General features: G+C 34.5%; 2 protein-coding genes across 2 annotated transcripts; one reads left to right on the forward strand and one right to left on the reverse strand.

Annotated features, from left to right (window-relative positions):
* The first annotated feature begins 15,661 nt into the window (after positions 1 to 15,661).
* LOC141678654 (phospholipase A(1) DAD1, chloroplastic-like) lies at positions 15,662 to 17,374 on the forward strand. The gene has a single exon (XM_074485004.1). The coding sequence runs from the start codon at positions 15,990 to 15,992 to the stop codon at positions 17,316 to 17,318; it is 1,329 nt and encodes a 442-aa protein (XP_074341105.1). The 5' UTR covers positions 15,662 to 15,989; the 3' UTR covers positions 17,319 to 17,374.
* An 11,393-nt stretch (positions 17,375 to 28,767) lies between these two features.
* On the reverse strand, positions 28,768 to 38,807 carry LOC141678391 (stomatal closure-related actin-binding protein 1). The gene is made up of 13 exons (XM_074484694.1): positions 38,609 to 38,807; positions 37,837 to 38,137; positions 37,329 to 37,457; positions 36,747 to 36,839; positions 35,864 to 36,004; positions 34,226 to 34,294; positions 32,865 to 32,948; positions 31,938 to 32,118; positions 30,397 to 30,513; positions 30,128 to 30,186; positions 29,599 to 29,733; positions 29,280 to 29,429; positions 28,768 to 29,147 (listed from the first exon to the last, which is right to left on the reverse strand). Exons 2-13 carry the CDS (start codon positions 38,116 to 38,118, stop codon positions 29,103 to 29,105), a joined length of 1,485 nt encoding a protein of 494 aa, XP_074340795.1. The 5' UTR covers positions 38,119 to 38,137; positions 38,609 to 38,807; the 3' UTR covers positions 28,768 to 29,102.
* Positions 38,808 to 72,089: the final 33,282 nt, after the last annotated feature.

Here is a 72,089-nt window from a genome sequence, read left to right on the forward strand (position 1 = left end):
CCAAACCACCTTCCTCAAAGAAAGATAAGGGTAAAGCTCTTATCATAAAATCTGATACTGAGTCATCAAGTTCTGAGAGTGATGATGACTCAGAATCTGAAAGCTTGCCTGAAACTGATGCTGATGAGGAGATGATGAAGCTGTGTGCTCTTATGGTGAAAGGAATCACAAAGATTGCATACAGGAAGTTCAGGAAGGGAAAGAAGTTTTCCAGGAAAGGCATAAGTTCTGATAAGAAGAATTTCAGAAGATCTGAAGGAAGAGGAGGAAAGTCTGACAGAGGAGATTACGCTAATGTTAAATGTTATAATTGTGGTGAGAAAGGCCACATATCTCCTGATTGCAAGAAAACCAAGAATGACAAAGGCAAAGCTCTTGTCACAAAGCAGAAAAGCTGGACAGACACCTCAGACTCTGAAAGTGAGGAGAACTATGCATTGATGGCAAATGCTGATAAATCAAGTTCTGAGAGCAGTTCTGAAGCTGCTGAAATAAAGGTACCTCAGACTACTTATGCTTTTCATACTGATGATATTAATGAGTTGAGAAGATATCTTAAAACCATGTTTGTTAGTTATAGAGATCAAACTTTAACATGTGAAAGATTAACTTCTGAAAATCTTGCTTTTAAGAAAAGAAATGATTTCTTAGAAAAAGAGTTAGTCATGTTTCATCAAACTCAGCAGGATAGAGATAATGCTTTTTATGTTAGGGATGAAGTGCTAAAAATGAATGAATCTCTAAAAACTGAGTTAGAAAAGGAGAGAGAGATTATCAGAACTTGGACTAACTCTGGCAAAACAACTCAAAATTTGCTAAGCAGTGAAAACTGGAAAGAAGGCTTAGGCTATGGAGAAAATAAAAAAAGGAACTGTAGAAATTAAGCCTGTTGATAAGCAAAAGCCGAAGTTAAAACCTGTTAAGTTTGTAACTGAAAAATCCGAAAATGAGAAATCAGAAGTTAAAAAGAAATTAGCTTCTGACAAACTAAAACAGGAAAAGACAGCTGAAGTTAACATAGGCTTAATGACAAAGAAGCAGCTTAAGCATAAGCTGAAAGATGTTAAGAATGCAAACAAGGTAAAATCACCTAGGAAAAACAGGAATGGAAAGGAAGGTGTGAATAAAAGCAATAACTATAAATCTGTTCCTGATGCTCCTAGGAAAGCATGTCATAACTGTGGAAGTTCTAACCATCTGGCTTCTTTTTGCAGGAAGAATAAGAATATTAACTCCTTATCTACAAAGTCAGGAGTTAAGAGTCAGTCTGTTAGATACAAACCACAAAATCCTTGTTTTCATTGTGGTAGTTTATGGCATTCCATTTATACTTGTAAGGAATATCATAGTTTGTACTATGATTATTATCAAATAAAACCTTCTTTAAAGAAAGTTTATGTTGTTCCTTCTAGTATAAGTTCTGATAAGAAAACTGTTAACATAAAATCTGATGTTAAATCCGCTGCAAATGTTAACAAACCTAAAAAGGCCAAAGGATCCAAGCAAGTCTGGGTCCTTAAAACTAATAATTAGTGGTCTTTTTGATTGCAGGGCAACAGGAAAAATATTTTAGTTCTGGACAGTGGATGTTCAGGACATATGACTGGAAATAAGGCCCTGCTATCAGACTTTGTGGAGAAAGCTGGCCCAAGTGTTTCTTATGGAGATGGCAACATTGGAAAAACTTTGGGATATGGCAATATCAATCTTGGGAATGTCATTATTAAAGATGTAGCTCTGGTCTCAGGACTTAAACACAACTTACTGAGTATAAGTCAAATCTGTGACAGAGGTTATCATGTTGATTTCTTTGCAGAACATTGTGAAATAGTTAGTAAATCTAAAGGAAAAATTGTTCTGAAGGGATTCAGGCGTGGTAACATTTATGAAGCTAAGCTTTCAACAAGTTCTGATGGTTCTGCAATCTGTTTAGTGAGTAGAGACTCAACTGAAGAAAGCTGGAATTGGCACAAGAAACTCTCTCATTTAAACTTCAACAAGATAAATGAACTGATCAAGAAAGATCTTGTGAGAGGACTGCCAAAATCAGTGTTTGTTCCTGATGGTCTTTGTGACTCATGTCAGAAGGCTAAACAAAGAAAATCTTCGTTCAAGAGCAAGACTGAATCATCAATTCTTGAGCCTTATTATCTGCTTCATGTTGATCTATTTGGTCCAGTGAATGTCATGTCTATTGCAAAGAAGAAATATGCGTTGGTCATAGTAGATGAGTTCACCAGATACACATGGGTGTATTTCTTGCACACAAAAAGTGAAACTGCATCTATCCTGATTGATCATGTCAAACATCTGGATAAATTGATCAAAGATTCTGTGAAAATTTTGAGGAGTGATAATGGCACTGAATTCAAGAATTTGATAATGGAAGAGTTCTGCAAAAATCATGGAATAAAGCAGGAATTTTCTGCTCCTGGAACTCCACAGCAAAATGGAGTTGTTGAAAGGAAGAATAGAACTCTAATTGAAGCTGCACGAACAATGCTTGAAGAAGCAAAGCTTCCAACCTATTTCTGGGCTGAAGCTGTGCAGACTGCTTGTTTTACTCAAAATGCAACACTCATTAACAAGTATGGAAAAACACCATATGAGATGGTGAAGAACAAGAAGCCAAATCTCAAATACTTTCATGTATTTGGATGTAAGTGTTTTGTTCTCAAGACTCATCCTGAACAGCTATCCAAGTTTGATCTAAAAGCTGATGAGGGAATCTTTGTAGGATATCCACTTTCTACAAAAGCCTTCAGAGTCTATAATTTGAGAACAAAAGTGGTCATGGAATCTATCAATGTCTCTTTTGATGACAAGAAGATCACTGGACTTGAAGATTGCATTGATCATGATAAGCTGAGATTTGAAAATGAAGATTCATATTCTGATATCTCAAGTCCTGACAGTCTAAGTCCTGATACTGTAAATTCTGATGGATTAAACTCTGATGTTATTGAAACTGTGGTGACTACGTCAAAGGAAGATGCACCAATGCAGGGGGAGCATACTCAAGATATTATCACATCTCAAGAAGCATCAGAACATACATCTGGCTCTTCAAATTCTGATTCGTCAAGTTCTGATAAGCCAAGTACTGACAGTGCTGAAAATCTAAATACTGAAGGATCCAACTCAGAGAGCATAGTTTCAGGGGGAGCATCAGAAAATGAAACCGAAGACAGCATGAATCATGGGGGAGCATCCAGTTCTAGAGAAAATCTTCCATCTGCAAGGAAGTGGACAAAATCACATACACCTGATTTAATAATTGGAAATCCTGAGGCAGGTGTCAGAACTAGAACAGGTACTTCGAATGAATGTCTTTACAATTCTTTTCTCTCTCAGTCTGAGCCAAAGAAAGTGGAAGAAGCTCTTCAAGATGCTGATTGGGTGCAAGCAATGCAGGAAGAGTTGAATGAATTTGAAAGAAACAAAGTCTGGACCTTAGTACCAAGACCCAAGAATAGATCGGTTGTTGGTACAAAGTGGGTATTCAGAAACAAAACTGACAGTGATGGCATAATTGTAAGGAACAAGGCAAGGCTGGTTGCAAAAGGATATTCTCAACAGGAGGGAATTGACTATGATGAAACATTTGCTCCAGTTGCTAGGTTAGAAGCCATAAGGATATTCATGGCTTATGCTGCTCACAAAAAGTTTACTGTCTTTCAAATGGATGTGAAAAGTGCTTTTCTCAATGGAGAATTGGAAGAGGAAGTATATGTTGAACAACCTCCAGGCTTTGTAGATTCCAATCATCCAGATTATGTCTACAGGCTTGATAAAGCACTTTATGGACTTAAGCAAGCTCCTAGAGCATGGTATGAGACTTTAGCTCAGTTTCTTCTGGAAAGTGGATTCAACAGAGGAACTATTGACAAAACATTGTTCTATCTCAACCATGGCAAGGACTTACTTCTGATCCAGATTTATGTTGATGATATTATTTTTGGGTCTCCAAATGACAAACTTTGCAAAAAGTTTGCCAACCTAATGCAGTCAAGATATCAGATGAGTATGATGGGAGAACTTAGTTATTTTCTGGGCCTTCAAGTCAAGCAGAGTGAAGAAGGAACTTTTATTTGTCAATCTAAGTACACCAGAAACTTGCTGAAGAAATTTGGAATGCAAGACTGTTCAAGTGCATCCACTCCCATGGCCACTGCAACAAAACTGGATAAGGATACTGGTAATTCAGTAGATATTACTGATTACAGAGGTATGATTGGCTCACTTCTCTATCTAACTGCTAGTAGACCAGATATCATGTTTGCTACCTGTCTTTGTGCAAGATTTCAAGCAGATCCAAGAGAACCTCACTTAACAGCTGTAAAAAGAATCTTTAAGTATCTTAAAGGAACAGCTGATCTAGGATTATGGTATCCTAGAGAATCAGATTTTAAATTAATAGGTTACTCAGATGCAGATTTTGCAGGTTGCAAAATTGACAGGAAAAGCACAAGTGGTAGCTGCCAATTTCTTGGAGGCAGGTTGGTTTCTTGGTATAGCAAGAAACAAAAGTCAATTTCCACATCAACTGCAGAAGCAGAGTATATTGCTGCAGGAAGCTGCTGTGCACAGATTCTCTGGATGAAGAATCAGTTACTAGATTATGGGTTAACGTATTTCAAAATCCCTATTTACTGTGATAATCAAAGTGCTATTGCTATGACAGGTAATCCAGTTCAACACTCTATGACAAAGCACATCAGCATCAGGTACCATTTCATCAGGGAACATGTGGATGAAGGTACAGTGGAATTGCATTTTGTTCCCACAGATCAACAAGTAGCAGATATCTTCACAAAACCACTGTGTGAAGCTACCTTTTCAAAATTGGTAAATGAACTTGGAATGATTTCAGGTTCTTTCTCTAAATCTGCTTAAACTTGTTCTATGTTATCAGACTTTATGATCAGTATTTACAGAATTAATCTCTTTGTATATTCTGTGCATTAATTGATAAATGTCTTTAAGTACTGACTGTTGTCTGATATATGTTTCTAAACTCTGATAAGTGATATGTCTGTTTCAGTAACTATTCAATCCTATGAGGATAACTGTGCTAGATACTGACCTACTAGTCTTCAATAAACAAATGATCCCATGAAAGAAGTAATTATTTCTGTGGAAATCTTATGACACAAGCAAATTCTGATAACTGAGCTTAGTTAAGTTTACTTTGTATATCTTATTACTAAGTCCCAAATTAGAATAATGCTACTCATCTGTTTAAGTTCTGATTCTAGTAAAACTGCTGAATGTACTAAGTGCTGATAAACCTCACTTATCAAAAGAAAAAGAAAAGAATCAAAGAATAATATCAGGTACTCCTTTGAGATCTAGAGTAAAAATGTGAATGGGACGACCCAAGTGCATTGCTGGTATTAAGTAAATATGCATTAGAAAAGCAAAATATTTTTCTTGGTGACTGTTCACACTCTATGATTACTGGAGAAATACTCTGATAATAGCATAAATTCTAATAAACAGTCGTGACTCACTTACACTGAGAAGCCTCTGTAAAATAGAATTTCAAAAGATGCATAAAATTAGCACAAAAACAGTAGAGGTGAACTCATGCATGAACTCATTTATCAGTAGGTTTCAGGATAATGACAGTTCTTTAGCAAAATTTTAATTATGACTTATTTCTAAGATGTACTGAAGTAGATCAGACTTTACTCTTTGTCTGTTATTTAGCTTAATGCACACACACATCACTCCATATGAATGATGAAATTTCTGTGGTGGTCTATGTTATTTTAGATAAACAGTCATTGTGTCACTTCTGCACAAATTCTGAGGACAAGTTCTAGGTACACGTTCTGATGATTAAGTTCTGACGTTCATAACTAAGAACTTGTATGAGTACTTACTAAGATAGATATTCCTTGTTCGAGTTAAGACATTATGTTCTGATGACTGTTAAGTTCTGGTATAGGTCTAAGTTCTGATTTTTCAGTCTAACCCTTTACTTGACTTATTTATGAGTAAAATTTGGTAACAGTCTCAGATTAATTTCGAAATGTTGAAGTGGAAGATTAATAGTCTATGGTTAAAACATAATGGCACTCGTCCTTGAACAGTTCACTCTTGTTATATGTGCCCATTCCTTTTCCAATGACTGTTATTCTTTTTCAAGGTCTAGGGAGACGAGGTAGAATTAATTCTACCTGTCTGCATTCAATATCTTTGTGTCTCTTGGCATTCTCTTGCCTATATATGCAGCCACTTCACATTAGTCTTCTCATCACACTTGTATCACAAATTCAGTCTTGTTTTTCATTTACTATCACAAATGGCTGAATTTGGCTGGTTCTACAATTACGGTGATGAGACTGTGCATGTCTTTTTGAATGGAATTTCAACTCCCTACCCTATCACCAACATCCCTCACAATCTCTGGATTCAATTTCCAGAGGTTATCAAACGTGATCTGGTGGCCGTTCGAAGAGACCTTCACCTTCGTCGTATCCGTCAGCAAGAGCGAATCATTCGACTCGCTATCTTGTTTGTCGAAGATAGGAAGAGGAGGATGACTTAATCTCGTCTTCTTCCTGTTCTTCTTCATCCTCAGCTTTGTCAAGCTTCTTAGCTAGGACTAAAGCTGTTGACGTTAGGATTAGAAGCTTAGGGAAAATCTTGTATTGATGTAATTTCTATTTCATATATGTATTGACTTGATATATTAATGAAAACTGTTTTTACTTCAAGATTTTGTCTCTGAGTTATTTTATCTGTGTTGTTAAATCCTGCTTGATATTCTGATGACCATTTAAATTTTGTCTTTATTTAAGTTCTGATTCTTTGTCAGCACTTATTCATCGAAATTATCTAGGTCATTTTTAACATGATTCATTTTCAGAATATTAATGTTGCAGTGAAAAATAATTCAATCAGTGCTAACAGTTTTAATTTTGAATTAAAACTGTGTCTCTTGATAACTGAAATGGTTTTTCCTTGAATCAAGGCAACTGGATAAGTAATCATTCCTGTTTTCTCGAGCCCAGTAACTATCCGTTATTACTGCATGTCTGACAGGTGTCCAACGGTAACATTTTTCTTCGAGTATAAGAACAACAGAGAGAAGATTTCTTTAATCTTTTACTTTCTTAATACTTTATCTCTCTTCTTACTTTTACTCTCTTTCTCATTCTTTCTCACGTTGGTTTTTCATACAGACATTATCTCAAACACCTAACAGGCATACTTGAATTTCAATATTTTTTCACATGGCACCAAAGGATTTAATCATTGATGGAGCAAAGTTTGTTCCAAACAACTATGCTGCAATTCTTGATCATGCTGAAGCTCCATCTGAATTGCATTTTGTGCAAGATCTTCTTGCACATAGTGAGGTTGGGTACGCCTTAACTCAGCCTGAATTATACTCAAGTCAACAAGTTCTGCGGTTCTGGAGGACTGGAGTTTTTGATGATGGTGGTAAACGAGGAACTCCCAGTATTATCTTCCAAGTGGGTGATTCTTCCTATGTAGTCACTCCTGGTACAGTACGAAGAGCATTACATCTTCCAGAAGATTGTACTTTCTCTATACCAGAGGAATCAGAACTTCGGGGGTTAATGACTGATTTGGGATATGAAAAGAGTCTGACGAAACTTGGACAGTTGAAACGGGCTAATATCAGAAGAGAATGGAGTTTCTTCTTTGATTGCATCACCAAGGCTTTTGGCAACAAGTGTTCAAATTTTGATGCCATCCCAATTCTGAGTCAGCACATCGGGTATGCTATTATCCATCAAACTCATTTTGATTTTGCAACTGGAATAATTGGTTTTATTGGGGATAGGATGACAGAGGATCGAGATGTTGTTTATTTTGCTAGATTCTGTCAACTTATTTATACGTATTGTACTGCTGAACCCCAGTTAGTCAGCACTCAAACCCCACCTTTTAAGGTTGCAAAAAGGTACTTTAACGACCTGATAAATGCTGACACAAAGAAATCAATGGTGAGACAATTACAGATTCCTCAGTCTGTGAAACAGATTCTGGTAAATGCTGACCCGGCTACTTACAAATCTGTTTACTCAAATGTTCAACCAACTCACCATAACCAAAATCCATCAACCTCAGTCCCTACCTCTCATTCTACTCAACCTACCCTCAGAACTTATCTCAAATCCTATCTCTCCACTTCACAGAATGCTCAACCTTCTTCTTCAGCACCTACTGTGAAGCCTACATCCTCTAAGCCAAAGAGAACAAAGACTGTTCCTCAAACATCTCAAAAGAAGAGGAGGATTACTTTGAGAGATGAATCAGATTCTGAGGATCAGATTCCATCTTCAGAACCTATGATAGATGAAGCTGAGAAGGCAACTTCTCAGAAGGATTCTGCAATTGGGGGTTCTAGGCTTCTCAAGAGGCTTCGACGTATGACGGTTCCTGCAACTCCCAAGGAATCCAAATCAACAAGAAAGTACAAGAAACAGAGGGCACAGAGGCCAGTTTCAGATGATGAGGAGGAAGCAGCTAAGGAAGGGGATCAGGAATCTCTGATCTCACAAGACAAGGAATTTGCTCCAGTCACTTCTTCTCCATCAACTCCATCTCAGGAACCTGTATCTGACAAGGCTAATTCACCTTCTATATCTCTTGTTGATCCAGGCACAAGTGCTGAAATTGATATTCAGAACTTGGTTGTGCCTGACATACTTTTCTTAGAAGCTCCAACAGCAAATAATCCTTCCACAACACCTGTTACTGATGCTGTTCAAACTCCTGAGTTATCACTAACACCTTCTCTGCATCAAGATGATGATCAGATTTTAGGTGAGCATCAGGATATGGCTGTTGATCAGAACTTAGTATCAGATCAGCAATTAGAGGATGATGAAGCCTCCATTGCTACTCATACAGTTGTCTTATCAGAAGATACTGATTCTTTAAGTTCTGATGCTGCAAATGTTGGAGATACTGGTGAAGCTGCTACAACTGTAGATGCTGATGCAGCAGGTCCTTCAGGACATACTCCTCCACTGACTCTTCCTAAGTCTGAACTGCTAAAGGAGTTTGTTATCAGGGATACACCAGTACCTTGGAGTGAAACTCCTGCAGGTCAGGAGTGGACTAAGGAATGGAACTCAGTTTCATGTGTTCCAAATGCTTTACATCTTGCTGAGCACTTGACTAAAGCTAATGAAATGTTACATTCTGATGATTTTAAAATCCAGCTTAGAGTCACTGCATTGAGTACTAAATATCTACAAGGTCTTCATTCCAACACTCATGCAGAGCTACACAAGATTCAGGAGAACTTTATTAAACAGGAACAAGTTTGGAAACTTGATAAGAAAAAGTTCTTCCAACCTACCATTGACAGGGTTGCTTATATTGAGAAAACTCAAGAGAAGCAACAAGCTCAGATTGATCAAATTCTGACAAATCAAGCTTCTCAGCAATCGCAACTTACTGAAATCCAGACCTCAGTGGAACTACTTATCTCTCTTTTATTACCTGCTGATGCCAAAAAGGGGGAGAAGGTAATTAAGTCCAAATGCAAAACCAACAAGTCACTGCAAGGAAAGGATGATGGAAAAGATGACCAAGGAAACTCTGGAATGGGTAGTGGTCATAGTCAAGGTAGAAGGTTTACATCAAGACAAGCTAGTCACAGAACAAGTTCTGATACTGGGAAAAGAATAAGTTCTGCTGCTGGTAAAAGGATAAGTTCTGATGAACTTCTAGATCTTGATGAGGAAATGTCAAGACAGTTATTTCTTCAAGAAAATCCAGGGATGGACTTGGAAAGTTTAAAGGAAGAAGAAGCCAGACTTAAATCAGAGAAAGTCACATCTAAATCTGAAGCTTCTGGTAAAAAGTTACTTCCAAAACCTAAAGGCATTGTGATCAAAGAAAGGATACATACTGAAGAAACTTTGGCTAGATCACAACCACAGATAGATCCAAGATCCAAAGGTAAAGAAAAGGTTGGTGAACCTATCAAGCCTTATGTACCTCCTGAGGAAGAAGAAATTACTGATGGAAAAGATAATCTTGCTCTGACTTCAAGAAAAGTTCTTAAAACAACCTCTGACATGGCTCAAGTTGTTCAGAGTCAAGAAATTGTAAGTTCTGATATTCAGAAGAAGCAAGTAACCTCTGACAGTGCTCAAGTTAACTTGATATCAGAAAATAAATCTAAAACACTCCTACCAGGATTCACTAAAGCAAAACAGACTCAATCTTTGAAGACTACTTCAAGTGGTTTTGAAGCAAGAGTAGTTACTGGAAAGGAAGCTAGAGATAAAACTGGATTGGGAAGTGCTGATGAAAGAAGAGTACACAACACTACCGATGATCCAACTTCCTTGAGTGAACCGGGTATTGGAGCAACTCCTGAGAGATTGAATCAACTAGAATCTGTACAGATGGTTTACCATACTTACTTGAAAGAATACATCATGTTGTATTTCATGACAGATGGTAGGGTTTATCATATAAGACAAAATGCCATTCCGTTGAAGTATTTTGAAGAATTGGAGCATGTATTGTTCTTACTTCAAGTGGATGACAGAATAACAGAGACTGCTGCAAACTACTTAAAGGAACAGATTCAGAGACAGAAAAGACTTTATTCTGTTAAGTCTGACAGCAGATATGTTCCAAAGTACAGAAATCACAATGGTGATATTGTTGATATGAAGCCTAATACTGCACAGATCAGAACATATCTTGGTATTAAGGGGCTTGAATTCAATCTAGAGTCTAATAAAGCTTATGTCATAAGACTAGATCGGGAGTTGAGAAAAGCAAAGATTAATGATCTCAGAGCTGCAATATTTCAAACTGGTGAAGATACTGCAGAGCTTAAAGATGTCAAACGGAGAATGATTGATGAACTCAGATATGCTGAGAAATGTTTGTTGAAGAATTATCTCAGAACAACTCCTGACATCAGAGAGATCAGAAAATGATGAAGCCAAGTCGAAGATCTACAACTGCTTAAATTCTGATATTTATACAGATTGAAGTTGTTATCAGAAGTTGAATTGGTAAAAACTTTAAGGACTGTAAGTTGTAGTTATCTTGTCTATTTCTCATGCATTTGTACTTAATGTTTTTGACATCATCAAATATCTGTTAAACTTGTATATTTTGTTAATTTACAAGTTGGGGGAGATTGTTAGATATATTTGATAATGTCATGGCTAATATGTTTTATGTTTAGATTTCAGATCTTATTTGAACAGAATAAATCAGTACTTAACTGATCAGTACTTATACTGGAAGTCAGAACTTAAGGGATATCAGTACTTATGTTATCAGGAGATAGATATCAGAACTTAAGTGCTGAAGGACGATCAGATAAGGACAGTAGCTGATTAAAGTTAAGAAGATCAAGATAAACATAAGAAGAGATATGCATGAAGAAGGAATTCCGTGAAGAATGGAATACTTGGAATAGAAGATATCTGATTGATATATTTTAGGAAGCAGAATTATATTCCATATCAATTAGCGAATATCTTGTAACTGTGTAGTATATAAACACAGACATAGGGTTTACACTATAAGTGTTATCATTATCGAGAATATTATTTAATATAACTCAAGCAGCTCTCGTGATATTTTGTTCATCACTGAGAGATAACAGTTCCAGATTGTAACAGAGTTTATTGTTTAAATAAAGTTTGTTTTCTGTTACATAAGTTCTTGAAGTTTGATTTGATTGTAATAAACACTGTATTCACCCCCTCTACAGTGAAAGTGTGACCTAACATATGACCCCGGGAAAAGTCCGTTTTACAAAGACGTTATTTCGATTTTTTTCTAAAATATTTATTTTGATTTCAAATTATTATCTTTTATTATTTGCAAAACTCATAATTTGATTCAATTATTTATAATTTGTTTTGATTTATTCTTATTTTATTTATAATAAATAGACCGTTTGTCTGTTTAATACGAAAGGAACGCGACTAGACTCAGAAAAATATTTTGCTTTCATTAAAAATACTTTCGAGACCCAAATTCTTTTTTCGAAAGGTCACTTGTTTTACGAGTCATTCTGAGTCGATTATTGATCGATAAGTCCCATTTTTGACCCGATTTCAGTTTTAAAAGTGTCGAGTCAAGTGTTTAGACGAACCAAGTCATGTGTTATATGAATTATGCGATATGTGAGTTATGTGTATACATACTATGTGAATTACGTGCGTACGTGGGTCATAAGTCTTGTATTTGGCTGTTTTCTTTAGGTGTGGGTTATCGTATGGGTAGACGGTAGGGTTTTGACGCGCAGTTCGTCGAGTAATTATCGTTTAGACGATTAAAGTTATATCTTTTAATTATAGATGCGGATTATTCGAGGTGATTAGGACAAGACATTGAATAAAGAATGGAATGAAATGGTATTGGATATCTGGCTTCTAGCAATCGCATGAGCAGCATATCAGTAAAGTGTTGAAAAGAAAGACAGTGATGTTTTGAGACAGAATGTCAGAATAGATGCGTCTTTGCGAGTGTGACTAACTACTAAAACTCAAAGGCAAGTAACCCTATCATCACTTATTGTTCAAGTGATATTTATTTTGAATCTAATTATGCAAGTATTGTTTTCCCTATTTTCAGTTCGGAATAGATTAATGTTTTACATATCGCTAAATTAAATGATTCTGTTTATGCAAGTACTCTCCTGCTATTCTATGTTCAGAATAGCTAAGTGATTTTACTTATCAAATTACCGGATTTATAAATGTTTTGGATTTTGAGAAAGATGATTTGGTTGCGAATATTCCTACCCAAGTAAATGGGGGAATAAAATTATTTTGGGTTTCAATTATTATGACCCCTTTTCAATAAAAGGTTTTAAGATTGGATCAAATTGCATAAGTGACCGAGACGGACAGTCCAGCGGAGGGCTATTTCTAAGTGTCATATAAAATATTATGACACAATTTTTGCCACAGACAGGTATATTGCCTTTTTATTTGAGTACTCGTATTTTTGGGGACATGTTTCTACGAATCATGAACAAGTGCTCTCACACGGGCTGATCAGCATGTGATAGTACGTCCGTCGGAGAATGATCCCAATCTAAATTATCATATCATTTTTGATATTCATAGAATAAATGATTTATCAACTGTTTCTGTTCTGGATAAAAGGTAAAATGCAGTTTTGATTCAGTTTCTGCTTGATTTGGATATTTAGGTTGTTGTTAAATATCAAATGTGGTATTAGTATAGATGATTGATGTTGACTTCAGTATGGGATGTTGTGAGCATCAAAGTTCATATTGATATCTAATTTGATATGACAACAAAATGAGTATTAATATCCAGAGTTCGGTTTTGAATAAAGTTTATGATTCAATCCATAATCATTGCTTCTGGTTATTGTTGTTTACGATATTTCCGTAAACACTGTTTTGCGAGTTTTATTCTAGTCGAGATTTAAAGTATTTCTGAATCATTTCGCTCAAAAATATCAAAAAGAGTTTTGAATACAGTGAGAAACAGTTATCCGATTCTTTAATAAATTTTCTGATTCAGCAATTATGATTTTAAATGTTCTGCTCTAATGCAGATGTCAGTTTTATATCAAAACGTCCATCTATATGTTATAATGAACTTGCTGAGTATTTCTTTCCCTCATACTTGTCTGTTTTCAAATTTAACCTCCAATGAGGATTAACTTGCGTTGTTTAGCCGCGTAATTCGAGGAAGTAAAGAAGAAGCTTTTGGAAGGTGGTTGGTCCAGGGTTTGCTACTAATGTAAGTTTTATTGTATAAAGTTGTTTATATTATATTATATTATATTATAATTGTGTATTTTATAATTGGGCCTAGTATATTTCTTTTCGAAGTTATACTAGCGGGTTAAGTTTTGAGATTGAGAATTGTTGAAAAAAAAGTTTTAAAAGAAAGAGAAAATTTTATTTGTGGAATTTGGAATTCTTATTTCTAGAACTGTAACCTTAAAAGATCTTGGATTACTGTGGGGTCATTTATACTAAATATCTTCCGCTGGCATTTATTTATTGATTAAACAGGTTATTTTGGATTGAAGTTTCATAATGACGACCAAATTTCTTGACCCCGGATTTGGGGGCGTTACATTAAGACTCCTAAAATATGTAGTTTCATAAATTATTTTAAAGTTTTTAATCTGAATAATAATTTAACATTTAAAATTTTATATACAAAAAAATCTTAAAAATAAGTTATAAAATTATGTTTGTAAGAAAAAAAAATATCTTGTGAGAGTTGTTTGATTTAATAGGAAATTCACATTATTCTATTTTTTGTTTATATATATATATATACTTATTTCACGATTCTATTAGAATGGATGAGTTTATAGTTTTGATTCTGGGTCGGTAAGAGTTGCATGAAAGAGTTGTGATTAGTGATTTCATTGGGGTTTTGAAAGTGTCGTTTGGTAAAATATTGATATGTAATTTTTTTAATATTTCTAGTACTTTATGATCAATTTACTAATTTGATTATATTGATTTTTTTTCTTATTTTTCAATAATTTTAGTACGAATTGTGATACCTCTTCATAATAATTTTAGTTTTGAGTTTAATACTCCACCTAAAAAATAACATACGCATATGAACTGATTTTATGCGTCTGTTTACAATGTATATACATCTGTCCTGACAAGATGTTTAAAATAATATGCGTCCTTCCTATAACAGACGTATATAATTTAGACATCATATGACTCCTCCACATATAAACTTTCTTATAAGACATATATGACATTTTTTGTACTAGTTATCATTATATTTTAATAGTGCTATAAAAAGTTGATAAAATACCAATAATTAAATCCGAACCTAATATAAGTGATTAAAACAAAAAAAATTATAATTGAGTGGTAAGTTTTTAAAACACAATAAGTTGGGTGACGATTCGTTACCAAAAACCAAAACCCTTTATATTCATTTTTTATGAAGATAAAATTTTTAATTTTGGTCCATTCATTTCTATCAAATTTTATAAGAAGGTAAAATCAATTATTTATGACATGACATCCAAAAAGTTGATTTCCGTCGTGGAAGAAACTCGTACAAATTTAGCACAAAAAGAGAAACACATGCATGGTGTGAAAATTAAAATGCGGCGATATATACGAGGGCCAACCGTCCAAGTCAAATTCTTCAAAAACTATAAAATCTGACTTGAATAAACGTAATCTCATGGATTTACAATACAATGATATAAAGTTGAAAAGGTGCGCACTACCGAACTACTTCTCCTACGTGTAAGCATCTGCACTTTCTATGTTCCACATTATATATAGTCCCACACTCTTCTTATTTACCTTTTATTTTAACATGGATTATTTATTGAATTTACTATTTATGTGCGGCTACGGATTTAATTAATACCAACTAAATTTTTAGGTGATGCTTGAAGTTGAGAGTCAAATATACTAACAACAACGTCTACCTACATTTTCTATTCAAACGGAAATCAAGTAGTGGTGTATTTAATAATTTTCAAAAACTATTAAACCCATTCCCACCATGAATTCTCAAGTACACGTACATACGTAAGAAAAATTAAATTCCTAAAAGTTAAATAAATATTTTCATTTGCAGTTAATCTCCGTCCACCATGCATTTCTCTTACATTCGTTTTCAGGGGCCACCACTACCCTTTAAGCTATAGTAGTATAACTAGCTAGTGACTTTGTAACTCCACCGTCCTCTCTTTTTCTCCCTGTCCTTCTCAAAACTCACCCACTCGTGGTACTATAAATATGTTAAAGACTTGAAGCTTGAAATTACGTCCAAATTGATCCTGCATTCCAGCTTCACACTGGGTAAGCTAATTACCACCGCCCATACAAATGCAAATATTAACATATTGATTCACCTACGAAACGTTGAAAGTTTGTTTGTAGCATGATCACTCGATTAGTAGTTTGATCACTCAATCCACATTTGTTAGATATTTCTAATCAAACTTGTGTCAGTTTTGTTTTGGCTGAAGCCATGAGGCTTTTTGTTCATAAGCCATGCAGTATGGTGGTCTCAAAAGTAGAAACGAAGCAATATGCTACTATCAGATTAGGTCCTCGTAGCCTTAAAGTAATGAGCTCTTGGAAACCATCTAGGACGGGGGAGTGTAGTGTTTCGAATCGGGAGACTAAACTGAGCAACAAGTGGATGGAGTATCAAGGCATCAAGAATTGGGATGGTCTCCTTGACCCACTTGACGAGGATCTCAGAAGCGAAATATTGAGGTATGGCGGCTTTGTGGAGGCAGCTTATCGGTCGTTTGAATTTGACAAGTCATCACCCGGTAAATATGGCACGTGTCGTTATGGAAGAGACTCATTGCTGACGCAATGTGGACTTGGTGGGATAGGATACAAAGTGACTAAGAATCTTCGCGCCACGTCAGGTATTCAGATGCCAGGTTGGATTGATAAGACACCGAGTTGGGTTTCAACGCAGTCTAGTTGGATTGGTTATGTGGCAGTATGCACTGACAAAGAGGAGATTTCTAGACTAGGGAGACGTGACGTGGTGATTGCCTTAAGGGGAACTGTCACCTGTCTTGAGTGGATGGAGAATTTACGTGTCACATTAACTACATTGTCATGCAAAAATGAGATGGACCAAAGTAGTAGCAGTAGCAGGGCTATGGTGGAACAAGGATTCTTGAGCTTATACACCTCAAAGATGACCACATGTCCTAGCTTACGAGATTCGGTACGCGAAGAAATTTCACGAATTATTCAGACATACGGTGACAAAGAGCCTCTCAGCTTCACCATCACAGGCCATAGTCTGGGAGCGGCCCTTGCTACACTTACTGCATATGATATAAGCTCCACTTTCAAACAACTCACCACTGTCATTTCATTCGGCGGTCCACGTGTGGGAAACAAAAAATTTAGTGAAAATTTAGAAAGGAACGGTACTAGAATCCTTCGAATTGTGAACTCAAACGATGTGATTACTAAAGTACCAGGTTTTGTGATTAAGGAAGATCAACACAACATTAACACAAGTGATCAGAAGAAGAAGGTGAAGAATGGGAATCAAAAGCTAATTACAACTGCTAGTTTGGCGGCTAGATTAGTCCCTGCTTGGCTACAGAAGCACGTTGAAAACACGCAGTGGTTGTATGCTGATGTGGGAAAAGAACTTCAGCTATGCTGCAATAATTCCAATATGGTGACATGTCATGATCTAAAAACGTATCTTGATTTAGTCAATTGCTTTGTGAGCTCCACGTGTCCACTTAGAGCCACTGCCAAAAAAGTGCTATGTAGAAGAGCACAACATGATCAACAACAACTTTTGCTTAGATGATTACGTTACAAGATAGTTAATTAGCTAGGAGTAGTAATGTTAAATACGTATGACTCTTTTACTTGACAATCATGCTTATATCCTTGGAAAAGTTTGTAGGTTTTCTCAAGTTGTATATAGAAATTTTTATAGACTTCATCACGTCCATATTCACGCAACCAAATTAGTTTGTTCAGCTTCAAGTCTAAAATTAATTAAAAAATTAGAGATCTCTCTTATGTGTTCCTAAGCACTAACTTATATAATTTTGACATTTTTAACGGAAAACCGATATGTACACATGAGCTTTAAAATGGGCCGAGCCGAGTTTGATTATCGAGCGAAATGTGATATTTAAAATTGGTTGGTTCATAAACAACCAACTCGAGCCAAATGAGACTTTGCTCACGAATAATCAGACCGAGCTGAATTCGAGCTTAGTTCTATATATTGAGTTCGAACAAAGTTGAGTTATTCACTTTTAATTCACGTATATTTTTTACTCAACCGACCTAATTAGTAATTATGGGCTATACATTCAAATTTTCATTGAAAATTTGATATTTGAAGTCTAAAATTCAAAAATACTAAATTCGACCATTTATAATCGAAACAAGACGGTCGTATTTAGTTAGTAGTATTTAGTCAACCATGTTTATATAAATCCCACGCCTTTTTTAAATTTGACCAGCTGAAATGCGTTCTTTATGCAAGAACAAGACTTGGGAAGAACAAAGACGAGGGTCAGTCGTATTAAACCAAAAACGTACGGGCGCGATCGCTATTTTTTTGTGGTTGTTTTTAGCCAAAATTCTTGTAGTGCATAAAGTGTCATTTATAGCTTTACAAGTTATATAGAGATTAAATACTAGTATTTATCTTATAATAATATACACAGTCACACTCTTCACTAACTAGCATAATAACCCGTGCGAGGCACGGGTCATTATCTAGCAATTTATCCGGATATTTTCTCAATTTCTTCATCTATATTTTCACAAGTATCTTCCGTCTTTCTCGCTATATCTCTCTCTCTCTCAAATCTCTTTTATCATATTATTTCTTTCTCTCGACTCTCTCAAAACACAACCACTCACATATATTTTTATGATATTACATTGCCTTCTTTATTGGTTATCTGAGTTTTTTACATCAGACAATAACTGATAATTACAGAAGCGTTGTTGTATAGCCCAGTTGACATAATTTCTTATTTTTCACATCAGTTTCTAACTGATATTTTAGTTTATCTAATATATCAATTATTTATCTAGAAATAATATATTACATTGTCTTTAACATTGGTCCAAAACTGATGTTCGCATTGATCCAAAACCGATATGAAAAATAGAGACTGTTTATTACACCCACGTACACATAGGTTTTGAACATTTTAGACATCAATTCCGAGTCGTTGTCTATTGACCTTTTACTTGTAGTATTGTTAAAAAATAAAGTGTATAGACCCTAATAATTTAAATAAAGTATTCAAAATATGTTAATGAAAGCAATTTATTTTTAGTCATTGTCTAGCCTGTTGAGTGATGATATATGATGCATGTTACAGTTTTCTTTTTTTAAGTTTTGACGATTTCGACGATGATAAATTTTTCTTGTCCAGAAACCGATGTCTGTACTTAAATACACTTCGGTTATAACTTAAATTAGGATATTTATGCTATAATTCTTTTAAAATATGTTCGATTTAATTAATTTCATAAACAAATTACTTGCAATATATTCTAGAAAATATATAACACAGTAAGTGATTTTTCACATACACGTCATTTTTTTCTTTGAAAGTGATGTATAACATGTTGTATAACATCAAATAATTTCCTACAACTGTTATTATTAACTCTTAGACATCAATTTTCTAGCAAATTAATTTATGTCTATGGTCATCTTATACATCATGTACTAATGTCTACTGAACTTATAAACCTCGATTTATGAGTTTTTTAACTGATTTTATATATTTTTTCTTAAACGTCACTTTTGCTGACATCGGATTTTTTTATTCTCGGCGATATTTTTCAATTCTCACCCGTCTCTCTCTCTCTCTCTCTCTATATATATATATATATCAAATCTATTTTATCATCTTCTTTCTTTCACTCGACTCTCTCAAAACACAACCACACTCACATATATTTTATGATATTATATAGCTTTCTTTATTTATAGTCTGAGTTTTTTATATTAGACCATAATCCATATCTTAGTGTGTATAACATATCTTTTCTATTTACGAAAGTGTTGTTGTATAGACCAATTGACAACTTTTCTTGTTTTTCGCATCGATCACTAAATGATGTCTTAGTATGTCCAATATATCGGTTATTTATCTAGAAACGATGCATTGCATTGTCTTTCACGTCGGTCCAAAATCAATGTAAAAAATATGAACTTTTTATTACAACCACGAAGACATCAGTTTTGAACATTTTAGATATCAATTCTGAGCAGTTGTTTATTGACATTTTTTTTTGTAGTGTTGTTAAAAAAATAAAGTGTTTAGTCCCTTATAATTTAAATAAAGTATCCAAAATATGTCACTGAAAATAACTTATTCTCAATCACTGTCTAGCCAGTTGAGTGGTGGTATATAATACAATACAATATTTATAGTTTCCTTTTTATAGTCTTTGATGATTTCGGTGTTGGAATTTTTTTTGGTTGTTTGTGATCTTGAGTTAAAGATTATTGATATTAATCGTAATTTATATCTGATACCATCTGTGAAAAATGGTCAAATTTTGAGTATTTTTAAAAATTGATTGACATTCTGATGCTGAATTTAAAATAAGTTTAAATATATTATTCAAATAAAAACTAAAAATAGTTATACTTGTCGATATACTTAATAGTACTTCTATCTTATAATTGTTGACTTCTTTCACTTTTTACGGTCAATTTGACCAAATGACTAAAATATAACATTTTACTCTCGAAGAATTAAACTACCTTTATTATTTAATAATATAATTTTAGTAATTGTTTTTATTATATATATGTATTCAGTTAGGTATTTTTTCATATAAATTTATCATTATCACGTTTGAATTTATTAAATAATTATAAATATTTGGTCAATATATTACAATAATCTATATATAGAAAATATTTACTACTAATACCATATCACTAAATCGAATGATTTAAAAGTATGTAAGTTGACTATATACCATACAAGACTAATTTATATTGTGTAACTGTATAATACAAATTACAAGTGAAAAATAAAAATATGATTAGAAGTTATTAGTTAGTCTCAATGTATATAATATCAAATATTACTTTTTCGGAACACACAAACACACCTAATATGTGTATGATTAACAACACATGTGAATGAGTAGCTTGGTGATATGATATTGTGTAAAATAATTGTAAGATTCATGTTCAATTCCAACCAACAACAAATTTTTTAAATAAATATTTCATGTAGGGACAAATCTGTCATTTCGCGAGATTAAAATGTCTCACTAATTTTAAAGGCATGTTGGTGTATTATATATAGAAGAGATTTTTCAATCTAATCATTTTATTTTCCAAACTCTAGTTTTAAAAACATTTGAGACATTTATAATTTTAGAAATTATACATTACTCTTTAAATTGTCGATGTCAGAATTTTATTATATTTTGTTATTTTACTTAAATTTGATTTTTGTAAATGACAAGTTAGTTTAATGATATTTATTTAGAACTACGTATAGAATTTTAATTATTCTCACATGCAACATCTTCATAACGTGTTTCACGTTTCTCTTATGAATAAATATAATGTTGATACCAGTCATGTGATCGAGTTGGAACCAATAGAAATTCAGCAAGATTTGTCCTACGTGGAACAACTTGTTCAAATTTTAGATCGAGAAGAGAAGATGCTTAGAAATAAAGTTGTACCTCTAGTTAGAGTATTGTGGAGAAATCTTAAGATAGAGGAATCGACGTGAGAATTAGAAAGTGAAATGCGAGAGAAGCATCCCCATGTATTTGTTTAGACTAGATTCTGAGGACAAAATCCTTTTAAGGGGGTAGATTGTAGTGACTGAGAATTTTACGGCGTGTTTAAGTGAATAAAGTATAATTTTGTGTCGTAATTGTGAATTTATGTGAATAGAATAAAAGGTTAAATGATTATGTGGATTAACTGTTATCCATTGTATAATAGTAACTGGGAACGTAAAGTAACTCGTTCCAGTTTGATGAGTCAGCTAAAAGGTTAAACTGTGTTGTCGGGTCGTCAAGTTGAACAGAACACGTCTTAAAAAGGAATTAAGGTGTTTGAGCATATGAATATGAATTCTATGTTAAATAGAAATGTTTAAATGAATATTATATTCAAGTTTGACGTGTCAGCTAATATAGAGAGTATGATTGTGCAGCGTAGTTGAAAACGCTCAGCGTCGGGCCGTCAGTCAGGACGCGACCAGTTACGCGAAAATTGAATATCAATAAAAAGGGAAATTTGTATGCTTGAGTATGTTGCAATATGAGTTGTGATATGTGAGTTTATGTTGTTGCCTGTTAGTGTGCATGATTATGTGATCGGGAAATTTTTAAATGATTTTAAGGGATTTATTTGATTTAAATAAGGTTTATTGGACCTTTATATATTTTTATAAAATTATCTTAGTATGGTCAAGGAGTGAAATTTGCTTTATTATCTTCGAAATAGTCCTGGAGACTTTCTAAAAATGATAGATGAAATTATTTCGTGATCGGCGTATTTTAAAATGATTTTATTAGGTTATATTTCCATTTTGAGCGTAATCTTGTAAAATTTATATAAAATAAACCGTAAGCTCAATTTTTTTTTTAAAAATATGGCTAGAAAGAAAATTTCAATATCTATATTCTAGAATTGTTATTCATGTCATTTTTACCTTTTCTGAGGGACTTATGTATTATTCAAATTCGTTTTTGAGTTTTTGAATAAAAGAAAAGAAGTTTTTAGAATTAATTGGCAAAAGACCATTTTGTCCCTCCACTCACTTATAAATACACCCACTCTTCCTTCCTCCCTCCCCATTCTCTTCTTCCTCTTGGATCACTCTTTCTTTCTCTTTTCTTTTCTCCCTCTCTCTTCCGAATTTTCTCCTTCTCACCCGAGTTCTCTCCCTCTCCTACATGCAACATCAAATCCTACTTAGAATTCAAAGATCTTGCCATTAATCTTCATCATTTTTAATCCTCTATCTATATACTCTTTGCATGTAATTGTTTAAGAAGGTTTTTGCATCAACATCTCATGGTCATATATAAGAAAACATAATTTCTTAGTGTGTGATTTTAAGAGAGTATAGTGCACTAAATTATGTGTTTTTCTATGGTTTTGTTTTAATGTTGGTTCGATTTTTGCTAGTAAAAGGGAGGGTTTGATTTTGATTCGAGTTTTACAAAGGGTTTTGGTTTAAAAATCCAATTTTTGGTTCGGTTTTTCTTTTAAATGATTTGAATGGATGAGTTGTGGCTTGAACTTAAGTTTATGCTTGATTCTTGAATTTGTATGTTGATCATTGTTAGTTAATAGTTAATTTTTGGATATGCATGTTGATCATTGCTAGTTAATAGATAATTTTTGGACTTGCATGTTGATGATTGGATTTAGAGGAGTTTTGGTTCGATTGTTTTTAAAAAGAAAAAGAGTTTAAAGGGTTTTCTTGTTAAGAATTGAGTGAATATAAGCTTTAAAGGTAAATATTTACTTTGCATGTTAATTTAAGAGTTACATGTTGTTTGTTTGATTAGGACCGAATAAGACTTGGATTTGTAAGAAAGAAATAAGTTTTAAACTACTTGATTGGTTGATGAGATTTGTGATTTGATAACTTGTTGCTTGTGACTTTGTTTTGATTCGAATTTTATGGCATGAATGAATGATATGGCAACATTTAATTAGTTTAAGTCCTAATAAGGCTAGGATAAAAATCTAGATTATGCATGATGACAATAGTGGTTGCATGTTGATTTCTTGGCTTGGTTCCATTATTTTGGTTCGAATTTATGAGTTAAAAAGAAAGGAATAAGTTGTTTGGTTGTCGAGTTATTTGTTTGGTTTACTATGTATTTTGGTTCGAATTTTGGGATTAAAAATAAAAGGATGAGTCGTTTTGATATAAGGTTATATAAAGGGTTTGGAGTATTAAGGTATAATATGTTCTATGATATCGTTGAGTCGTACTATGTGATTCGATGATTAATTGTAAATTTGGAGTATACGAGTATATCGTAATGCATGCTATGAGAATATGGTCGAGTATATACTTGCAATGTGTTATGTGAGTATACTATGATTATGCATGAGTATACGAGTTAAGTGTTATCGCGATATAAGGTAATCGTTAGGCATTCTGAGAAACGTCGAGTGTCGAGTAAGTTATTGATTAGGGATTCTGTTTTGGATTGTAGATTCGGTTAGCGGAGGCATTCAGGCTAGAAAAGGGAAAGGAATCCTAGGTGGCAGTAGTTCAGTTTTAGTAAAGTAGGAAAGCGATTTAAGGCAAGTAACTCTGTCTTCTCTTGTGAATTGTTTATAAAGAGGAAATTATTGATGTCATGATTAACTAGAGGCTTTTTTTGCAATTGTGATATACCTGTTATTGATTCTGAGAAACCCTGATAATGTTTTTTGATAATTTGATATCAGACCCTGTTCGATCCTTTGTAGTAACCCTGTTGATTCATACCCTGAATATCGTATTGTTTCCTTTGTTATCTTCTGATATCGTAAACCCAACAAGAACTTTTACATTCTACTTAATTTCTTGATCAATCCAAATTCTTCGTTGACCCGTGAACCCTGTCATGAGTTGATTGTTGAAACTCTCTTGAATTGGAACTAGTTAACCTTGTTTATCATTTGATGCAGTTCCTTTGTATTGATCCTTGTTTACGCTTGATCCGTTCATTTTTCTTGAAATCTTGAATTGAACCTAAGAATGATTTTCGACTTGAATGAGTCCGAATGATTTCACATTCTTGGTAATGCTAAAATGAATTTTGTCAACTCTTTTCCTTTTCCAATACAAGGTTTTCCAAACGAATTCCTGGTGGATTGGATAGAGACGTAAGAGGCTAGTGGGACTAATCCAGTCACATAAGAGGCTAGCGAGGCTAGTCCAGTATAAGTCTATAATGTCATAGGTACCATAACGACCAGATGGAGGTCGGTACGGGCTGATCACCCGTATTATAATTTAAATATGGATATTCCAATCAAGGCTTCTCTTATACTCTATAAAGATGAAAATATTTGTGGGAATCGAACTCAAGATATTTCATTTACCTATAAAACCTCACATGCTCATACCACTACACCGCATTGTCACATTTGTTTTATATCATATACACTATATGTAAGTGTGCTAAATTAATACTTTATTTAACTTTAAAGATAGTTACTTGTACTTGAATATTTGTATAGAATTGAATATTTGTACTTTAAAGATAGTTATTTGAATATTTGTACAGTTAATTTTATAGAATTGAATATCAATTAGAATTAGAATGATCGACCAACCAACTAAACTTTTGATTATTTTGTCTATTATGATATAGTATAAATAGCTTTATACCTTCGCGGGAATTTTTGTAAAAAAATTTAACTTCTTTTGTTTTTTATGTTTTGGTACAATAATCACTAATTATGAAACACATTAATATACTCCCTTGTCGCGGTAGGTTCTGAAGGCTCTAATCTATATAGTTTTCTAAAATTTTGAATAAAAATTAAACATTAATTTATATACCTGTATTAGATTAAAGTCTTAAGAAAAATTGTCGAGCACTCTATTTCAGTATTAACAATTTATTAGGACGAGGCAAATACTAATTATCCAACCCGAATTATTATATATCTTGACAAGGGGAAAATTTTGAATAATTTTCTGTAAACTTAAATGAGATTTATTTGTCTTGCGTTTTAACTTTATCTATATTTTTTATTTTTAAATGTTCTTTTAATTTTTGTTTATGATTATCTTAGTTTGACTTAGAGTTATGATTGTAATCTAGATTAATTTTTAGCAATAATAACTACTGAGTTTTAGTATTTGTAAAAATTGTTTTTCTCCTGTAGTTTTTCATTTATTTTGTTATGGTTAGATATGGTTATTGTCAGAAATGTAAACTTTATTTAGGTTTTCAGTTAACCCGTTAATTTTGACTCGCATGCATATTTTGACATGGTTAAGTTATAATTTTTGAACTGGTGTCTTTGCTAATGTGTTAATACTAGCTTATAGGATGCACTGTCTTTCTAAAATTTACTTATTTTATTTTTTTAATTTACTTCAATTTATTTATATATATTTTTAATATATATATATATATATGTGTGTGCAGAGAGAGTGTTATTCCACTATAAATATCCTTATAATAAAAATTAGAAATTAAAATTAAAAAATTCTAAATCATATCGAAATATAGCACATATGTTATGTAAATAGTAGGATTTTAATAAAAAATTATTTTTTGACGGAAAAAATAAAATTAAGAACATAAGGGAAAAGCTGAGATTTTATGTGGGAGGATGTAGTTTAATTCACTATGCTATGTGGATGGGGCCATTAGATTAGATTTATATAAGGGTGTAGATTAGTTTCTGGTTTTCATTTTAAACTTTATTTTCATATGAACAAATGCCCCTATATATTTATATGGGGTTATTCAAATAAAAACACCCTTAAAATAAAAACTAGAAACCTAGTTATATCTGACCGATTAAAGGATAGGCCCAAGTTTTGGCCCCCATATAAAACAAGCGTTGTTTTATCTGTTACCTTCTTCTTTACCCACATCGGTGTATCCACACCAAATTATTATGTCTTTGTGAAAATTCTTACTGTTTCTCACCCAAATCATCGTTGAATTCTCATTTCTTTTTAATCCTTATCTCACAATCTTTATATTACTGCTTTTAATCAAAAGTAAGAACATCATATATTATCGTATCTCCGCCACCCACACTTCTGATCTAAGTTCGATAACCACCAACACCATCATACTACCAAACATCTCACAGCTCACCAGTACAATCATTTTCGATCACCACCCAACATCTTGTCAACATATTATTGAGCTATGTTCTTCGGATGTACCAACCATTATAACTATTGCAGAAATCACTAATTTATGTAACGAAAATCACTAAAATTTAGCTAATTTAACTAATAATATAAATAATTTAACTAATAATATAAACAGAACATAGAGAGATATTGAACTTTGTTGGGTTGGGTCCACTTATGTGGGCTATGATTTTATTAAGCCCAAATAAATAAATTAAAAAAAACACAGGAGAAGAAACGAGAGCAGACAAAGAAATTAAAAAGGGGGAGACAAAACGTTGCTGTGAGTACAGTATTCATACTGATATACTCTTCAATCACTAAATCGTATGATGACAATTACTAAACTGTACATAGTAATCACCAAATTACACATAGTATTCACTGCATGGTTCATAAAAACCACTATTTACATGGTATGGTTTCTAGGGTTTAGTAGGGTTTAGTAGGGCCTAAAGGCCTTAAACCCTAAATAGATGGAATATTTATCAACTAATTTCTTATTATTAGAAAGAGTTAAATATTTTTAAAACCTATTTAAGGAATTGGTGAACCCTAAAAAATTAACAACTATTAAATTAAGTTTCAATTTAAATTTTAGATAGTAATTTCTAAATACTTGAATTATTAAATTTTGTAAACAGACAAAACACACTAGTTAAAAGAATGTTGAAGAGAAAATGTAATTTGAAGAAACTGAAATTGAAGAAAGTCAAGATCAATTTCAAGAGTAAGAACCAAATAAGAAATCAAAAATGAACAAGTGGAAGAGGAGGAAAGTGAAAAAAATAAAAAAAATTACTATATTACACATGTTATTCATTAAACCATTAGTTTGTGTGTAAAAGGTAAAAACATATAGTAGGAGATTAATGGTGTATGATGGGGGAGAGAGATGGAAAAATAGGAGAAAGGTGTGGTACATGAGAAATGCGATAAATCATTAATTATGCTTACAAGAATCACTAAAATTAAGAAAGTTCTGAAATTATAGTAATTCCGGTTTAGTGATTATGTTAAGGCTCTGTTTGGGAGTGCTGTTGAAAACTGCTGTGCTGTGAGAAAAAGTGCTGGTGGAAAAAGTGGTGTCAGGAAAATTAGATGAATGTTTGGTAATTATTTTTAATTTGTACATATTTTGAGATATAATATATAAAAATAATATTTTTGAGAAGGTTTGATGGTAAAACTGATAGTTACTTCCTGCAAAAGCTGAAAGCAGCTTTTTCCAAAAGAATGGGAGGACATGCTTTTGCTAACAGCAGCTTTTAGACCAAAAGCGCTTTTCCTAACAACAGCTTTTAGAATTTACCAAACACCTTTCTGACAGCTTTTCAGCAAAAAACTGTTGTAGCTGTCTGCACCAGCAATACCAAACGGAGCCTAAGTATAAATAGTGATTTATCGTCGGAATATAGCAAGTATGGTATGCAAATTGATCATTGGGAGATGGAGAAAAATATAGTAAAGTCGGATTTTAAAAAAAGATTGTTGATTAATGGAAAATATTAAATTAAAAACAAATATAAAAATACTTACGTATAGATGTACAGAGGGAAATTACGGTTGGAATTTGAGGGAGGAGAGAGAAGGGGTTGGATAAAATTTGTGTGGTGGAGATTCAATTCAAGCTATAAAATTAGTGGATGTCATTGGTTTTTACTTTTTAAAATAAGGTTGGTTTTTATTTGATTATCTCCGTGTATATGTTACTTCTCATGTTGTTGTAATATTATTTTTATTTAATGCTTTGTTGTAACATTGTTACAACAAATATGAATATATTGAAGAACATAAGATGTTGAAGTGAATTACTCTTTTGACTATGTATATTATATAGCTCTATTATATATGTTATATATGAGATTGCAATAGGACATTGTTATCGCATTTTTGCGTTTGAATTGTAGAAGAATAATATAATTATTTTTTATTTATAATTTTAATCATTTATTTTTAGAAATATCATATCAACTACTGAAATTATTTTAACTGGGCAAAATTTTGGATAATAAGTCTTTTATACATAAACGGTATACTGTTTTCATGATTTTTTAAGTGTTGACCCAAGTCAAGTAGTCAAAGTAACCATACTTTATTAAATGCTTTATTACTCAAATTATATAAAAAAGATAATTTATATTTTTTGAAATTATATAATACATATTTTCTATTTTTGTTCAAAAAAAATTTTAAGAAATAATTTGTTTGTGTTAGGTTACTAGCGAAACGTTTGTCTACTTTAAACTTACAAGTGTTGGGTGGGCTTTGGGGAATTGAATTCCATTATCCAACCACGTACTTTGAATTCAATATGTGTCTTTACATATATCTTTTCCCCCTATTTTTGTAGCCATAATTTGTTCCCCAACCCCAAACTTCAATCCAGTCTGAATTATGACAAAACCATTACTTTCATTAATAATTCTTACAAGCAATAGGCACAACATCCCTGCACCATAGTAAGGCTGCTTCCCTAATTGCTAGTTAATGCAGGTTCTTTACATACAAAAATATGGGTCAAAACTTGCTTAGAACAATTAGAGAGGAGGCAAGTAAAAGGATGCCTTCATATTAGACAATTGAAGCAAAAAATAAAACAAAGGAAATAAGAGCCAAAAACTAAAAGAGAAAACCATTATAGAGAAGGGAAACAAACTACATTACTACAAAGCTATGATACAATCACATATATAGTCACAAGTCCAAGAAGCCTGCTGTGCATCTTAAGACGCTAAAGCGGTTCTGTCCTCTGGTCCTGCAAGTACAATCTGAAATAGCAAGAAGATGTACATGTAATGAGATGAGTATATCTCCGGAACTAGTAATAGCAGCAGTTATGGATGAATACAAAAGAACAGATTAATTGTATAGTTTTAGGAAGCTCCAAATGTAGGACTCACATTACAGTCATATGCAAATCTTCTGGCTAGCATTATGGCTGCATTTCTTTCTCTCTCTGACTCAAATGCCAGTACAAAGGAAAGGCTTGTCTTCACTTGCCAGAACAATGCCTGAGCTGCAGCATTGCCACCGCCTCTAACACCACATAACTATAGATTGGGACACTAATATCAGTGGGATCACATTTAAAGTTTAAATATGTTTCATCTTCCTCATTACCTATCTACCTATGTTCATAAGTTTTTAAGAGAGCAAGAAAACACAGGGACAAGAAAGACCAAACATATAGCAGTGATTAAAGCCACTATATAATAGTACCTGCATTGAAGTGGAATAGTACTCTTTAGCCACTGTTGTGTTTCCTTTACAAAGCTTCATTCTCATCTTTCCAACATGAAGTACATGAATCGACTCTGATGGATGTTCTGACCCATTCATCTGGACAACAACTACCTGAAAAAGCAAAGATAATCACTAACAAGGGAATATGTCTAGCCACTAAATAATTTTATTTTATGCTTAATTTTTATAACCTCAAGTACCGGGGAGTCTTCACGGTAGGAGAATAATTATATGGTTAAAATTACTTTTTATGTGAAATTAGTGATCACTGTATCATCTTATTTGGTCTACATATTTAAACTTGATCTCTTTCAAATTTTGTGCATAAGTAGACTTCTATATTAATTTACACTACACAGACACACAGATACCTGCAGAGGAGATGGGACAGCAACACTTTAAAATTTTCTAAATGAGTCTAGAGTAGTTACCCAATACTGTGCACATTATCAAAATTTATTATACTTCCCTACTTCAACACATTACTGTGTTTGGTGTAGCTTACATTGAACTCGGTGTCATGCCTAAGCACCAATGCTTCCACGTAGTTTCCGAGTCCTGCAGCTGTTAAAAGTATAATGTACAAGTAAAGATCTAGAGTACAGTACCAAAAAGTTTGCAAATAAAAAGCCACCATAACAACTGAAAATAACTACATTAACTCTATTAATAGAGAAGAATGTTAACATATTGTACTCAACATATCCAAAAGAAAAAATGAGCAGTTTAATTAGGATTTTTCAGAAATCCGGTAGGACGAGAAAGCAGACCAACCCGGATCAATAGGACCAGTAGTCGTCAATGTTAGTGTAAAGGACTCCGTAGTAATATCAGCTTGCAAAGTTCTACCAACATCAAATGGATCTGGAGCGTAAACAGCTTTAGTGGCACCTGTAAAATAGGAGTAGAGGTCAAGAACCTTTAACCTACTATCTAATAGGTAACAAAATCTTATAAAATTATACTTAATAAACTACTTGGGCTGCTTATAATGTATTTAATAACTACTGATGGTATTCTAGAATTCAACTTTCAATATGGTATCACTGCCGAAAAAACTTTAATCAAGTAACTAAACTACATCCAACTTTCAGATTAATTCCTACAGCAGAAAAATATTCATAATGGTAACTGTCACCACTCGAACTAGTAACTATAATTATTGTTACTTTTATATTGCTTTTAGAAAAAGGAAATATATAATATGTTTCAATTAATTTTAGGATAAAAAGCCTATTACTAACCGTAATTGAAAATTCTTAACAGGTCAGAACTATAACCATTATGAGCCGATCTCTATACCATCTATCGCGGACCAGATAATACTCGAAAAACTAATGTTTTGCGTTTCTTTCAGAGACAAGTGCCTTCGAATCCGACAGCCTGGAAGAAATTGGAAACATGAGTTTAAGAGCAATATGGTCATGGGGTTGTCAGGGAGCATCAGCTGGTACTCGCCAATTCAGGGCAAACTTTGGGCAGTCTATCACGGGCTAGACATGGGTAAAAATAAATTTAAATCTACATCGCCCTTTAGTAGTGTTACAGGTTGATTATTTCTGGGTAAAGGAATGCAAACAAACAGCTCCTGAGATCATGTTATTCGCAGAATCCGAGCTGTGGAACATGACCAGGGGACCCATCAAGCACATGATGGCGAACACAGCGACTTGCATGACCCGGAAACTTCTCCAAAGGTCTTGTTACAAAGAACTAGTAAAAACAATATAAAATCTTAAGAGAAGGAAACCAGTGGACCAATTTGACTTGAAACAGGACTACAAAACCAAGTGGCTCATGTACTTTGTGACTAAAAATTAGCTTCATAGGGGGGGGGGCTCTTTTACTAAATTTTGTGAGCAATATCATAATATAAAGTTCACAAAACAGTTTGAGTATTTTCTTAATGACCAATTCAAAAAGAGCAGTTGTAGTCAGATGACCTATAAAAGATTCAAACCATATATATCCAAGACTAACTTTATGATATTGAGATAAATTTCCTTTCAAAAAATATTCCCTCTTCCTTTCCTTTTGTCTGCCACATTAATGCGTTAGAACACCTCCCCAACATAAGCTTTTGAGTTTTTCCAGTATGGATATATGAAAAACACTCATGACCTTTAAGAAAGATGTTTCCCTTATGTAAACAATCATTTCTTAAAAAAGAATAAAGTATCATCACTTGTCAACTCAAGGATAATCATATAGCTCTTGAAGTCAAACTTCATTACATGTCAAAAGAAAGAAACTACACACTAAACAATCAACAAATATACATATATTATAATTTCAAGCTGCAAATATCGTTATACCTGAAATTAGGTCTTTCTTTCCCGTTTCAGATGTTAACCGATACCACTGAATTGAACATTCTGACAGTTCTGGAGCTACAACGGAACATGGTTGAATCAGCAAATAAGAGCCCAGAGCTTCAGTTCCGTCTAGCTCATATAAGTATGGTGTGTTCTGTTCAGCCCTCTTGCTTGTTGCCAGCTGAAAATTAAGAGGAGATCGAGTCAAAATCTATCTATATAATATAATTATTTGTCATGAAATATCGAGTGTCCGTTTTTTGAACTTCAATTAGTAATTTTAATTTACTTGTACTACTATTGATGCAGGATAAGGATGAAAAAGAAGAACAAAGTAACAAAAAGAATAAAAAAATAGATAGATTTGGTGGATTAACGGCAGAAAACCCACAAACCCCAATCCAACCACAAAAGAACCATGTCCCTAGGATTTCTTAAAGAACAATCTCAACAGCATATCACCCATCAAAATCTTCAAAACGTTAGGAAATTCCAGAAATAAATTATTTACTTAAAAATAGTTTGTGCAACACTCCCCCTCAATCGTACCATTGACCAGACAAACAGAGAGCAGACAGACAAACAAATAATTAAAAAAACGGGGGCACCCAGCTAAATCTACAACCTCAAGGTGCTAGACGAAGGCTTCAACTGAAATCACGTACTGTTCAAAAGTTGTAAAGATATCTTTTATAAGAAATGTTTGTGGTGAACACTGCCTGTCCAGGGTTGAGCCTAGACGGCAAGAAGGAAGTTGTAAAGATATGGCCACTGTCTGTGAGAGAGCTCACCGAATATAAAACAGAAAGAAAAAATGTGTAGTGTTTTGTTAAGACATCCAAACTGTACAAGACAGGATTAATAACTGGTTACATCCACCTAGCATTATACCACCTTTGTCAAGACATGACTATACTGTACAAGTACCTCTTTCTGAAGCTGAAGTGAATGCTTGGACTTTTCCACTAGCTGGATTCGTAGTGCATGAAGCTCATGTTCCATGTCCATAACCTGCGTAATCATGTTTGCTCAATAATGAATATCATCAAATCAGGGAATTAGAATCTGCAACTTTAGAATGATGGGACAAGGATCATCATATTTTGGATAAACACGCCCTGCAGCTTGGTTATTATGCTAGCTTAAGTTATTTTCTCACACAGAAAAAAAAATCCAAAAAGGTAGTTCCCTGGAATTTGTTTCACTATAATTTGAAATAAATACAAGGGATACACATTAAACATGCATAAAATTACCTTTTAATACCAAAATATATGAAAAAAATTCTGTGATTACTGTAACATAGGGATCATCCCGCGTTAATTAGGCTTTCAGCATGAGCAAGTATACCTTCAAACTTAATTGTAATGGCTAAAAAATCCCCGATATGATACATCTTATTTGAGGATTGACAGCAAAACTGCAGCCAGGTTAGAATTCAGGGGGCACAGGGCCAATTTCCCTGATCTCATTCGGTTCTTTTTTTTGTGATTCTCTTAATTGTTTTATCATGGTGTACCAACTCAACAGCCTAAATAATTTAGCTTCCAAGGGTACAGTGTGGGATGATAGTCTAACAAAATCTATTACGGAGTTTGGTAAGAAATATGCAAGATACAGAACTAACCCTTAGAAATATTTATCTGTGCCCATCACATACGTTCTAATTCAGTAATTATAAACAATTGAATATCAAACACACGTAAATCTAAGTTTTTGTTCTTTAAACGCATGCCATCCAAATATGATTCACTTGTGCGTGGTTGTGGATACTACTTCACAAAATGTGTATCTGCCAACCCAGTATATAGCTCTCGGTTCTGTACAAGCTTCGACGTTCAATTCTCATCGATTATTACAAGTTTGTAATTCCTGTGCGTGCGTGTGTGTGTGTGTTTTGACAATCGCCCGCGGAGGAAAGAGACCACTTAGTTACAAGATACGCAATTAGGATTTGGGTATCCATATCATAACAATAGGCCAAATCTGAAATCAGTTATTTTGGCACACAGTTGGTTGAAAAACTTTAATTTTGTAATTGTTTCTTTAGTTTAGTGATCCATAAGCAAGCTTTTTGAGTACAGTGACCTCCCCGCAAGCTGGGCATGAGTTTAGGGATGATACAGACTATTAACCCGATTCAAAACTAACCAACTGTACAATATCTAAACAGAAATAGTTGGCAAAATAACCAGAATAGTTCACTAGCAGAGATAATAATGTATATACATGTCAAAGTCTAGAACTTTCATTTTGCTGCTATCATCTTGGGAAGAGGAAAACTATACCTTGCTTGGCTGATGCAGCATTTTGATTCGTCTAGCCTCCTGCACCTCCTTCATTAGCTCCTCTATGTCCTAAACATGTAGCAGCAAATTTCGATTAGTGTGAGCATGAAAGATATGTCTAGACATGCCAATACTAGCGATGGGTACAACACAGCAGCAAGCAAAAATTGAATGTTAGGTGGACAAAGTACTGGGCTTTAAAGGAGTTCAAAAGAAAAATAAATAAATGCAACTGCTACAATTTTCCATAAAGGTAACAAAGAGCCTAGAACTCTCTATATTTTGTTCTTCCAAACATAAAAATGAGGGGATTGATTCAGTAAATTTATATAGCTGCAGAAACTTGTATGATTGGCACCATTTATTGGAAAATGTCAAGATAAAGCTTATAGTTAGACCTCTTGATCAATGATATGTACTATGAATTTGTGATGCTGACCCTCAGGATGTTTCAAGTCCTAAAATTTACAGAAACAACTTCAAAAGAAACAAAGTAAGATCCTCCAGCCAACCCACTTTTGCATTTATTATCTAGTCTTTTGGTTCAAAACATAAATCTATGACATTGGCCCTGTTTGGCAATTAGCGGTTAGTTGTTAGCGATAGTGGAAAGAATTAGTTGTTTTGACTAGCGGATTGAATTAGTTGTTTTGATTAGCGGATTAAACTAGCTAGTTTGAATGAAAATGTTTGGTAAATAGTTGTTTGAATTAGTTGTTTGCATTTAAACGAGACACTATCGTCTAATTAAAAAACCTCCTCTGAGTAGCTTTTTCATAATTATTGGATTGGGTCTAAACAGCTACTTTAATACGCTAACTTGCAAGCACCAATATTAGAGGATTCATATAGTCAACCTCTAATTTGGTTCAATCCGCTAATTTGTTTTCAAAACTATAACTTCCAAACACATCCGCTGTATATCTGGAGCTATAAATATAAGATTTAAATATGTTGTTTAGGAGTATCGAACTCCTGACCTTTGGTAGTACATTAATAAGCCCTTGAAAAAATTTACATATAGGATAAAGCGGCAAGTCCAGGAATACATATTTCTGCAGATGAGGTGGTCAAACCTTTTCCTAACATGCAAGATCCCTACCACCAAATCCATTTTTATTAGTGAAAGGATGCCATTTAACATTATAAGAGCAAGTCCAATGCAATGCTATAAGTGCTGTCATTTCTATAATTTGAAACCAAATGCTAAAAACTTCAACTCCAAAGAGGTTCTATCCTTGGATGCAAATATGCATAAATGCATCCTTGGTTCTAAATTTGAAACCAAGGATTCATTTAAGCATTCATGCTACATCATCAAGTAACCACAAATGGCATACATAGTGGTGAACTTTATATAAAATTTAGGATAGAGAGACAAAAATTCGTTAAATTAGGAATTATTTGGATGCAAAATGCAACTAGAATTGGAGTTGAAATTCTATTTTAACAACAAAAAACGCTTTTTGGTGCCAAATTATAGCAATAGCTATAGCTATTTTGCATCTTGCATTAGACTTGCTCCAAGACAAAATAGGAAGGAAAGCTTAACCCTGCAAACCTAATTTCCTTTATTTTCTTGACAATAAGAATAAAGGAGTAACGTCCTTTTTAATTAGATATTTAAACCCTGCTAACCTGATTTCCTGTTGCTTTAGACATCCTTTCATGCTCCTGAAGAGCTTCTTCCACCCTCTGCACTGCAGTTCTAGCATTCTCGATCTCTGCTCGAGCAAAAGCTCTTTCTTCATCAACAAGCTTCTTGGCATCTTCTGACGCCTGTTTGAATAAGTAATTTATTTAAGAACAAAAAGAAAACAAGCTATACAATTGTCACCAATCCAACCTGTGTAACTGAAGGAATGCTAGTTTTTGGATACATTTTTTAAAAAAAATAACTAAAGATCACTAATAGATTAATTACATTAAGTTGCTAGATATGCATGTTATGTGGAAAGTTAAATTGTTTGGACCATGTATGTGTATAATAGACTGTACTGAAACCGTAACCAAAAACCACCCTCTTTTTACATGATTATACATTTCAAACTAGTGAATAGAAAGATCTAGCAAGGAGTTTACCATGATGTAGCAATGAAGTTACAATCTTGAAGAATAATGCTGCTACAACATGAAAATACAAAATCTACGTTCCAAAATGACATGGAGACATAAAAAGAACCCTAGATTTATGAATGAGCTGTTAAATTGAAGAATTTTGCATTGTACGCACTGCTGCTGCTAGATCAGAAAAGCTTTCAAAAAACGGCTCTTCAATTTCCATTTTAAAATGATTATTTCTAAGATTCTATTCTATCTTTATAGCGCTGATAATTATTATAACGTTGCCAACGCAAAACAGATAAAACAGGTGCTGCTGTCTTAAGTTGTTCAGAATTATGTTATGCAATTACCACGAAGAAAACGATTAAAGTGCATCAATCACTTTTTTATGAATGATGATAGAGAGAACAAGGACATCAGAGTCGTAATATATACAAACATACATCCAAGGATATACCTGCTTCAGAAAATTCGCCAGCTTCTTCACTTCTGTCTTCTCCTGAATCAGCTCTCCCTCTCTTTGAGTCAACTGAACTGCTAAAGCTTCAACCTGGAATGACTAAATTTTACTCTTTTTTCTAGGTACATATATATTAAAAGTAGAGGTGTGGCAGAGATTAACATGTATCATGTTAGTCAATTACTGCAACATAGGAACCGGTAGAGTTCAATTAATGCTACAGAAAGATGAGCCAGATCAAATCAATGTGCCAGAATAAGGAAAATAAATTTGAGAATTAAAGTCTTTTAATAGTTCAAAAGAATAAAGGAGAGCATCCAAGCAGTACTATGTACGTTATTCCTATCGTTGATAGATTATCTTACCCAATTAATATGTTTCACCAAGTAATTATCCTATATTAAACCCAACAGGATGATGAGGCTTCCACAAGAAAAGAATTCAACTTTCTCTCCAAGGGTCCTTGAGTTGTAAGTTTTAGTTTACAAAGACAAATATATGCTGACTCCAAATCTGGAATTTCTAAGAGAAATAACCAACTTGTACAGAACTGATAGTTGAGTTTAACATCGAACTAACCATGGCAATAGCCTCTTCTACATCATCTTTGTTTCTACCCGCTACACGTCCTCTGAGAGACTCAAGAGCGTCTCTGAGATTTTTTAGAAGCACATGTTTCTCCAAAGAAGCTGCCTCTCTGAGCCTAGCCTGAACCATTAAAATTATAACTTGAGAAATATGGCTTGCTTACTTTGGGAATATAGATGGCATGAGCAAAAGAAAAACAGATTCTTTGTGTAAAACATCACTTTTACACACACGCACATGCATACACTATAACAAGTGTATAGGTGAATGCTGCGAACTTATATTGGAAATATTCATTTGCACGTCAATCACATTTAAGTAAAAAAAAACTAGCAAAGCCTAAAAGGAGCAATTTTACTAAGTTGCCATATGGAAAAAAACATACGTGAGCTAAGATTATTGAAACTAAATCCACATTCAGTAACAAATGGCATATACAGATCGAAGAACAGATATAAACATAATTTATGTGTTTGTCCGTATTAAGCAATGGCAGAACCTCATCAGACAACTTGGCAGCAGCAGCCAAGCCCTTCTCAAATTTACTGGCAAGATCACGAACTGAAAGGCGTTTTTGTTGTTCCAGCAATTGGGCAGTCTCGCGTGCAACAACTTCTTTCATTGATAAAACCTTAAGATCTTCCTTCACCTCAACAATCTGGTTATTAGCACCAATTTTGTAATTTGGAAAGCGACTAGAAGCAAAGATAACATCAGCCGAAACTGGTGGAACTGCCTCCCTTCTCATTGAATTTCCAAAATCACGACCAACCCTAGTCATTATGTCGGTGTCACAGCTTCTGCCAACAGAATTATCCACCATTAATTAGAAGCCAATTCTATTAGTCGATAAACAACACTATAATTTAAGTTGCATAATTTACATTATAAAATGCCTTCTCATAGAGTGTGTGAATGCAACAAAAGTACTTAAAAAAAGAAAAGGATAAAATATCAAATATAAACATATATTAACACACAAACAAACAGTAAACAGCATTTCAGGATTCTAAGACAAAAGCACACCTATCATCCAACAAAATCACATAAAATTAAATTCCCAATTATGTCACATAGTCAGATTTCAAGCACCAATATATATAACAAAATTCAAACAGATCAATTAGTACAACCCAAGAAAAACACATAAATCAAAAACTAAAATCCACCCACAACACATTTCACCTTAAAACTGAAACCCACAAGTCAAAATTACAAAAATACTTAAAACCCATCAACAATATATACAAAAAGTGAAGAATAGTACTTACAATGGATGCAAATTGTACTAAACCAAACACAAAAAGGCTGAAACTTTGGAGTCTTGGCTATGATTCTTGGATCAGTATGAAGAATAAAATAAAAATAAATAAAATTTGAACCAAAGAAGTAAAATATCAAGATTGGTTTTGTTTGCTTTTTGAAAAGCTAGAAGAAGGGCGCCCCTACACACCAAAACACACACTTGAGTTTGAAGATAGTGGGTGGGAGCAAGTGTACTTTTTAGTTCCATTTTCTGTGTTGACTCTATTACCCCTAAACATGCTCATATTTACATGGAAAAGACTCGGGAAATGATATTCGGACAGGTATAAGCTGTGGATAGAGATGAGGGTGCTTAAGTCATTTTGATAATCTAAGACTGTCCAGCCCGTGAAGTAGTTTAAGTTGCTGTCCGAATTGTTTAGCCCGTTATTTTGTAAAATAATTTTTTAATTGTACTCGTGCACACACAATTATTAAGTTACTACATTAGTTCCGCGCAGATACCCAGCTATACGATATTAATTTTAATTAAATTATTATTTTAAAGTTAATATATATATTTTTAAGAAAAATATTAATGATGGTATGTTACATATTTATGAAATAAAATATATATATATATATAATTATATACTAAATTATATTATTTATAATCTCATATTAATAATCTATATGTCTTAATAGACATATTTTAATATTTTATTTAAATACGTTAAGTGAAAATTTATGATAATAAGTATGATTGAATTTAAGTGCTTACGAGGTTATCCTATATCGTTAGAGGTTATGGACTCGACTCTGGCTCACTTCAAGGATTCATGTTGACGGAGGAATCTGGTAACAATAAAGTTTGAGTTTCGTCTCTCGAATCAAGATCTACGATGGTGGTTTTTCGCCTGAAAAGTGAGCGGAATGTGGTGGTTGTGATGAATTGGGGCTGAGATTGATTTGGTTAGTGGTGGCTCCTTAAGGCCCTCAACTTCCAACCCTTTTTAATGTGCCTACGTACCTTTTATATAGGAATCAAGTCTGGCGTATTTCTTAGGGAACAAGAAATCTAATGGTCTTATGTTGTGCAAAACATGTCTGTATATTAACAAGACTAAATCACATTGACAATCATAAGATCAAGTTGTATGATAATCTAAATATGTATTTTGTATTGTATTTCTTGAGTTTGTAAAATGGTTAGAAGATTAGACTAGGGGATTTTTCTGTGAACAGATTCAAGCTAAGAAATAAATCCTGGAAGAAGATAAAGCCATAATCATACCTCAGAGAAAAGATGTAGAAGTTTGGAGTTGAAAAAAACTGTTCTATGAAAAATATTCTAAGTCAATATATCAACAAGTCACGGATCAAGTTATATTGAGAAGTCATTCGAGAAGTCCAAAATGACTTATCGAGAAGTCCAAAATGGCTTATAGAGGAGTCTGAGAGATATCGACAAGTCAAATGAAGATGTAGAGAACTGGAGATATCGACAAGTCAATTTTGCATGTAGAGAACTCAGAGATATCGACAAGTCAAATGAAGATGTGAAGAATTGGAGATATCGACAAGTCGTTTATACATGTAGAGATCTCAGACATATCGACAAGTCATTTCTGCATGTCGAGAACTCAGAGATATCGACAAGTCAAATGAAGATGTGAAGAATTGAAGATATCGACAAGTCATTTCTACATGTGGAGATCTCAGACATATCGACAGGTCATTTCACATGCAAGGATCTAGAGAACTCGACAAGTCAAGTATACCTATACAGAACTCAGAGATCTCGAAAAGTCATTATACTTATCGAGATGTCACTTATCTATAAAACAAACTGGAGATCTCGACATACTTCTCAAATACAGAATGCAAACAAGTTCAAGATTCAAGATTATCAGTCAACAAATGATCTATTCACTAGATTGAAAAGTCTACAAAGTAGCTGGAAGAATACAAGATCAAGGGTCAAGATTAAATGGACAAAGGGTGGTCACAAACCTACAAGATTCGGCACAGATTTGCTAAGCTAGAAATGGAAATAGAAAAAGGTTGCAAAATTACCCCCCAGATTCCATATGAAGTTGGAAACAAAATTGAAATTCTAATATCTAAATCCAAGCAAAAATTTATGTCATCGTCTAATCATATGAGTGTGCGTCTTCCGTATCTTCCTCTGTGAGGGCGCATTCTCAACCAAGGCCATATCTTTGAAATCGTATCCTCCGTGTTTACCATGAAGGTGCGCCATCATTCCTTGCCGTGTCCAAAATTGTCATTCACATTTCTCCCGCATTCATCTATAAATATCTCTTCTCTTCTTGACAACTTTAACCTTAATTTTTTTAGGAGGCAAACCGCTTATTCACCACATCTCTAAGCTTACATGAGATAACTCTGCGTAAGAAACAAGATATATTATACAAAAGTATGCAACTCTCACAAGACATTTCGTACTTTAAAGTGTATTCTTATAACAATATTTTGGGGATTATCCTCAAGTATTTTATCTTATAATAACCTTTATTTGTGCACACCCAAGACCGTTGATGTTTCCTCAATCAATAATTCCATAAATGAACTAAGCACAATAAAAAGAATACTAGCATTCACCCGAGAAGATCATCATAGGATGGTTCGTTTTGAGGGAAGGCGTGACCAGAACATAAAGCTAGCTCTCTGATCTTCAAGTAATAAATAATCCAAAGAAAAGAAATTATGGAGGTTGAGTAAACCTCTGATGCGGGGATGACGTGGCTTGTCGGTCAGAGTGATCCTTCTACCAATGACACAAATTTCTTCAACTATTATTTTATATTTAACCTCTTACTTCTTTACGATAAAAATCCAAGTCACGGATCTCATATTTTCCATAAACAATGTGATTAAAAGATTCAAATCAAAGTCAAATCTTCGAGGGTCTTATACAATCACCATTTTTTTTGGGGCAAGCCCTTCATAGAAGCGGCGTATTCCTCAACAAAGGTAACATCCTTGGAGAGCGCGTCCTTTGTATGAGGAGCGTCTTCCTTGACAAGTATTTCATCCTTGGAGGGCTCGTCCTCTTTAAGAGGAGCGTCTACCTCAATAAGGGGAATCATCCCCGGAGGGTGCGTCCTCTATAAGAGGAGCGTCTACCTCGACAGGGGAAATCATCCTTAGAGGAAGCTTCCGCTGTAAGAGGAGCATCTACCTTGACAAGGGTATTGTGCAAGACATGCTTGTATGATAACAAGACTAAGTCACATTGACAATCCTGAGATTTAGTTGGTTGATAATCAATTTTGTATCTTGTATTGTATTACTTGAGTCTGTAAAAAGTTTAGAAGATTATACTAGAGTATTTTTCTGTAAACAAATTCAAACTAAGGAATAAACTCTGGAAGAAGATCAAGCCATGATCATGCCTCAGAGAAAAGTGAAGAAGCTTGGAGTTAAATAAAACTGTTTTATAAAAAATGTTCTATGAAAAGATATCGACAAGTCACAGATCAAGCAATATCGAGAAGTCATTCGAGAAGTCCAGAATGACTTATCGAGAAGTTCAAAATGGCTTATAGAGAAGTCTCAGAGATATCGACAAGTCAAATGAAGATATGAAGATTGGAGATATCGACAAGTCATTTCTGCATGTAGAGAACTCAGAGATATCGAAAAGTCAAATGAAAATGCGAATATTGGAGATATCGACAAGTCAAAATGTATATAGAGATCTCAGAGATATTGAGAAGTCAATTCTACATGTAGAGATCTCAGACATCTCGATAAGTCATTTCCCATGCAAATATCAAGAGACCTCGACAAGTCAATTATACCTACAAAGAACTCAGAGATCTCGATAAGTTATTATACTTATCGAGATGTCATTTCTCTATAGAACAAACTGGAGATCTCGATATGTCTCTCAAATACAGAATGCAAACAATTCAAGATTCAAGATTATCAGTCAACAAATGATCTATCAACTAGATTGAAAAGTCTACAAAGAAATTGGGAGAATACAAGATCAAGGGCCAAGATTAATTAGACAAAGGATGGTCATAGACCTGCAAGATTCTGCACAGATTTGCTAATCTAGAAATGGAAATAGAAAAAGGTTGCTTTAGAAAAGAGTTTAGTACATTTTAGTGTAAGTCTTGTAAGCCCGTGCTGCTAGTCTATAAAGCATGCAATGGTCCTTAGTTTAGTTATAATAAATAGATTCACATTTTCTTGTATTCTCTCAAGGAATATGTTGAGTTCTTATATTTTTAAGAACACGGAATTTGTAGCAAGACAAACTTAATTAATACAAATTAAGTGAGTTTTGAAATATTGTGCTTGCTTTTTTTATTTTTGTTGAACACAATATCTCTGCAAATTAGAAACTGCTTTGTTCACCTAATATCCAAATTATTTAAAAAGGCCAAAATCCAAAAAACACATTCACCCCCCCCCCCCCCCGTGTTGTACTCAATAGCTAACAAGTGGTATCAGAGAAAAATATGAAAGAAAACTGATAAAGATCTTGGAAGTATGAGTGCACAAAAGTTAAGTAGCATCAAGATACCAGCCTTTAACAAAGCTAACTACACACTATGGAAAAAGAGGATGATGTTATTTATAAGGATGGCCAACCTATTATATATCCAGATTCTCAAGAATGACCCTTTTACTCCCATGGAAAGGGTTGAAGAATCTACTGATGGAGATATGGTCATCCCAGCTCATTATGCCCATAAAGACCCCTCAAAATATACTGAAACTGAAAAGGAGAAAGTCTCTCTGGATAGTGGCTTGTAACTAAATCTGATAAGGTCACTTGACAATGTTATGGGAGAATATAGAGATTTTGTGTGAGGGTACAAAGGAAGTAAGGTCTAATCAAAGGAGGATACTGGTATCTCAGTATGAGGGTTTTATGGCCAAGCCTAAGGAAGGAATCACTGAAGTTTTTGAGAAATTCAACAAACTGATAAATGACTTGCAACTTCATGATAAATATTATAAAGCTCAGGAGGTTAACCTAAAGTTCTTTCTAGCTCTTCCTGACCACCTTGAACAGAAGATATCAGCCATAAGAGAAGGAAGAGACTTGAGCAGAATGACACTAGAGGTGTTGTATGTAATCTTGAAGACATATGACCTTAAAATGTTATAAAGAAAGTCATTAAGGGCAAACCAAGGACATGTAGTTGATGGATCTAGTGTCTTAGTTGTCAATGACAGTGAAGCAAGTGAAGATGAACAAGATGACAAACTCCAGTCATTTAGGTTGTGGAGCAAAAGAACAAAGGACCTCAAAAGGTTGTTTTGGAGCTAGAGGAAGATGAGTACTATACCCTTGATGAGCTAGATAAAATGGACCAATCTATGGCATACCTGGCTAGAAAATTTTCCAACATAAGGGTGAAGAAGCCAAGGTTTTTCAAGAACAATGGATAGTCTTCTAACAGCAACACTTGGAAACCAAAAGATCGATATAACTCAGCTAGCAAAGGTGGCTACAAGACTGGATCTATTGACAGATCAAAGATAAGGTGCTTCAACTGTGATGAGTTGGGTCATTTTGCTACTGAGTGCAGGAAGCCAAAGAAAGTGAAGAAGGATAAAGCCTATCTGGAATTGAAAGCAAAGTATGAAGCTCTCTTGAAGAAACAACAGGGAAAAGCTTATATTGCTGAAGGAAAGAGTTGGGATGACATTGATAAAGATGATGACAAAGAAGAATTTGGAAATTATGCTTTCATGGCTCTTGAGCATGGAGAATCATCCACTTCAAAATCAGAGGTACCAACTCTAACCACTATTGATTTAGATGCATGTCAATATAAAGAAACTGTTGAAAAGATGAGTGTAGAGATGTTTCATATCCACATAAGCATGGTGGCAGCTACTGAGGAAGTGAGTAGGTTGTCAAAGATAAATGAGAAGCTTGAGATTGAGAATCAATATTTGGAACTGCAACTTGTTGAGCTTGAAACTGTCAAGCAAGAAAATGAATATTTGAAGAACAAGCTCAAGTATGCAAGTGAAATAAAAGTTGTGTTGAGAGAAAAGTTGGAGAAGAATGAGGTGAAGCTGAAGTCTCTCAGAAATGCATCTTAGTTGGTTGGATAGTACCATATGAAAAAAACCATGTGCTAACATAGCTCTTGGTTTGGACTATGATGCCTTGAACAACAATAAGAAAATGAAGGTGACAAAGGAAAAGCAATTACAAATCAAGATGTCCCAGTTATGTTGAGAAAAGTTGATGCACCTTTGTTCAAGGCATGTGAAGTCAATTTCAGTGAAGAGTTGGTCATCAAGCAAGAACTTGCAGATGAAGATACTGTAAAGAAAAATGGAGAAACGGCTCCTACTACTGAAATTAAGAAGAAGCCCATAGTAAACCAAGTTTCTAAGACACCAATAAAAGAAATCAAGACCGAGAATGCAGGAAAGAAAAAGAAGAACAGGAATGGGAAGATTGGAATAAACAAAAGCAACAACTTTGCATTTGTTGCAGATGCTCCCAGGAAAAAATGTAAAAGTGTGGCTCTACAAGTCATCTAACTCACCTTTGTAAAAAGGCTGTTAGTGAGCCAAAAGTAGGAGCATGCATATACAATGAAGCAAAGGTTGAAGATCCCTATTCCTTCTGTGACAAATTTGATTACATTCCTTGCAATATGAAAGTGATGACAAGCTGTTATAAACTGAGAGTAGATCTCAAAGAAGTTAAAATTGAATCTACAACTAAAAAGGAAAATGCAAACCCGTCACTAAACACTGTTCTTTCTGAATCATCAAATTCTACTTCTGCAAATTCTGTTAACAAGAAGAAAGTACCCAACACTTCTTGGGTAGCTAAACACACTTAATCCTAATTGTGTGTAGGGAAAAGTGAAGAAGGTCATATGGATCATAGACAATGGATGCTCCAAGAATATGCAAAGGATTCACAATGGGATATGGAGAGTTAGTTTCTGGAAATGTTGTCATTGAAGATGTAGCACTGGTAGCTGGTCTTGAGGTAAATCTCCTGAGTGTCAGTCAATTCACAGATAAAGGTTTCAAGTTCTAATTTGACAAAGGAGAATGCCCAATAATCAGCAAAAAGACTGGTAAAATTGCTTTGAAAGGAGCAAGAAAGGGAATCTTGTTTGTTGTAGACTTATTCTCAGCAAATAAGGATGGAATATGTTGCTTCTACGCCAAGGCATTTGTTGAGAAAAGTAAGCTGTGGCACAAGAAGCTCTCTCACCTGAATTACAAAGCAATTAATACCTTGGTTAAAAAGGAGTTAGTGAGAGACATGCAAACTCTGTATTTTGCTCAAGATGAAGTTTATGAGGCTTGTCAAAAAGGAAAAATGAAAAGGTTCAGACACAAAAGCAAAGTTGTGAATTCTATAAGTGCATCTTTGCAACTTATTCACATGGACTTATTTGGACCAGTTAATGTTTTATCAAGTTCAAGGAAGAAATATGCACTTGTGATGGTGGATGACTACTCATAGTACACATGGGCAGAGTTTATGTATTCAAAGGATAAAACTCAACACATCATTATTGAACACATCAAGAAAATTAAGAAACAGGCTAAAGATCAGAATTGTGTGAAAAGACTGAGGACTGACAATGACACAGAATTCAGAAATACAATCTTAACTGAATTCTGAAAAGACAAGGGTATTGTTCAAGAGTTCTCAGTTGCAAGAACACCTCATCAAAATGGGGTATTTTAAAGGAAGAATAGAACTCTAGTTGAGGCTGCTAGGATAATGCTGCAAAATGCCAACTTGCCAACAAGTTTTTGGGAAGAAGCTGTCATTATTGCGTATTACACTCAAAACAAACATCTCATCAACAAAAATCTTGGTAAATCACCCAACTCAATCTTATCAAAAAGGAAGCCTATTGTGAAACATCTGCATGTGTCTGGAAGCAAGTGTTCTGTTCTAAAATACAACTCTGAATATGTGGGAAAATTTGACTCTAAAGTTTTTGAAGCACTTTTTATGGGATATTCATTAGAAAGAACTGCCTACAGAGTCTATGTGCTTGAACAAAAGAAAATTATGGAAAGCACAGATGTGACTTTTGATGATGACAAGTGTCCAGACTTGGAATGCCTTGATGAAAATGAAAGTGAAGCCCTTAAGTTTAGAAATCTCAACATTGATAGTGATTCTGAAGATGAAGTTGAGATCAACACAAGCAACAGAATGAGTGAAGAGTCAACTGAGCAAGTGAATCATGAAAATGGAAGCTCATCTCAAATACCTGAATTTGATAGCACAAACTCAGGGGGAGAAAGAGGATAAAGTTCTGCAAGTCATGCCAATGGTGAAGAAAATACAGAAAGTTCAAGTCAACAAAATCATACCATAAAATGGGATATGAGCCATACAAGAGAGCCAATTATTGGTGACCCAAATGCCAAAGTGAGGACTAGAAGTGCAACTGCTAATGAATGTCTACATGCATGCTTTCTGTCACAAATTGAGCCCAAGAAAACTGAGGAAGCTCTACTTGATCCTGACTGGATATCTGCTATGCAAGAAGAGCTAAATTAATTTAAAAGAAACAACACCAAAGAACAGAAGTATAATTGGAACAAAGTGGGTGTACAGGATCAAAATGGAGTTGTAACTAGAAACAAAGCAAGATTGGTTGCAAAAGGCTACTCACAAGAAGAAGAAATTAATTATGATAAAACTTTTACTCCAGTTACAAGACTTGAAGTAATAAGGATCTTTCTTGCATTTGATGCACACTCAAATTTTAAGGTGTATCAAATGGATGTAAATAGTGCATTCATAAATGGTGAGTTGGAAGAAGAGGTTTATATGCAACAACCACCTGGCTTTGAAGATCCAGAATCTCCAGATTTTGTTTACCAACTTCTAAAGGCTCTTTATGGACTAAAGAAAGCACCCAGAGTTTGGTATGACACATTGTCAGAATTCCTGCTAAAACATGGATTCACTAGAGGAACAATTGACAAGACTCTATTCTACAAGCATCATGATGGTGATATGATCCTAGTTCAAATTTATGTAGATGATATCATTTTTGTTTCTACTAATGAAAATCATGTCAAAGATTCTCAAGACTCATACAGAGTGAATATGAAATGAGCATGATGGGAGAATTAAGTTACTTTCTTGGACTTCAAGTCAGTCAAAGAAGTGATAGAATCTTCATCACTCAAACCAAGTATGTTAAAGATTTATTGAAGAAATTTAGAATGGATGATTGTTCACATGCATCAACATCTATGTCTATAGCTACAAAGTTGGATGAAGATAAGAAAGGAAAAAGTGTAAATATCTCAGGTTATAGAGGAATGATTGGATCTGTGTGCAAGATTTCAAGCCAATCCAAAGAAAATAACATTTAATGGTTGTGAAGATTTCAGATACTTAAAGGGAACACCAAACTTGGGATTATGGTATCGTAAGGGAACTAGATTTAAATTTGTTGGATACACATATGCAGATTTTACTGGATGCAGGGTTGACTGAGAGAGCACTAGTGAAAGCTGTCAATTTCTTAAACAAAGACTTGTATCCTGGTATAGTAATAAATAGCAATATGTGTCAACTTCCACAGCTGAGGCTGAATACATAGCTTCTAGAAGTTGTTGTGCTCAAGTGTTTTGGATTAGAAATCAACTAATGGACTATGGCCTACTGTTACACAAAATTCCAATTATGTGTGACAATATTAGTGCTATATATATTATTGTCAATCCAGTTAATCATTCCAGAACAAAGCACATTGATGTAAGTACCATTTTGTTAGAGAACATGATTCAAATGGTACTATTGAGCTTATTTTTGTTCCAATTAAAAAACAATTAACTGACATTTTCACTAAACCTTTGGATGAAACTTTCACTAGACTTGTTGGTGAAATTGGAATGTTAAATTCTTCATCCTAAAGGCAATAACTCAGCTAATATGTTGCATCAGATTAATTCTAAGTGAATCAAACTTAATTTGATTTAATTGGAAATTAACTGGAATATGAGTTATAAATATTTCAGAAATCTCTGTATATATTTATTTTTCAAAATTCAAAATTTAACTTGGAATTTTTCAAATTCTAAGAAAACTGTCTAAATGTTGATTCACATTTTTAATATGTGAAGTTAATATAAGACAAAATCAAAAAGAACAAAAGTATATAGAGAACCGAGTTCTCGATAAGTATAATTGACTTCTCGACAAGTCATTTTGAGACTTCTCGATAAGTATTTTTCTTGACTTCTCAAAGGACTTCTCGACAAGCCTCATTATGATTTCTCGATAAGTCATTATAGAGATCTCAATATATGTTAATTCATAGAGTTCTCTGCAAGTATCCATTCTTAGACTTCTCGATAACTTAAAACTAGAATAATTTAATTCGATAAATTATTTTAGTAAAATACTTTTGATATAAAATCATTCTAATTTTACTTTGATTTATTCAAATAAAAATTGGAAAAATTCAGTCCATTCAAGACAAACTGGGTATTTATTTGACATCTCGATAAATCACTATCTAGTTCTCGATAAGAGTTAAGATAGTGACATATCGATACATATCTATTCTCTCACTTGACTTCTCGATAAGCAAAGCCCAAACATTTATTTCTACTTCTCGATAAGTCATTTTTCTTTTTCTATAAATACCCAGACATCTCGACATAACCCCTCTTTATGCTTTCGAGATCTCAAGTGACCTAGCTTTTACAAATCTTAACCGTTCTCTCTCATTTCGAACTCTTTCTCTTTCAAATATCTTACCCACTCAAATCACTTACAATGGCATCAAACACTGTTATAGCTATTATCCCTAAGGATGGAACCAATTACCTAGCTTTCACAGATTCAACCAAGCTCCTGACAGTTTCAAGAGTTGTGTCAAGTTTTTATCTGAGACATACTTTGCAGGTGCTCTAACTACAAATCCTTATGTATATGGATGTTCTCAATGATTTCTAGAACTCAACTGTGGTTAGGACAGTTGTGCATGAGAATCAAGATGCATTCTTGGTGGTAAACTGCTCAATCCAGGGCCAATAATTTGAATTTAATGAGGATGATGTCAATAAAGCTCTAGGAATCCCTACCGATAGCATGGTGGAGGTTACTACTCAACAGGAACTAGCTGAATTCATGGACTTCATCAATTACAGTGAAATGATCAACCTTGCTAGCTTGAACAAGAAGTATCTTAGGAGGGAATGGTCATTCATATTTGATTCCATAGTGAGAGATTTCACCTGCAGGAAGACAGGGTATGACAACATCTCAAGTGTGGTTCAAAAGCTGGTTTTCTCCATGGCTCACAACAGACACATTAATGTAGGGCTCTTGATTCTGGACGAACTCAACACAAGGCTCACAATGCCTTTGGCCGCAAGAGGTAAGGAAATTTTCTTCCCTAGGTTTATAATGTCAACTTTAAATCATAAGTTCAAGACATTCATTTAATTAATGGTATTGATAGAACAAAGATAAGCATTTGTAAACAGGTGTCCAAAATACTATTTGGCTCACTTATTACAAAGAATAAGCTACCTGTAAGTCTTGGAATCACGTCATTTATGTTGGAGAGATTCAGGACTTACCCTTAACATATGCCTAACATGAGGTATACTGTAACATCTAGCAAAATTATGGCTCATGTTCGTGTGGAAGAACAAACACAGGAACACCAACATGGGCCTTCCCAAACTGAGACCCTTACTTATTTACCATTAGAAGCTAGAAATCCAACTACTTCATCCTTTCAACAGGGTGGAGTGAGTAAAAAGAAGAGAAAGCAGGCACCCTTAACTGTTGTGAATGAGAGTGGTGAGGACCAAACACAACCAGAGTCTACCTTGGTCAAAAAGCCAAAGAAGGTTAAGAAAACTGAGTTGACCACTCAATTAGCTACCTCTATATCCTCCCAAAATGTTGCAGTTATAAGAGAGGGATTAAAACAAACTCTAGAGGCATCCTCTCAACAGGGTGTCTCTATTGAACAAATCACTCTCCATAATGCATCTTGTAAAGAGTCTGCACCACAACTTGAGCATACTCAAGTTTTTGAAAGAAGAAATAAGGATGGAACACACAATGAGAGCACATCATTTGAAGCTCCCTCATCTATTCAGGGGGAGCTTCCAACACTCAATTCTCAAATCACTAATCTTATCTCTCAAATTTCTTCTACATATAATGAAACACTTGAATCCACTTCTTAAGTGTTGTCAAAATCAAGTGACACAGTTCAAGAGATTGTGTTCACCACCCAGGAATCACATTCAGTTGGAGAGAGGCTATATTCTGGGGTAGATCTTGATGGCACCAACAAAAACACAAGGGTTTCATCAGTTTTTACTGGAGACCCTGTGGTATGTGCAAATCAATCTTCACAGATTGAAAGGTTTGCGGGTAGTAATCCTGAGGGGGAGCTATCTGAATCCTCTCCAGTTCAATTGGAAGTTCCTCATATAGGGACAACTCCACTCAAAATTCTGGCTGAAATTGCGTTGTTAATATAAGCTGGGAGTAAAATTGTCAATGATCCAACTATTGGGGAGACAAGTATAGCACATTCAAGTGCCAGTTCTTTGCAAGAAGAGCAAGGGTTTGAGGTCATGGTACATGACAATAACCTCGTCAAATCCTCTCCAATTCAAATGAAGGTTCTCACTCTTGGTGAACAATACACTGTCACAACCACAGTTTCTACTATGAGTTCAACTGTGATTCCAATCACAGGGTTACCTTCCACCTCTCAACCCTCCACCTCAAACCAAACAAACATCCCTTCTACCTCCAATCCCACTCAACAACCTTTACACCTCATCTCATAATGGCTGCAGGATGCTCAAACTCAGCCAATAACAATGAATGATCTCCTTGTGGACCAACTCTCTGGCCTTGCAAACATCACCCAAGAGCTACTCACAACTAACATGTCCTATTAGGATTATCGGGCTATCTTGTTATCATATAAAATAGATGTTGATAAACAGCAGCAAAAGATTATAAATGAAGCTGAGCAGAATGGGAATATGGATGCCTAGCTATCAAAGGATTTCAGCTTGGAAATGGATGAGGTTTTGGCTAGATTCAGAGCAGAGTATGTCACTATCCTAGGAAGCAATGCCAAGACTCTCAGTCCATATGAAGTTTATGATGCTATTACAGAAGTCTATAAGGCACAGTTCAAAGCTTTTCACCTCATTGGTAAAACACTACAACAGACTCTGAATAGTCGTCAATACAGAATCAGGAGATTGGTGAAAGATAAACTTGATGACCTTGTGCCAACTCATGTAGAAATAAAAAAATAAATTCAACAAATTTGCTGAAAAAATGGCCAGGTTTGATGTGACCAGTATGGAGCAGAGCATCAAAAATATAAAGCAATCATTTCTGGCTCTTCATGAAGTTGTCCAAAATCAAATTACACGTAACAATGACACAAGGGTCAAATTGGATCAGCTCCACCAAGCCAGATATAAACCCTCAACATTGTTGATGGAGGGAATCAATGAATCTATTCAAGCCACTTTTGGTGCTCCTCTCTCATCAAGATCACAATAACCAATTTCCATCTCAACACATCTCCAAATTCAGTCTCTACAACAACAAGTCTCCAATCTTCAAGCCTCAAATGATTCACTCACAGCTCAGGTCACAACTTTCACTACTATAGTACAGAGTCAATAAAATGACATAAGGACCCTATGAGACTCCCACAAACATCTCCAAATGCAGAATTCTTTCTCTTTGGGAGCTATTATGGGTGCTTTGAATGTTCCACTACCTTCATTACCTGAAGCTGTTAGGCCAGAAATTCCAACTCCTCTACATTTGTCTGCTACCAAGACTAAGGGGGAGATAGGAGTTAGAATTCAACAATCAAAGGAAGCTGGAAAATATACACGATCAAAAGAAGCTGGAAAATATACATCACACTCTGGTCAAAGCTCTACACATGTAAAAATTTCTCAAGATATTGGAAAAGACAGACTCCAAAAAGCTGCAGAAGACCCTGCCAAGACAAAGAGTTCAATGAGCTATTAATGGTGCTAAGAGTCTCTCTTCACAACAACTACATCACTTACAAGAGAGCTTTGGCCAACAACATCAATTTTCTAAGAGTGGTGATAGTGAAGGTTGGAAACTTTTTGAAGAAACAGATAGTGGCCAATGTAAATAATTGTGATTTGGACAGGTGTCTACATGTGTCTTTCTCAAATCTTCAATCCATGAGAGCATATGAGCAAGATGTAATAATTAATAGTGTTAAAACAGTTATTCCAAAGGACACCCAATTTCTTAATGAACTCAAGAAAGCTCATATAACTGCTTTTCCTGAAGTCTATCTCCATCCAAACAAAGGGGTGGCCTACATTTGTCCTCAAACCAGGAAGTGCAAATATTTCATAATCCCTAAGAACTGTGTGAGGGGAAATCTAAGATTAATCATGATATTAGAAACTGATCTCAAAACTAAGAAGAAAAAGAAGATAGTTGAAGATGAGGAAATGATAAGGATGCTGGGGAGATACTTGCAGAATGCAGAAACCATGTTTCCAACTACTCAATTCAACACCAAAGATGACTTCGATGATGATGAGCAGAAGAAAGATGAGCAAAAACCTTCTGGCTCTAATCCAAGTCAATCTACCAAGGCAATTGGCAGCAAAGTAGAAGAGAAGAAGCAGGATGAAAAGAAGATGGATGATAGGAAGAGGGGAGATGAAAACAGAAGGAGGAAAAAGGGAGGAGAAGAAGGTACCAAGAAACATGTACAACAAATCCAAATCTCACAAACTCAAACCACCAAACCTAGACAAACACTATCTCAACCAAATCTACCTCAAAAGCCAAAATTCTTGAATAAATAAACTCAAACACCTTACTTAAGATACCAATCAGATCAAGTCATGTCACACTAAAGAAAATCACAAACCTACCTTCATATAAGCCTCCAACCATAACTCACTTCAAGACCGTTGGAAAAAAACCAAGGAAAATGCAAGCTGGTGTTGGGGTCATCTAGAACTGTTTCAATCAAACTGACTTTCCGCCTTTAAACATGTGCATCACAGATGATGACTTTTTCCAACAACTATCTAAAGAAATTGTCAAAGTTTGTGTTGTATCTTTAGCAGAAGTCAGAATCTACTACATGGATGGCTCCCTCATTTTGCTTAACAGGACAATAATGGAAACACTTTCAACCACAGAATTGAAGAGGGTAATTAGTTTACTGAAAGACAAGAACACAAGTACAAGAATGTGGAAGGCTGTAATATCTAAAAGGTTGAGGAAAAGGGATGAAAGACATGCAAGATTTAAGGCTGAAAATGACGAAAGGGACAGAAAGTATGTCAAGGAGATAAGGATGTTTGAACAAAGATCAAATGAGCTTAAGGTAAGGGGGTTGAGTATAATATCAAAGGATGGACATATTCTGAGCATACAAGTTGGCAGATTCTCAAGATTCAGAGTTGGTTACCTAAATGGTTACTCATTGGATGATTGGCTCAAGTTTTTAGAAGCTCTAAGAGGGACTGAAATAATAGAAGAACTCCAAGTGCTAGTAAATCTAAAGGACCTCATTAGAAAACAACCAGGCTACAAAAAATTTACTTGATGGTTTTAATTATTGGATTTATGTAATCATCAAATGTATAAAAGTTGTATTTGTTAATCTGTCAATTTTTATGTAATTATTTTTAAATTAGGGCTAGTCTTGTTATCAGGCATGAATTTGTGATAAGCAATCTTCTCACAAATTGGGGGAGATTATTGTGCAAGACATGCCTGTATGATAACAAGACTAAGTCACATTGACAACCCTGAGATTTGGTAGGTTGATAATCAATTTTGTATTTTGTATTTTATTACTTGAGTCTATAAAAAGGTTAGAAGATTAGACTGAAGTATTTTTCTATAAACAGATTCAAGCTAAGGAATAAACTCTAGAAGAGATCAAGCCATGATCATGCCTCAGAGAAAAGTGAAGAAGCTTGGAGTTGAATAAAACTATTTTATGAAAAATATTTTAAGTAAAAATATCGACAAGTCATAGATCAAGCAATATCAAGAAGTCATTCGAGAAGTCCAAACGACTTATCGAGAAGTCCGAAATGGCTTATGGAGAAGTCTCGGAGATATCGACAAGTAAAATGAAGATGTGAAGATTGGAGATATCGACAAGTCATTTCTGCATTTTGGAGAACTCAGAGATATTAACAAGTCAAATGAAGATGTGAAGATTGGAGATATCGACAAGTCAATTTCTCATTAGAGATCTCAGAGATATCGACAAGTCAAAATGTATATAGAAATCTCAGAGATATTGACAAGTCAATTCTACATGTAGAAATCTCAGACATCTCGATAAGTCGTTTCTCATGCAAAGATCAAGAGACCCCGACAAGTCAATTATACCTATAGAGAACTCAGAGATCTCGACAAGTCATTATGTTTATCGAGATGTCACTTCTTTATAGAACAAACTGGAGATCTCGATATGCCTCTAAAAAAATGCAAATAATTCAAGATTATCAGTCAACAAATGATCTATCAACTAGACTGAAAAGTGTACAAAGTAGCTGGGAGATTACAAGATCAAGGGCCAAGTTTAACTAGACAAAGGATGGTCACAGACCTGCAAGATTCTGCACAGATTTGCTAAGCTAGAAATGGAAATAGAAAAATGTTGCTTTAAAAAAGAGCTTAGTAAATTTTAGTGCAAGTCTTGTAAACCCGTGTTGCTAGTGTATAAAGAATGCACTAGTCCTTAATTTAGTTGTAACAAACAGATTCACATTTTCTTGTTTTCTCTCAAGGAAGAACCCGAGTTCTTATATTTTTAAGAACACAGAATTTGTAGCAAGACACACTTAATTAATACAAATTAAGTGAATTTTCAAATATTGTGCTTGTTGTTTTGTTTCTGTTTAACACAATATCTCTATAAATTAGAACTTATTTTGTTCACCTAATATCCAAACTGTTTAAAAAGGCTAAAAATCCAGAAAATGCATTCACCCCCCGGTTCTGTTATACTCAATAGCTAACAAAGGGTATTCATCCTTGGAGGGCGCGTCCTCCATACGAGGTGCATCTACCTTGATAAGGGTATTCATCCTTGGAGGGCGTGTCCACTCTAAGTGGAACTTCTTACCTCGACAAGGGTATGCATCCTTGGAGGGCGCATCCTCTTTTAGAGGAGTGTCTTACCTCAACAAAGGTTTTCATCCTTGGAGGGCGCGTCCTCTCAAAGAGGAACGTCTTACCTCGATAAGGGTATTCCTCCTTGGAGGGCGCATACTCTCTAATAGGAGCGTCTACCTCAAAATGTTCCTACGTACCTCCTTTTATAGAGGATCATGCCGGACATAGTTCTTGGGGAACAAGAAACCTAGATGGACTTGGCTTCTCATTCCGCGGCCCAATAGGAGTTATCGAACCAACTTCCTATTATAACTCGAACATTGGTTTATTTTAGGATTTCCCAACGATACGACCTAGTCATAAAGACACAAGGCTCGATTACGACTTTGGGACTTCACGGACAAGAAAACTTCCTGACCGAAGGATATCCCCATCCGCTACCGCTACTTCCGTCGATCGTAACCGTTATTATAGCCATAACTTACCGTAAATGCCAAAGTGCATCCTTATCCCCGATGAGGATAACCCAACAGATTACAGAACTAGTGATCCCAAACTTAGAAGTATAAAGTGCGAGACAACTCCTGAGTCTACCATCGAGGATAACCCGCCGAATACGAAGCAGGGCTCCCAAAGCACACACTAGATGTTTACAATCGTTCCCCTACGAGGATAACCCGCAAGACTACAGAACGATGCCTTCGACATGTTTTTCGGGACTACAGGCTCCCGGATGGCCCTTTTTCTTCACGGGTAGCGCCCTGTGAAAGATTGGAGTCCTCCAGAGTCCTCCCCATGCCTAGGGCGTGCCTTAAGCATAGAGAGATCCTCTCGGGGCTCCTTTGTTAGTATTTGTGCCCTAGAGACAACACTATTATGTTTATATTATGAACCATTTGGATTATTAATTATGATTATATGGATTATTCTTTAGTAATTTATTATATCTTTATTTTATGCGATAAGATATTAGATTAATAAATATCCTTGAAATATGATATGTAAATCTATATCTCTAAGTACATGACTTAGAAATCAGATTATGAGAATAGTATTGATATTCCTAAAGGTCCCTAGTCAAGTATTATTGTTAAGGGATGATAATAAATACATTGAGACTAGTGTGTTTGTTGGCTGATGATCACATATCATTGATCATAGGTATGGTGATACTAAAGTCAAAACACAGGCACATGTATTAAATAGATGGTGCTGGATTGACCCGTTGTGAGATACTACATGTTTATAGTGTCATAAGTTAATCTCACAGTGATAATGATGTATTGGTCCTTTGACCTGAAATCATTATATTTCTATACGAGAATTAATATACTTTGATACTATAGAAAGTTATCCTTGACCGGGTAATAATAAAAGTAGATATTGGGTACATTATGAATCGTATGAGAAATATGAATGATCAAGATGTGATTTAGCCCTCCTTTATTAAGGTTGGCAATGGAGCAAAGGTTGCTGCTTTAGCTGTAGGGACTTATCGTTTATCGTTGCCCACTGGGCTTGTTTTAGAACTAGATAACTGTTTTTACGTGCCTGCGATTTGCAGAAACATTATTTCGGTTTCTTGTTTGGACAAGAAAGGTTTTTCATTTTTGATTCAGAATAATAGTTGTTCCTTTTCATTCAATAATGTTACCTATGGGGTTGCACGTTTGTTTAATAGTTTATATGTTCTTGATATAGATAATCCCGTCTATAACATAAATAATGATAATAATCGTATTAAGATGAAAGACTCAAATCAAACATACCTTTGGCATTGTCGTTTAGGTCACATAAATGAGAAATGCATTTCCAAATTACATAAAGATGGTTACTTGGATAAGTTTGATTTTGAATCATACGAAGAATGCAAATCTTGTCTCATTGGCAAAATGGCTAAAGCTCCTTTTACCGGACAAGGTGAAAGGGCCACCGAACGATTAGGACTTATACATAGTGATGTATGTGGTCCAATGCATACGATGACAAGAGGTGGCTTTTACTACTTCATTACTTTTACTGATGATTTCAGTAGATATGGATATATGTATCTTTTGAAGAACAAATATAATTCTTTTGAAAAGTTCAAAGAATACAATGCTGACATGGAAAAGCAAACAGGGGAAAGTATAAAAGTTCTACGATCAGATCGTGGAGGAGAATACTTAAGCCTCGAGTTTAAAGGTTTCTTGAAGGAGTGTGGTATCGTATCACAACTTACTCCTTCTAGAATGCCTCAATGGAATGAAGTTTCTGATAGGAGAAATCATACCTTGTTGGAAATGGTGCGATCGATGATGAGTCTAGCAGATCTTCCAATAAGTTTCTTGGGTTATGCTCTAGAAATGGCTGCATATACACTAAACCGAGTTCCAACTAAATCGGTTCAAAAGACTCCATAAGAGATGTGGACTGAGAAACGTCACAACATGTATTTTATGAAAGTATGGGGATGCGAAGCATTTGTGAAATGCTTGGTGTCTGACAAGCTGGGACCAAAATTGGATAAATATTATTTTGTGGGATATCCTGAAGAAACTAAAGGGTATAGTTTCTATAATACTACCGAGAACAAAGTGTTTGTTGCTCCAACCATTGTATTTCTTGAAAGATAGTTACTTTCGAAAAAAATTAGTGGGAGGACTATAGATCTAGATAAAGACCGAGTTGTATAAAATAATATTGAACCAGAGTTGGAAAATGGGAAGGAAGTACATCAGTTGTTCCTGCTCCAGAAACACAGGTTGTTCGTAGATCTAGTAAGGCTCTTCATGAGCCAGAGAGATATTATGGATTTCTCTTGACTAAAGATGATGATGTAATGCTCATATATAATGATGAGCCTCTTACCTACAAAGATGCTATGAACAGTCCAAACTCCGAGAGATGGCTAGAGGCCATGAAATTCGAAATGGAATCCATGTATCAAAATAAAGTATGGACTTTAGTTGATCCACCTGAAGGGGTAAAACCTATAGGATGCAAGTGGGTTTTCAAGAAGAAAACTGACATGGATGGTAAAGTACAGACCTATAAAACGTGACTGGTGGCAATAGGTTTCAAAAAAGTTCATGGTATAGACTATGATGAGACCTTTTCACCAGTTTCTATGGTCAAGTCCATCAGAATTTTGCTAGCAATAGCTGCTTACTACGACTATGAGATTTGGAAAATGGATGTCAAAATCACTTTCTTAAATGGGAGCCTTGAAGAGGATGTATACATGATACAACATGAGTGTTTTGTCGATCCCAAGTTTGCTAATATGGTATGTAAGTTGCTTTGATCTATTTATGGATTGAAGAAAGCCTCAATGAGATGGAATCGTCGTTGATGAAACAGTAAAAGAATTTGGCTTTATTCAAAATGAAGATGAACTATGTGTTTATAATAAGGTTAGTGGGAGCCATGTGGCATTCCTAGTACTATATGAAAGGAATATGTCCTAAGTCCAATCATGTATTAGGATTTAGGAATAACTTTTATGTAATCTATTTTAATTTCATTGATATTAATAAAGACTTGTTTTGTTTTTATTACGGGCTTTATCTATTTAAGTGTTTAAATAAGATATACCATAGTTTAGAGTAAAGCTTTTTATGGATTATGATGAGATCATAATAGTGAGACCTAAAAAGATGATAACTCTAAACTTAAATAGTTCCTGGTCATAGGATTACTAACTGGTAATTAATAATCCGCAAAGATCGGTACATACTATGCTTGCTTCATTATGAAGGATGTCTGTTCTCATAGACATTTGTGTGGTGACACTATAGCTAGTATGTAGGTGCTTATTATGGAATAAGTTCACTGAACATGACTCGCACAGCTGAACAACTGATGGAGTTCACTCACGTGTCAGCAGTTGTTCACATAGTGATAGTTGTACAAGTATCCTTAGACTTGAGGTCATCATAGTCATCTTATGTACACTGAACTATGCTTTGGTTTAGTTCTTAGTCTCCAGGGACAATTATTAGGGCTCTTCTGGGTATAGGAATTTGTACACGAAGATAGTGTATGATCAATAAAGGATCTACCCCTTCCAGTGAAGGAAGCGAATGTTCAAGGCTGATCCACTTATGCTAGTTCAGGAATCTCTGGCCAGAGTGAATGAAATTAGAAAGGAGTTTCTAATTTGCATAGAACTACGCATAGTAAATGGTAAGCAAGTGATTGAATTAGATAGGCTTGACACGAGATCCATGCCTTGTATTTAATCGGGACATTGTAGGGTAGAAGGAGTTTATTGTACGGTAACTATTCACTGACAGGTTCTTGGTATTCTAAGCAGTGAATTCATATTATCCGGATAGTCGCGATATGTTGAGAAGCATCACTCACGATGTAGAATAAATGTGATTAATTAATTAATCATATTTAATAAATTAGAGAATTTATATAAATAATGATAAAATAGTTTTATTATTATTTATTTCTACTACCGGCTTAATATTGAACCTACAGGGTCACACCATAAAAAGAGAATGATTTATTGGTGGAGGAATTAATTAATAGTGGCTAATAATTATTTATTTGTGAAATAAATAATTAATTGGCAAATTTATTAATTGATTAAATGAGATTTAATTGATTATAAATTAATTAAGAAAAGTTCTTAATATTATTAATTAAAGGATTTAATTTTTGGAAATTAAATCAAGGGAGAGAATTATTTCTAAAGTGTTTAGAAAAAGAATTAATGATTAAAAGGTGTTTTAATTATTAATGAGAATAATAAATGGGATAATAATAATATTTATGGGAAAATTTCAGCTGAAAATTTTGCCTATAAATACACTATTATAGACCCTAATTTTATTCGAACCCACATCAAACCCGAAAACCCAAAAAGTTTGGAAAACCCAATTCTCTCCACCTCCTTCCTCCTCCTTAACATCATTTTCTTGGTGGATACCGGTGGAGTGCTTCACACTTGAGGAGCAACTGCTAAGGATCTCTGATCGTTGTCTCCGAATTATTTTTAAAGGTTAGATTCGATCCCTCGAATTTTTATTCACGATTTATATGCTTTTATTTGGATTTTGTATGTGTAAAAGTGTTTTTCCATGACCCCGCTGCGTTAAAAATCTAACAATGGTATCAGAGCATAGGTTGTATGCATATAGATCTGTGGTAAAAATTTCAGAATTTTATGTGCTTGTATGAATTAATTATGATTTTTACAAATTATATTATTGTTTAATTTTGTCTGATGAGAAATCGTTTCTCAGAATAATTTTGATTGTTGATCTGGGTTCTACAAGTGTTGTAGATCGTCTGGGTATTTTTTCATAATTTTATGATGTATAGATTTTTTATTATGAATTTTTTAAGTTATTGTAATTAAATTCGTAATTAAATAAATCATATATATATATATTATTTGTAAGTATATATATATATATGTACATCTATAAGTTATCTGCTCTGCTACTGTTACTCTGTTGTGTGGCTGCTATCTGCAAGGAGGTCAGGTCTGACATGCACGTTTTTCGAGGAGAAAGTGACGGCTGCTGCAGAATTAAAAAAAAATAGGGGTGTAACGCATTCTGGGAATGCGTTACACACCTGTGGCGCATTCACGGAATGCGTTACACTCTTTAATGGCTTAAAAGGGGTGTAACGCATCACCGGAATGCGTTACAGGGCTTGTAACGCGTTCCCGTAATGCGTTACAGCCCGTCTGTTGATTTTAAAATTGATTTTCTGGGAGTTTCGTAACTCCGTTTTAGGCGTGCAATATACCGTTGGATTCGTTTTTTCGAAACGGATCTAATGGAGTGATCAATTTTAGTTTATATAAAAGTTTTGAACTGTTTATATTTCCATGAAGTGTTTTAAAGCTATTTTTTAACTGTTTTAGTTGTTTTTAAATGCTTCATGTGATACATAGAGATGTATAATGCTTAGACCAATGTGCTAGATGATGTAAAATGCCTACCTTGATGTTTATTCATGTTTATATATGTGATATATGCTTAGTTTATCATGTGATGATAGATTTAGGTGAGCTTAAATGAACATAAGGCGTTTGTTAGACAACCTAGTATAGTGAAATTGTTTCATAACCTTAAGAAAAATATTATGAATACAATCATGAGATTCTTGTGTTTGTGAAACACGTAATTGAATATGAATTTTCGATATGAGAGAAAGGATGATTCTGTCAACAACAGATTTTTATCTGTAAGAAAGGGTTATTAAGTGACGCCTCTTGACAATGCTCCACCCAATCTAGGAATCATCTGATTATTGATTATTGATTTGAAATATTTAATTTAAAAGGAAGAATCTCTTTATAATATGATTATGATTGTAACGTAATATAATCCCTCTAAAATTAAATAATATCAAGTAGTAATTGGCCAATGACACAACGGGCTTGTGTCGGTCATAGCCTTCCAACATGATAGAAAAGTAGTTCTTATTTTTGAATCATTGTCGGTTCGTGCTACTGCCGAGGGCTTTGATTTCGAAATAAGAAATACTTGTCTATTACATAGAGATGTGTACATTGAATAAGAATCTAAAGGTCGGTACGTGCTACAGCCGTGGGCCTTTGGGGACTGATTCAACTATACGGAATATTGGGTTAGACTTGACTTAGAATATTGAGTTTGTCGTGCTACATCCGAGACTCAATTATTCAAGAGGCTAAAGTTTGATTAGGGAATAATATGAGATGTAATTGACAAGAGTTGTCTGCCTATTGAACATTACATGGCGGTTCGTGCTACAGCCGGGGTCGTGTAATGGAATGTAGGATCCCTATTCCCACTAGCATTATGAATGCTTAATTTTTCACGTAGGGGGTTGAATAAATTAGGAAAACTAGTGGGAGCCACTTATGAATAAAGACCCGATTCATATAGTGTTTTAAAATGAAATCGAATATTTGCTAAGTGTTGTTATGTGTTAATCATTTACAGATTTACTTTGTACGTTATGTCTTCTGCACTATCACTCAGTAGCATACTAGATGCTCACAAATTGACTGGTCCTAATTATGCTGACTGGCTTCGAAACTTGAGAATTGTTCTCAGGATTGAAAAGCTGGTATACGTGATTGACTCACCTAAGCCTACTGAACCTGCTAGTGATATACATAATGATGAACATGTTGTGTATCATAAGTGGATAGATGATGCAAATGTTGCTCAATGCATCATGCTAGCTTCCATGAACATTGAGCTACAGAAGCAACATGAGCATATGGATGCTCACACTATCCTCATGCATCTACAAGAGTTGTATGATATGGCGGGGAGGACAGCTCGATATGAGATGTCGAAGGAGTTGTTCGGTTGTAGGATGTCTGAGGGATCATCTGTGAATGACCATGTACTTAAGATGATCAATTTGATTGAACGTCTTGGACAACTTGGTTTTGCTATGGATGGGGAGCTGAGCCAAGACTTGGTCTTGCAATCGCTTCCGAGTTCGTTCTCGCAGTTTGTTGTGAACTTTCACATGAATAAGTTGGATGTCAGCCTGCCTGAACTCCACAACATGTTGAAGACTGCGGAATCGAATTTCCCCCCTAAGAAGAGTTCTGTTCTTCTAATTGGTGAAGGTTCCAATCCTAAGAAAAGGAAGAGGAACTCTTCCAAGAAGAAGAAAGTAGGTGAGATTACGCCGGTTCCACCAAAAGCTGAAGACCCCAAGAGCAAAGTTGTTTGCTTTCACTGTAACAAGGTGGGGCACTGGAAGAGAAACTGCAAGGTTTACCTTGCAGAATTGAAGAAGAAGGGTAGTGAGACTACCGCTTCTGATTCAGGTATGTTCATGATAGAAGTGAATATGTCATTTCTACTTGGGTATTAGATACCGCCTGTGGTTCTCATATCTGCAATTTGTTGCAGGGACCAAGGAGAAGTAGGACTCTTGAGGAAGAGGAGGTGATTCTACTGATGGGAAATGGAGCAAGAGTTGCTGCTGAAGATGTAGAATCATTTCATTTACATAGGCCTACAGGCAAGACTATTGTTTGAAATAATTGTTATTTTGTTCCCTCGATTGTAAGGAATATTATTCCCATGTTAGACTTGGCTGGATTTTCATTTATTATTGAGAATAATGAATGTTCTATTATTAGAGATAATATTCTTTATGGACGTGGTGCTTTAAATAATGATCTGTATGTATGTGACATAATTTATTTCAGATTGAACAAACTAATAAAAGAAAAGGGATGATGAAAATATCACTTTATAGTGGCATTGCAGTCTCCATTTAGTAGACATGGAGAGAGGGCTGCAAATTTGCTAGGAATGGTACACACATATGTATGTGGACCAATGTCTAAGCAAGCCATGGGTGGATTTTCATACTTCATTAATTTCATAGATGATAGATCTAGATTCGGATATGTGTTTGATGAAACACAAGTCTGAAGCCTTTGAAAAGTTCAAAGAGTACAAGTATGAAGTGGAAAAACAACCAAACATAGTATTATAACTCTTCGATCAGATCGAGGTGGTGAATACTTTAATGGAGTGTTTCTAGATTATCTCAAAGTATATGGTATAGTCTCCCATTGGACTCCTCCAGATTGGTATCTGAAAGGAGAAATCGAACTTTGTTAGACATAGTTCGGTCCATGATGAGCTATACAAATCTTCCAGTATTCCTATGGGGTTATGCATTGGAAACCTCAGTATATTTACTGAATAAGGTGCCTTCCAAATCTGTTCCTCAAACTTCGTATGAGATATGGAAATAAAGGAAACCGAGTCTTAAACACGTTAAGATTTGGGGATGTCCAGCTTATGTCAAGTAAGTTGACCCAGATAAGATGGAATATCAATCCGTAAAATGTAGTTTTGTGGGATATCCTAAAGAGACTTTAGGGTATTACTTTTACACCGATCATCGGGTGTTTGTCTCCAGACATGCTACCTTCTTGGAAAAGGAGTTTATCCTTGAAGGAAACAGTGGGAGCAAAATTGAACTTGATGAAGTTCAAGAAGCACAAACTACTACGGATCAAATGGAAACACCTGTTCTGACTGAACAACCTTTTGTGGAACAGCCCATTCATAGGTCAGGGAGAGTGTCTCGCCAACCTGAGAGGTATTATGGCCTTGTCATTGAGAATGACAATGAGTTGTTGATCATTGATGATGACGACCCTGTGACCTATAATGAGGCTATGAGTAGTGTTGAGTCAGAGAAATGGCATAGTGCCATGAAATCCAGAATGGAATCTATGTATACGGTATACAAAAGATAGATTATAGCAGATGGCCAGGCGGAGACCTTTAAGGCCAGGCTTTTGGTAAAAGGATTCAAACAAAGGCAATGGATTGACTTTGATGAAACCTTTTACCTGTAGCCCTGTTAAAATCAGTTCGGATTTTGCTTGTGAATGCTGCTTACTACGACTATGAGATCTGGCAATTAGCCAGATGGTTTTCTTTCCAAGAGAAATGAAAACCTAGTGTGTAAGCTGCTGCGAACCATATGTGGTTTAAAGCAGGCTTCTCGAAAGATGGAACATTCATTTTGATGAGACAATCAAAGAGTTTGATTTTATCAAAAACGAAGATGAACCATGCGTCTACAAAAGGGTTAGTGGGAGCGCGGTAATATTTCTTGTATTGTATTGAAATAGAGTTGACACACATAACAACATAGCAGACCCACTCACAAAGCTACTTTATGAAAGTCACTTTGATCGTCATAAAGACAAGATGGGTATTAGATACCAGAGTGATTGGCTTTAGTACAAGTAGGAGATTGAAAGGAATACGTCCTAAGTCCAATCATGTATTAGGATTTAGGAATAACTTTTATGTAATCTGTTTTGATTTCATTGATATTAATAAAGACTTGTTTTGTTTTTATTACGGGCTTTATCTATTTAAGTGTTTAAATAAGATATACCATAGTTTAGAGTAAAGCTTTTTATGGATTATGATGAGATCATAATAGTGAGACCTAAAAAGATGATAACTCTAAACTTAAATAGTTCCTGGTCATAGGATTACTAACTGGTAATTAATAATCCGCAAAGATCGGTACATACTATGCTTGCTTCATTATGAAGGATGTTTGTTCTCATAGACATTTGTGTGGTGACACTATAGCTAGTATGTAGGTGCTTATTATGGAATAAGTTCACTGAACATGACTCGCACAGCTGAACAACTGATGGAGTTCACTCACGTGTCAGCAGTTGTTCACATAGTGATAGTTGTACAAGTATCCTTAGACTTGAGGTCATTATAGTCATCTTATGTACACTGAACTATGCTTTGGTTTAGTTCTTAGTCTCCAGGGACAATTATTAGGGCTCTTCTGGGTATAGGAATTTGTACACGAAGATAGTGTATGATCAATAAAGGATCTACCCCTTCCAGTGAAGGAAGCGAATGTTCAAGGCTGATCCACTTATGCTAGTTCAGGAATCTCTGGCCAGAGTGAATGAAATTAGAAAGGAGTTTCTAATTTGCATAGAACTACGCATAGTAAATGGTAAGCAAGTGATTGAATTAGATAGGCTTGACACGAGATCCATGCCTTGTATTTAATCGGGACATTGTAGGGTAGAAGGAGTTTATTATACGGTAACTATTCACTGACAGGTTCTTGGTATTCTAAGCAGTGAATTCATATTATCCGGATAGTCGTGATATGTTGAGAAGCATCACTCTCGATGTAGAATAAATGTGATTAATTAATTAATCATATTTAATAAATTAGAGAATTTATATAAATAATGATAAAATAGTTTTATTATTATTTATTTCTACTACCGGCTTAATATTGAACCTACAGGGTCACACCATAAAAAGAGAATGATTTATTGGTGGAGGAATTAATTAATAATGGCTAATAATTATTTATTTGTGAAATAAATAATTAATTGGCAAATTTAATAATTGATTAAATAAGATTTAATTGATTATAAATTAATTAAGAAAAGTTCTTAATATTATTAATTAAAGGATTTAATTTTTGGAAATTAAATCAAGAGAGAGAATTATTTCTAAAGTGTTTAGAAAAAGAATTAATGATTAAAAGGTGTTTTAATTATTAATGAGAATAATAAATGGGATAATAATAATAATATTTATGGGAAAATTTTAGCTGAAAATTTTGCCTATAAATACACTATTATAGACCCTAATTTTATTCGAACCCACATCAAACCCGAAAACCCAAAAAGTTTGGAAAATCCAATTCTCTCCACCTCCTTCCTCCTCCTTAACATCGTTTTCTTGGTGGATACCGGTGGAGTGCTTCACACTTGAGGAGCAACTACTAAGGATCTCTGATCGTTGTCTCCGAATTATTTTTAAAGGTTAGATTCGATCCCTCGAATTTTTATTCACGATTTATATGCTTTTATTTGGATTTTGTATGTGTAAAAGTGTTTTGCCATGACCCCGCTGCGTTAAAAATCCAACACTATATGTAGATGACATATTACTGATAGGGAATGGCATACCTTCTCTATAGGCTGTTAAGACTTGGTTGGGAAATAGTTTCTCGATGAAGGACTTAGGTGATGCTACCTATATATTAGGGATCAAGATCTATAGAGATAGATCAAGGAAATTAATCAGCCTAAGTCAGAGTACATACATTGACAAAGTATTACATCATTTCGGGATGCAAGAGGTAAAAAGAGAATATGTCCCAATATCTCATGGGATATTGATCTCAAAAGATAACTGCCCTAAATTATTAGATGATAAGGGCCGTATGAGCAAAGTTCCATATGCTTCAGCAATTGGATCTATAATGTATGCGATGATATGTACTCGTCCTGATATTTCGTATGCCTTGAGCATGACGAGCAGATACCAGTCTAATCCTCGTGAGGGTCACTGGACTGTTGTCAAGAATATTCTTAAGTACTTGAAAAAGACTAAAGATTCATTCTTGGTGTATGGAGGAGATGAGAAGCTGGTTGTAAAGGGTTACACTGACGCTAGCTTTCAGACAGACAGAGACGATCCAGTATCTCAGTCAGGTTTTGTATTTTGCCTTAATGGAGGTGCTGTAAGCTGAAAGAGTTCAAAGCAAGAGACAATAGCTGATTCTACAATGGAAGCTGAGTATATTGCTGCCAGTGAAGCAACCAAAGAGGCTGTTTGGATACGGAAATTCATAACTGTGACGACTGAGGAATTTTGCGTCGTAATTAAGTAAATAAAGAGTGTGTTATATGATGTGATTATAATTATGTGATTAAGTGATGATTATTTGTCTTATCTATATACTAGAGTTTAGGAGCGTAAAAATGTTCCAATTTAAAGAGTCAGCTTAAAAGATAAGTTGTGGTGTCGGGCTGTTAGGAAGAACGAAACCCGTCCTAATATGGAGTTAAAGAATATAAAATATGAATTATGTGATTGAATGAATGAATGAGTAAATAAAGTATTCCGTCCTAAGTGACTTGTTGATTGGTAAAGATATTGAGAAGCGTAATCAAAACGCTGAGCGTCGGGCCGTCAGGCTGAACGTGACCCGGTACGCGTAAAAGAGGATAAAGAATAAAGAAGGATGAATTTTATGATCAGACCTGAGTCGTTATGTGACTGTATATGTGTGATTGCTTGACTGTATGCATGACTGCGTGTTCTGTGTCAATTTTGTGAATTTTAAAGGAATTACGTGATTTAAGTAAAGGTTTAATTAACCTTCGTGCATTTTTATAAAATCATTCGAGTAAGATAAAAAAATGGGATTTGTTCTGTTATCTTCGTAAAGGTCCTAGAGACTTTTTAAAAATGATGAGTGAATTTAATTGTTGATCTTTGCATTTTTAAATTGATTTTATGAGAAAAATGTATTTATTAAAGTAAGTTTGCGAAATTCATATAAAATCAACCGTTCGCTCAAAAATTCATTATGAGTAATGGATAAAAAGCTAATTTCGAGACCTACGTGTTAAAATTGTCATTTTCAATAATTCTCGACTTTCCGAGAGAGATATATTTTATATTTGAATTTTGTTGTGAATATGTTGAGTACTTGATGATTACCTAAACAAAACATCTAAGTAGATTTTACTTAGTGAAATGATGTAGCACTCGACGGATAAGAATTATAGTCCCGACGGATAACTCATTATAGTCCCGACGGATGATTAACTTATTATCCATCGAGTGAGTAGCTTATGTAATAATAAGTTTGTAGCACAGTGTTGTATCCACGTTTGTATAGAATCTGTAGTAGCATATAAGTCATGTTGACTTTAACTAGATATGCAGAATAGGTTGATCAACTGTACATAAGCAATGTCTTGTAATTCTGTATAAGTGAATTGAAGTCAAGTGCCAAAATAGCTACCAACGGATGCTTAACAAAGCTTCGACGGATGATCAAATGACTATCAACAGATGTTTAACATAGCAGTCGACGGATGATCAATTAAGTCATCGACGGATGATCTGAAAGTCGATAGATGATCATATCAAGATTCAAACATCAGTTGAACAGTGAAAGCTGACACACAGCCGTTGAGTTGGATACAGGTACACTGTGGAAGCCCATTAACTGGGTAATAGAGGACAAAAAGCAGCAAAGATTAAGACTGTTAGATTTTATATTTGTTCAGTTCTTTTGACTTTGTAATCTTGGTATTATATAAACCAAGATGTAAGTCACATGTCATAGCCTATTTGTATATTCGAGGATTCAACTCAACTCAAATAAGAATGTAATAAGTAAATAGTGGAACTACCGTCAGAGAGATCTCGCAAAGTAATATCTGTCAAAGGATTCAGAGACAATGTTCATCTACAGACTTGAGGAGTTAATTCACTGGAAGAAGTTCAAGAAGTTGATCATGCCTCAGTGATATAAATCAAGATCGTGGATTTAATCAAGTGACAGAGATCTCGTCAGGGTATCAATAAATTACAAGGATTTAATCTGAAGAAAATCAAAGTGTCAAAGTCAAGACATGAAGAAACGTCACGAAAGTTAGTCGCTCATGAACCAGACAGTACATCGAGTGTCAACGTTGAAGTGATGGAATTGATTCATAATTTTCAGTGATTTTCAGAAGATTTGCAGAAGAATGGTTGCTGCTCAAGACTAGAATTAATTCTCTATTAATTAATTAAGTCATCTAATTTAATTAAGAAAATAAATTATATCTGCGAAGAATAATTTATTTATTAATTGAATTAATTGATTAATTAATTCTGAATTAATTCTAGGAATTTTAGGAATTTTCAGAAGCTTAATTGGATTAAATTCAAGCATTAAATCAGCAAGACAATTGAAAATGAACTAGCATGACAATCAGGATTGTCATACCGATTGTCATGCTAGGCCATTTTCAATTGTCATACCGAAAGTTACTCTAGGAGGATGATTGTCTTGCTAGTTCATTCTGATTGTCATGCTAGTTCATTCTGATTGTCATGCTAGTTCATTCAGATTGTCTTGCTAGTTCATTCAATTGTCCTACCGAAAGTCTTGCCAGCTATAGGATTGTCATGCCAAGTCAATTCTATTGGTTTTGTTGATTTAAATAGAAGCAGAGAAGCAGCATATCAATCTATCATTCAAACAGAAGAACAAAGAACAAGAAAAGCAGCCGCCTTGAAATATTACATTTTTCATCTGTTTAATTCAAGATCAATTTCTAGATTGTAAAGTTAAATCCAATCAACTAGAAATCTTTATCTTGTTCTTGTGTAACAATCTAGCGGATCAAAATCCCTAGAACTTAATCTCAAATTGCGTTTAGCATTTGAATCTTTTTATTACAAAAATAGAAAAAGTTCATGTCGAATTTATTCTAGATTTGTGATAATTAATTTGAGATTAATTCCTTGTAATCGATACAGTTGTTGTAACACCTTTCAAGTTTAATAATATTTTTATTTAACTTGAATTTTGTTTCACATTTTTTATTCCGCATTTAATTCGATTATTCGGTACTGTTTGTATTCAACCCCCCTTCTACAAACACATTGGGACCCAACAATTGGTATCAGAGCCTTCTGATTAACGAACAAATCAAGATCCTAGACTTTTGTGATTTTTCAACTCCTTGAATTTTTATTTATTCAAAAATTCATAATGACTTCACATAAAGTTGGAACCGTTAAAATTCCACAATTTGATAAAGAGAATTATATCATGTGGAAGAAGAAGATGCTATTATTTTTACAAGTTGCAAATCCCAAATATTCAAACTTGTTAAAGAAGGGTATAAAAACTCCGATGGTTATTGAACCGGAGGTAATAATAGATGGTGTGGTGACTACTGAAGCTAGAACCTATCCAAAAGAGCCTGAAGATTTTACTCCTGCTGAGAAGGAAGAAGCCTCCTTGGATGCCAGCCTTCAATTAATATTGATTGATTCCCTTGATCCCCTGATGAACAGACATGTGATGAACTGTAAAAATTCCAAACACATGTGGGAAACTATTGAGGTGATTAATGAAGGCACAGAGGAAGTTAGGGAGAACAAGTTGGAAATCCTAACCTCTGAATATGAACATTTCAAATCAAATCCAGGAGAAGGAATTACTGAAGTGTTTGAGAGGTACAATGCGTTGATCAACAACCTGAACATCAATGGAAAGTATTATTCAATCAGGGAGGTCAACAAAAAGTTCCTTTTAACACTGCCAGCTCATCTTGAACATAGAATCACTGCCATTAGAGAAGCTAGAGATCTGAGTGAGATTTCTTTGGACAGGCTCTATGGAGTGTTAAAAACCTATGAGTTGGAGCAGATTCAACAGAAGGAAGTCTACGGGAAGGATAGAATGGTCAGCACATCTACTGCACTTGTAGCTGAAGGTCAACAACAACAACAATCTCAACAGTTAGAAAGAATGGTACAGTTTTCCAAGGGTGAGGAAAATGAGTTAGTAGCAGAATATGATCCTCCTACTACAAATCAATCAAGTGATGATTTTTATTCCTTGGAAGAGCTGGAGCAATTGGAAGATGAATCAATGGCCCAAATTGTCAAGAGATTCTCCCATGTCAGATTCAGGAGGAATCCCAAGCTTAAGTACAAGTCCAACTACAACAAATTCCAGAAAGGTGGATCTTCATCCTCTAACACCAGCAGTGGTGGGTACAAAACAGGGATGGTTGATCGAAGCACCATTAGATGCTATAACTGCAATGAGTTGGGACACTTTGCCACAGAATGTAGGAAGCCAAAGCAAGTAAGAAAGAACTCTGAAAGGGCTTATCTGGCAAAGGGAAGAAGCTGGGATGATACTGACAGTGAAGATGAAGATGAAGGAAATCTTGCTCTTATGGCTGTTGATGGAAAAGCTTCATCGTCAAGAATAGAGGTAAAACTTTCTGATGCTGAAATGGTTTATCATCTAAGAGGTAACTTAGA

This window comes from Apium graveolens, chromosome 8 (assembly GCF_009905375.1).
Source record: "Apium graveolens cultivar Ventura chromosome 8, ASM990537v1, whole genome shotgun sequence".
NCBI lineage: Eukaryota > Viridiplantae > Streptophyta > Magnoliopsida > Apiales > Apiaceae > Apium > Apium graveolens.

What these genes read in the sequence shown, in the direction of transcription:
- LOC141678654 (XM_074485004.1), top strand. Translation starts at nt 15,990, where the DNA reads ATGAGGCTTTTTGTTCATAAGCCATGCAGTATGGTGGTCTCAAAAGTA.
- LOC141678391 (XM_074484694.1), bottom strand. Translation starts at nt 38,118, where the DNA reads ATGACTAGGGTTGGTCGTGATTTTGGAAATTCAATGAGAAGGGAGGCA. An exon ending in CTAAAGCAACAGGAAATCAG is followed by an intron (nt 34,295 to 35,863) that starts GTTAGCAGGGTT and finishes CTACATGTTTAG; the next exon opens with GACATAGAGGAGCTAATGAA. An exon ending in CACTTCAGCTTCAGAAAGAG is followed by an intron (nt 32,119 to 32,864) that starts GTACTTGTACAG and finishes CTTAATTTTCAG; the next exon opens with CTGGCAACAAGCAAGAGGGC.